Source organism: Miscanthus floridulus, chromosome 6 (assembly GCF_019320115.1).
Source record: "Miscanthus floridulus cultivar M001 chromosome 6, ASM1932011v1, whole genome shotgun sequence".
Taxonomy (NCBI): Eukaryota; Viridiplantae; Streptophyta; class Magnoliopsida; order Poales; family Poaceae; genus Miscanthus; species Miscanthus floridulus.
The window spans coordinates 85,562,959-85,633,322 of NC_089585.1; the positions used below are offsets into that span (position 1 = coordinate 85,562,959).

Here is a 70,364-nt window from a genome sequence, read left to right on the forward strand (position 1 = left end):
GTCGGACTGACCCCAAGGGTCCGCCTCAATGACAACGGCGCCGGCCATGGGTGCGACGGAGAATACGACTATGGCGGTGAGCCTCTCTCGCCCTCTCTACCTCGCCTCTCTTCTTCTCCCCGGCGCTCTCTGTTCTAGCAACGGCTCATGGGCGGCAAAGGCGAATGCAGGCAAGGTAAGGAGGGGAGGGGCGAGGCTCGTTGCGTATTTATGCAGGAAGGAGGCGAAACGAGCGGGCGACGAAATCGAGGAAGGTTTCCCTCAGATCCGACACAGTTAATCCAGATCCGATTTTACCGCCCACATACCTACCTTTTCCTCATTAATCGCGTGAACAGTTATGTTCCATCCGCTAACACGGCGTCGCATCCGACCGCTGCAGTGGCAGGCGTCGTTCCGCCTCCCCGAGAAAATCGCCTCAAAAGGCGCGCCTGCTGTTGCCAAACAGATGGGGGGGGGGGAATATCCCCCACCCGATTCCTTTCGGACGAAGGAACTGGGCGCCGAGCCCGTTACGGTCCAGGGGTTCGAAGGCTGGGCCCCCGAGGGTTTCGACTAGCCGCCCCAGGGCAAGAGTCAGGGACGACTACGGGCGAGCCCATACGGGGCCGAGACCCAAGCAAGTGAAACGCTTGGGACGCCCTAAGTCGTGTCCGAGACCGGCAGGGTAGGTCTCCGAATGGGATCCCACCGTAAGGAGGCACCGAGCCACCGGGGCCCATCGAACGGCCCCGGCACCCACTAGAGAAACCCTCTGGTACTCTTGGAGTGCGTCTCTGGACCGCTAGCCGACCCCTATCGAATGGGGCACGGGCCTCCACTCGGACTTACCCAATAACAGCTCACCGGAAGTGCCACCGCTCGCGTCCATCGAGGGTAGCCTGGCATATTCCTACCCCTCCTTCCGAATGAAAAGGATGCGCGAGGGTCGTACAAAAAGCCAGGGGACCCCTGACGGCCCTCTTGCTCCGTGCAGAGGCTAGGGGGCTCTCCCTGCAACCTTGTCGAGACCCAGCGACCCAGGCTCGCACTCGAGGGGGCTTGGCAAACAACCCCTCCTTTCCGAACGAAAAGGATGCGCGAGGGTCGTACAAAAAGCCAGAGGAACTCCTGACGGCCCTCTGGCTCCGTGCAGAGGCTAGGGGGCTCTTCCTGCAACCTTGCCGAGACCCAGTGACCCAGGTTCGCACTCGAGGGGGCTCGGCAAACAACCCCTTCTTCCGAACGAAAAGGATGCGCGAGGGTCGTACAAAAAGCCAGGGGAACTCCTGACGGCCCTCTCGCTCCGTGCAGAGGCTAGGGGGCTCTTCCTGCAACCTTGCCGAGACCCAGCGACCCAGGCTCGCACTCGAGGGGGCTCAGCAAACAACCCCTCCGTCCGAACGGAAAGGACGTGCGAGGGTCGCACCAAAAGCCAGGGGAACCCCTGACGGCCCTCTCGCTCCGTGCAGAGGCTAGGGGGCTCTTCCTGCAACTTCGTCGAGACCCAGCGACCCAGGCTCGCACTCGAGGGGGCTCGGCGAACAACCCCTCCATTCCGAGCGAAAAGGATGCGCGAGGGTGGCACAAAAAGCCAGGGGAACCCCCGACCATCCTTTTGCTCCGTGCGGAGGCTCGGGGGCTCTTCCTGCACCCAGGACGAAGACAAGCGACCCGAGCTCGCGCTCAAAGGCCTGGAAAAACGCGATAAAGGGCATCGAGCCCGTTACGGTCCAGGGGTTCGAAGGCTGGGCCCCCGAGGGTTTCGACAGCCGCCCCGGGGCAACAGAATCAGGGACGACTATGGGCGAGCCTGCGCATGGCCAAGGCCCGAGCAAACGATCGCTCGGGACTGCCCTAAGTCGTGTCCAAGACTGGCAGGGAGGTCTCCAAACGGGATCCCACCGTAGGGAGGCACCGAGCCACCGGGGCCCATCGAACGGCCCCGGCACCCACTAGAGAAGCCCTCTGGTACTCTTGGAGTGCGTCTCAGGACCGCTAGCCGACCCCTATCGAACGGGGCACGGGCCTCCACTCGGACTTATCCGATAACAGCTCACCGGGGGTGTCCTTGCTCGCGCCCACCGAGGGTAGCATGGCACCCACCACCCCTCCTTCCGAACGAAAAGGATGCGTGAGGGCCGCACAAAAAGCCAGGGGAACCTCTGACGGCCCTCTCGCTCCGCCCAGAGGCTAGGGGGCTCTTCCTGCAAACTTGCCGAGGCTCAGCGACCCGAACTCGCACTTATGAGCTCGGCAAACGCAATAAAACCCCTCTCACAACGTAAGACAAGCCCCTGGAGGAATAAATCCACTCCTCCAGGGCCTCGGGGGCTACACCCGACGGGTGTGCTCGCGCGCACCCACCGAGGCCTCGAGTACGAAAGCACCATCCCGCCAAGAGCTACTGCGAGCCGAGTCTCGCCAAAACCTCAAGGAGAGCGCTCGCACTCTCCCTGAGGCTCGGAGGCTACTGTCGGGTACCACGAGAAGAGGTGCCCTAAGCAACTATCGAAAAAAATCGCTTATACCCTGTCAAAATCAAAGCCAAGAGACAACTATTGGATAAACCCCGGCCACGTCCGAGGCCGCCTACTCTCCGCCTCGCTAGAGGCCTCGCACGAGAGGCCTCGGACGGCCTACCGATTTTCTGTCTCGCTCGAGGCCTCGCGCGAAAGGCCTCGGCCGGGGAACCGATTCTCCGTATCGCCCAAGGCCCTGCGCGTACGGCCTCGGACGAGATGCCGATTCTCTGCCTCGCTCAAGGCTGGCTCGGCAAAACAGCCCCGTCACCTCCGCCTCGACCAACTTCTCGGACAAGATGTCACGTCCGCCCGGCGCGTTCAACCGCTCCCACGATATCAAGCCGAACGACGGCTCGACACAGCGGCATGGCCGACTGGACGCCAGTCACATCGAAGCCATGACGTTCAGGATAGGACAGGGCAGGGGTTACCTGCCGCTGTGCTCGGTGCTGTGCCCACGACCGGCGCCCGTACTGCGCTGTGCTACCTAACTCCTGCTCCAGGGACAACGCGGCGTGCGGAGTCAGGTCCAGGTTACTATAGCCTCGGAATCAGTGTACAGGCCCAACCGCTCTCTCCACGCCTCGGCAGTCTACTTCAGGGTCTCGGCAACCTCGGGATTCACGCTCGCTGAGCCCCCTACGACTGGCTCGACCTCGGCACCAACTGAGCCTTGGCTCTTCACGCGGTCAACACACAGCAACCAGCACGTCGCTTGCTAGGCCCTGCGTCAAGCTATCACTGGAGCTTCCACGTCTCACAAGATCGGATGTGACCGGCACGTTGCTCCAGCACTTCAAGGGCAGGACCACTCCCTCAACCATGCCGCCACAGTAACAGGCTACAGGGCTCGGACATGCCGCCTCTGTTCGCAGGACGCCGCATAGCGAACGCATGTATCACCCCTGACCCCCCTTCAACTATAAAAGGAAGGGACCGGGGCCGTTTCTAGGGGACCCGAACACACGAGACAGACGGATACGCATAGGCAGACGGACGAACTCACTCACTCACGCGCAAGCAATGCTCTGTAACACGCACGTTTACCCGCTGCCTGAGATCAGCATCTCAAGCAACTCACACCGCTCCACGCAGAGATCTGGGACTAACTCCCTCTCTCGCCTTGCTTGTAACCCCCTACTACGAGCATTTCGGTGCAAGAATACAAGTTCGATATTTCAGACTGGACGTAGGGCACCCATTGTCCGAACCAGTATAAAACTTGTGTCTCTTTGCATCACCATCCGGGATTAGGGGCACGCAGTGCATTTTTACTAGTTGGTTGAGGGCCCGCCGGTCCGAAACACCGACAGTATTACAATAGTTAAAAAATATTGGCCAAATTATTGGTCAAAGTTTATAAAGTTTAACTGTTGACATACACGAAATGCCTTATAAACTGGACCGGAGGGAGTATTTCTTATTATATATGAACCTGAAGTATGGGCTAAAATTTCCCTCAGGGAGATGGTGTTTGCCAAGACCCTTGTCCTTAACCTAAAATATAGCTACAAACTGTAATTTTACTTGTTCATCTACAAGTGTTGCATGAAAGTGCTACCGTTAGACTTGCAAAGTTGTCAGAAAAAAAACTTCCATTACATTGATGTACAATATTTTGGCAATGTGTGGTTACAAAAACTAGTAGTTGACTGTTAGAGTTAAGCATACAGGCTGCAATGTCCAAATCTAACCCTGATCGGCTGCACTTAATTTGGCTGCACCTGCAGCTGCTGCTGCAGAGATCTTGTCCCTGTGGAGTGCACTGCATGCGTGTAGCAGCAGCAACTGCAGCTACAGCAGAATAAGCATAGCTGATCAGGCCCACTGGGTTTATCATGATATGGAGCAGACTCTTATGTTTATTAACACTAGTTTTGTTTTTGAGAGGAAGCTGAGTATAGATCATTTGGTTGAGGGTGTGGATGGACGCTTGGCCAGGTTAATTTGTGTCTTATATAATATAAAGTGGCCTAGTTCCTCTTCCTCCTAGGTTGGTCTACTTTTTTAGCTTTTGTTTTTTTTAATAATGAAAGGTTCTCTATGTTTTTAGAAAAATCCAAAGGTTCTCTATAGGTAAGGTCTATGTTTGGATATTAAGTGGGCAGTAGATTTGAGTATTTGACTGCTTATTGAACCATAATTGTGAGGTTTCATTCTAGGATATACCAATCTTGACAGAGACCCATAATTTCTAATTTTACTAGATTCTCGTAATGTTTGGACACTGGTCTTCTTTTCCTTTATTATTTTATTCTATGATGTTAACTGGCTAGTTGGAGACCTCTTTCTAGTCCTCTTGTTGCATGATCTTAGTAATTGTGACTGACTGAATTTTGCTTGACCAGCAGATTAGAACTCATATGGTCTGAATGCCACAACTGGAACTTTGCACCTAAAAACTGAGGCCAAGTTCACTACTTCATTATATCCTTTCATACACAGAAAGTGGATAGACATGGACCGTGATGATATAGCTGGTTTCGTCAGTGGAGGTTGCTATGAGTCCTGACTTTCTAACCCAGTATATATAACAGAGTTATGATATCCAGAAGGCAGGAAATTGTTTCCTTTTGTTTTCTAGTCGGTTTGCATTTGATGTTCCACAATTGGAATGGACACAACTACTGGAGGCCTTGAGTTTAGTGGTGGTATCAACTCCTTGAATCCATATTGCTATTGGAGCACAACTCAAGACACGACTGTGCACAAAGATAGTACACCAGAGGCATATTCCAGCCTTTTTATTTCCAACTCAAAAGCGTCAAAAGGGAAGCAAGGTGCTATGTCTGGAGCAAAAGGTACTGGAAACCCTTTACTCACTTTGGGTTTAGGCCGCTCACCAAGTTCATCTGATAACAGCAAGCTAAGTTCTGGCACCGCTTGCATAACATCTTCATCTTTATTAAAGGAAATTGATGAGGAGTCTTCAGTAGATCTTGGCCTTAACCTTGGGTTTCATATTGGCAACGATATTGTACACTGCCGACAGAAATCCCATGCTGGTTTTGAAAATGTGCTCTCGACAAACTCTCCTAAGCTGGATCTTCAGTTGAGTTTATCTACCGGTTCACCCGAATCAGTTGTCATTGGTGCAAATATGATGTCACCAGATGGCTTGGTGATGCTGACGACCAATTCGCCACCCGCCACTGTAGAAGAAGGATCAGTACCACCTAGCTGGGGTTTTGAGTATTCGATTGTTTCATCATCATATGCTTCTGAAGCAACATATGCCTTTCCATTATTAAAGAAAACCAATGGAGGCAACGCCTCTGTGCCTTCTGTCATGTCATCAACTATGTTTACAAGTGTGAAAAGTCCAGTTGCCTCTACTTCTGAGACAACTAATTCCCAACTACGCAACAATAACACAAAAAACTGTCAGTTTCGAGGATGTATGAAAGGAGCAAGAGGGGCATCAGGGCGTTGCATAGCCCATGGCGGTGGTAGGCGTTGCCAGAAACCTGGTTGTCAAAAGGGCGCTGAAGGGAGGACAATCTATTGCAAGGCCCATGGTGGAGGCAGGAGATGTCAGTTTCTTGGGTGTACAAAGAGTGCTGAAGGGCGCACAGACCACTGCATAGCTCATGGTGGTGGCCGTCGGTGCAGTCATGAAGGTTGCTCCCGAGCTGCTCGTGGAAAGTCTGGCTTGTGTATCAAGCATGGTGGTGGCAAAAGGTGTCAGAAGGAGAACTGTACCAAAAGTGCAGAAGGTCATTCTGGACTTTGCATTGCCCATGGTGGTGGAAGGCGGTGCCAGTTTCCAGACTGCACAAAGGGTGCTCAGGGAAGCACAAAGTTCTGCAAGGCACATGGTGGAGGAAAGCGCTGCACATTCTTCGGATGCACCAGAGGGGCTGAAGGTAGCACTTCATTCTGTAAGGGCCATGGTGGAGGCAAGCGCTGCGCCTTTCAGGGTGGTGGTGTGTGCCCAAAGAGTGTGCATGGTGGCACTCAGTTTTGTGTTGCCCATGGTGGTGGGAAAAGGTGTGCTAGCCATGGCTGCACTAAGAGCGCTAGAGGGCGCACAGAGTACTGTGTGCGCCATGGAGGTGGCAAGAGGTGCAAGTTTGAGGGCTGCACCAAGAGTGCGCAGGGGAGCACTGATTTCTGCAAGGCTCATGGGGGAGGTAAACGATGCTCATGGGGCCAGGCGGACACAAGCTTTGGTGCTGGTGCACAGCAATGCGATAGATTTGTTCGGAGCAAGACTGATCTCTGCTCAGCTCACAGCGCTTTAGTCCAGGACCACTGTGTTCATGGTGGTGGTACATTAGGTTCTGCTATCTACCAGTTTGCGGTGGATGTCAAACCTACTGAGATGAATGCTGCTTCAGTGAAGGGAGATCCACGCGAGAAGATCAATGGTGATAAAATTTTACTGGATCCGAGTAGCTCTGTTCCAAATAGTGGTGTTCATCCTCCTGTCCTGGCTCAGTGTATGGTCGATCCACTGCCAGAGGGCAGAGTTCATGGTGGTGGGCTGTTGGCTTTACTTTCGCGGGCCGGAAGCAGAACAAGTAATGGTGGCTCAGAATTGTGCTCCGGGCAAGGTGGTGTGGATGTGAGGCTACCAGGTTCTCCAAGAAATTGATTGCCAACAGTTTTGATCAGTTCCCAAGTTTGTGCTGTGATGGACTGAGTCAGCCTCTCAGATTCCTCCAATTGTGTTGCTCATGCTCGGGTTGCATAGGATCTATCCGGACGTGTACTGTGAAAATAAGAGGGTAGCTCTTAGAGCAGATGTATTGTGTGTTATTGTAATTACTTAATGTGGTTGTGGCTAGAGTAATCCTTTTGTTTCAGTGCATTTAATCAGTATACTTTAATGCTCATGCTTGGACTTGATTTAAGAGCAATTTGCTTGCTTTAGGCTGAAATATAATGTTCATTTAGCTGCTTATTCTGGTGAGTATAGTAATTTTTGAAAAGCACCCCACACCATGTCACGCTCACAAATGGTGTGGTTGGTTTGAGGAATAAGGTGATCTATTTTCTTCTCACATTTTACCTTCTTTTTTTTTGGTTTGGTTGGTGAAATGGAATGGGTTCATCACCACCTTATTACTCATCAAGCTAATAATTAGTATATGCATTTGGAATGTGTGATTACCAAAATTCATAGGATGAACCCATGAACCAAACACAAGTTTACATGCTTAGCACAACGATCCTTGTGTTGAACTATCTACCAGTTGATGGCTCTGGGACCCGTTCCGATGAACCACTTCTGGCTGTTCCCAGGCTATAGAACTGCCCATCGATGTTCAAGTGCGGTGAGGATTTGGTTCATAAGAGCAGAGTTTTCTAATGCAGGGCACCGTAAAAATTGAAGATATAACAGGTTTTACAGGATGTTGAGCAAAATTGTCAATACCGAAAGTAGACAGTAGCGCAGGACCATCAGTCAACTCAATTTGTACCGAGACTGCAAAAGCAGAGCAGCTGTTCTGTTATAGAGAAGCTTAAGCAAAAAGAAGAAAAACACCTAACGCTACGGGAGCTCAAATTTACACCTAAGATGGCAACTTGACAACTCAATGGCCTAGATATATGTTACAACGTCGCCTGTAAGCACCCAGAACACCAGGGGGCACGACAAAACTGACCCAAAAATATTCACACCCGTCCACCCGTCCAGTAGTCAGTGAGGACTGAGGACATTACCCGTAACGACGAAAGAACGAACAAAATTTCCCACGGTAAGAATCATCACCCCAAGTATGGTCAAAATGCTACAAATCTACTGTTGGTTGTATCATTCGAGCCACCTGTATCATCAGGCGGTGGCTTTATATACTTCCCCAACGTCTTTTGACGAGCTCTATTCTTGATTCTCTGGATCTTCTCTCTGCTCTGCTGCTTTCGCCGCTCCTTCTCCTGCTGCCGCATGCTCCGCTCCCTCTCATAGAGACCCTGCCAGAAGACCTCTCCAGTTTGTGGCCAGAGCCACCTCCTGTCCGGGTGATCCAAGTCAAACTCTTCTGCAAGCTCCTCGTCCATGCTCTTTAGAGTGGTGTAGGAGAAAAACTGCACTGACATTTGACCTCTCCTGCCACTGAGATGGTGCTGCTCCTGCATTGCACCAGTCTCAGGATTAACATAGACCATCCGCCGTGCACTGTGGAATGCCCAAACATTCACAATCAACTCCAGGACGCGAGAATAGCAGTGCTGATCCTGTACAAAATAAAAAAAATGTCAAAGGAACAACTTCTTCTGATAGCTTCACTATAAATTAACCACAAGCATCTAGTGAAAGCTGCACATACACATGACATAATTAAAAGGGAGACGTGGATGGTGAGTTTCTATTCTTTTCTTTTCTAAGCACATGAGGGCAAACCATGTATATCGACATGGTAATGATCTCGATTCTTATAGCTAGGGAATACAATTCACACTATAGATTATTCTATCTTCAGAAAAATCTATTGCCCTGGGACAGGATTTGAAAAATAATCAATGTTATCTAAAGATGTGGCAAAGGGGATCACCTTGTGGAGACTCAAGATGCAATGCCCAGTTTGATGGTGTTTGTCATACATTTGTGCATCCAATGCATCAACAAACATTCTGAAAAGCAACAGCATACTGTAAACACTAATGAAGCATATAGAAAAGCCTGAATTTCTATGGTATGATAGTCCTATCAGGTAAAAGGAATGAACACAGAACAACGCAAGCAAGCAAATAGCGACCAAAAAGACTTTGTCCGTGTTGATTAACATCTAGGATGCCTGTTATAGCAACATAATCCTTTGAAATGACCAGATACTAGTTGAGAACTAATCCTCTTTTGGACCCTGAGTCAATTAAAGCAAGGCTTTGCTTTAACAGGTAATTTTCCACAAAGTACACAACCCCAAATAATCATTAGCAATATACTGCTAGCAATGCAGACACAAATATGCTTAGATCAGCTACATCCAGGTGCTCATTCACAGTATGTTTGATATACATATAACATCAGATAATAAACCAGTCCATACATATTTTATCTAGCTATACATGTAATAACACTCACTTGATTGTCAGTAAGATTCCAAAAACATAACCCATACCTTGAAAACATAACAAATTCTAGGAATGACCGTGTAGACAAAACCCAACTTTGCATCACAGACCATGTGTCTCCATCATTAGGCATATGTAACAGAGAATCCAGGTCATGATCAAGATGTACACCATACATCCTTTGGAAGGCCTCCAAAACAGCTAGCCTTTGAGGTACGAGTGCAGAGTAGATTAGTTTCATTGTAACAGAATAAAAACCACTATGACAATACCATTGAAAAGCATATAACACAAAGCTGATTACATTAGTTAGGATGGTCATACCCATATATACCATATATGTAGCATATATTAAAGTAACAGATCTCGTAGTTCTGTAACGATGATAAACTGAAATAGGCACTGTCGCACTGAAGAACCCAGAGTACAAAAACCTTCAATGACTACTCCCTTTGTTCCAAATAGTAAATCGTTTTAGCTTTGCCCAAAGTCAAACTTCTCAAGCTTTCATCATGTTTATAGAAAAATACACAAACATCTACAACATCAAATAAGATTCACCAGAGACACCATGAAGTATATTTTGATAGTGCATTTATTTGATATTGTAGATGTTTATACATTTGGTCTATAAACTTGGTCAAAGTGAGACAAATTTGACTTAGGACAAAACTAAAACAATTTATACTTTGAAACGGGGGGAGTACTGTAAAAGAAAAGAACATAAAATCCTTTAAATGATTGCTCAGTAAATGTTTGATGATTCTTCAAAGAATTGACTATGTGCAGCAGTAACAACAAGGTGCTTTGTTCCCAAGCAAAGTTGGGGTAGGCTAGGAAATGAAATCCAACAAGGGACTAAAAATAAACAAAAAAAAATTGGACACAAATTTGCTCAGACCATTACATTTGCAGAGTTGAAAATTAATTCAACACATGAAGCACATTTATCTGGCTAACCTGCAGTTCCCAGCATTGATCGCATCACAGAAGGACCAAAAATCTTTGTTAGTGCGGTTTCTTGGATCTTGATCCATCCGAACCCAAAAATAAAAGGAATCTCCATGCTTTTGAGATTGAACGGCTTCTAAGATTGCAGATTCAGCATTGTTTGACAAGTTTACCTGTTCAGGGAAACAGCTACTCAGTACAAATAAGATGTCAATTGTTCTGGAAGACAATGTGGATTGTTCTCACTGCACTCAATGCACACGTTTCTTACAAAGAAACACTTGCCTACTCATCATGTTATCAATCAGATTCATGAAATCCATGGTACCCAACCAAAAAAGACATTAAAGAAAAGAAGAAAGAGCTCCGCTAGCATATATGGCCATGACTGGTTTGTTGGTCTTTGGTCGTTTCTTAGTTTCTTTTCGGTGATTTCTGCTGTACTGGTCATTCCCCTTTAGGAGTCTCTCTCTTCTTAATATAATGACACTCTGCTCTCCTGTGTGCTCGAGGAAAAAAAAAGGAAAATAAACATACTTGCTCGTTACCTTTCTTGCTGTAGCTCTCCAGGACTGAAACCCTATCCAAGAATTTTTATGTATTCTGTCAATTCTGTTGGCAAGAGCAAAGAAAGCTCCAAATTCACCAAGAATATCTCTGTAGTAGACATTATTGAGAAGAGGAAGACGAGAAGAAGCATCAATATCATCTGCTCCTGGTCTTCGACCTTTTGAAGACTAACGAAAGAGAGAAGTAAATTATCAACATTATCCATCAAAATATTTGCAAAGCTATACCATATGTTATTCTTGTTAATGTCATATCTGTTCCACTGGTAGTAGTAATTATGCTTATTATAGTTTTAGCAACTATTTTTCCCAAACATAACCAGTCATCAGTAACTATGCCAATTTCAGCAAAGGTAAAATATCTAGTGCAAATCAATTTTTGGGTGCTAAATCATGAATTCACCAAGTGGATTCTTGGATGTAGTTTGGATGGATCAGGTTTTGAAAGGGATAGAGGGCACCATATAAGAGTGATGGACTCCACCACCAATGATGAGAAATCAGGTGGTATTCTGCCTTCTTGGCTGATTATAAATCTGTACCACTCAAATACTCCCTCCATTCCAAATTATAGGTCGTTTTGGCTTTACTATATATCTAGACATAGTGTATACCTAGGTGCATAGCAAAAGCTATGTACCTAGAAAAGCCATAACAACCTATAATTTGGGATGGAGGGAGTATCATCCAATGACACACATGGGAGTTTACACATCATCACCTAAAAAACCTCCAGAGGAGTTAAATTACAAAATTATTGCTATATTCAAATACCATTCATCAAAGGCTTATCTAAGCAAAAAAAAAATTATTAGACCAGAATTTGAAGAGTCCCTTAGCATGTAGTGGAATGTATTACTCGAAATATTTTAAGGACCAGTTAAAATCTTCGAATTTGCAAAATTTTGTTAATCTATGTGTTTATAGCTCATATCCTCAATGTTAGAATTGTCTGTCAAATGAGTTTATAACATCAAAATTGTCTAAACGCATCTTTGGAAGATTCAAGCTGACCACAATTATTTATTGTGCTTAGTGGTAACAACAGCTTACCAGGCCAACTCCACGATAAAGAGAGCTCTGTTGCAGAAAGGGCCAGGTCCCCTCCCCAAAGAAAGGCTCATATATACAAAGTGGCTGACCTGTCCGCTCAAGCTCCTTGTCATCTCTTTCATGCAATTCATTTTTTAACCTCTCTACCCTTTTCACATTTCTGTACACCTCCTCCCATGTTCCATGCGGTTGGTCATTCCTGTCCTTCAACTACATAACAATCAACTCCAGTTACTTACTTCAAAGCATTTTTTTAAAAAAAAAAAAGAAAGAGAGAAAGAAATAATGAATGACTGCAAACTATTGCTGAATATGAAACATTTGCATTTTACCTCGTCTTCCTCCATTTTTCTTTTGATGTCCATAACCTCATTTGCTCTCTGTTCCTCCCAGGCAATTGCAGAGAATGCGTCACTGGTCTTTGTTGTACTCAAAGAAGAGTTTTCCATTTGGTTTCCATGCCACTCCTGCTCTAGTTTCTGGAGTATCTTGTAGCCAGACAAACTTGTATTCATACGGTGTAAATGCTTCACATCCTCGAATAGGTGCCATTTCCACTCCTGTTTCAGAGCTAAAGGTATCTCACCAGCAGTTAAAGGACTCAGTGCATCAGTGGGGAACTTGACAATATTTTCCAATAGCACAGCATAGCCTTCAATGGTCTCAGAAGCCATAAGATTCTTGGCATGGGCCTTCCCAGCTGAAGCAATTTTTTGCCCTGAAACAGACACTTTACCATTCAACACTGCTCGAAGAAGAACTTGAGCTAACATGCCAATATTCTTTCTTGGAAACAGAAGTCCGTTTACTCCATCATCGATCTACGCCATATGACAACCATGTTAGTTTATTTAGAATACTATACGCAGTCATCAGTATTTGAAACTAGAGCTGAATCACAATCTAATATGAGGTGCCATCACGAACATACATGTTTTCTAATAATTGCAAGATCTGGAGCTATAACCAGCTTCTCAAGACTCATAGCTTGGACTAGCACACTGGGGAATAATTGCTCCTCGAGACAAGAATAATATATAACAAGGTCAGCTGTACTAAGGAGGTTGTCCTTATCTTCAGCAGCAACATGCTCCACTGCACCTCTTGGGAAGCCAACACTTAGAGCAACAGACTATCATGAACCAGAAAACTAATACACGGTTAGATACAATTTAAAGCAATCAGACTGTAAATAACAGTTCACATGATCAGACAGGGCATGAGAATAATAACCTCAAGGGCCATCCTATGCTTCTCAGTTATGTTCCCAGTGAAGATCTTTACTTTCAGTTCAGATTGTGTGCTATTCTCAGAGTGATATCTCTGTAACAAAGGACTTACTGCTTGCAAGACAAGCGCCTCTTCCATCAAATTATCACCATATGAAAATGGACTACCAACAATAGCAATTAAAAAATCTTTGGGACTCGAGCCCAAGCTGATCCTCACATCTTCATGGTAACTTTTACCAATAAAGCTGTCAACCTGAAATGCTTCTGAGGGGGGGCCTGGAATCACGAAATAGTTACCAGAATCAAATGCAGCATACATCACCTGCAGGGAAATATTTAATTATACTTTTAGGTCAGAGGATCTTCATCTATATGACAATGACTCAATGATTGTTGAAATCACAATCAGATCAGAAGTAAATACCGGTAATATATAGTTTGGGAAAACTATAACATTTGCCCTGCTGAATACATCTTTCCAAGCATTTATGAGCTGAACCATTCCACTCGCATTATATTCTTTAGCACGATGTGCAAGAGAATATTCATGCACAGTCCAAATGATAGGTATGGATTTGAAAGGCTCGTGCAGAAGACTGTAGGAAGGCACAGACACATGGTCCAAATCAAACATCTGACTTTGAGAAAGTATTCTATCAATTTCAAACAGAACAAACTATGGTCATACAATTCTAGTTATCTAATACTACCTTGAGAATACTGGTCTTGCCTCAATAGAATTGACAAGTATGCCATCATAGCTGCAGAAATAATGCAAATAAACCTGATGAGGAAATAATTAGAAAGTGAGGCTGAGGCCACATATCTTATCAGTAAAAGCAGGACGGAACACAATATACAGTAACTAAGAAGAAAACAACAGGAGAGATAGCTTCTGAAACTTACTCTAACCAATCTACAAAAATAGGTAAGTTTGTGTCCTCAGGTAGTATGCTCACTGGTACTCCAATGGCTCTCCAGATGTTACCACATGGGCCATCCTCAAGTGAGAAAACCTGAATTGACATTTTGTAAAGGAAATTAAAGGCAGCAGTTTAGAGAAAGTATTTGGATGTACATGATAATGACTAAGAAAAATAATAATATATATATAGGAAACCTTAACTCAGATACTAGGATCTAGTAATAGTATGGAAACTAGCAACACTAGCATCTCCCAAAAACAAGTACAGACGGTCAAGTCAGAAAGAGCCAAAAAAAAAAAGGTGATACAACATAAGTTGAGTCATTGGCCAAACTTAGCAGCATACTGTGTAAAAGGGCAATACTCCAAGTATCATTATCAAAAAATTATGTGCATACGTCAAGAAGTTAATACAAACAAAGCAACATGCCAGCATCTTGGTTAAGTACATTAGATATGCTGAATCTTATTTTGATGAGTCTCATTATGTTTCTTGGTAATATGGAAGTCTAAAAATGTAGCTAATTAACAACCTCTGCAGGTAACATTTTATATTACACACAAAAAAGGTAAAACTACCAGTTCTTTGCACATTTTAGCACAGAAGACTATACACCAAAGAGGCAAAGCTGATCAATCTGGATACCAATATGCTTCCAAGTTCTGACAGGAACTTAGTAGAGGAAGCAACTCTCAGGACAAAACATAGGAGAGGAAGCAAATTCAGCGAAAAGGATTGCACCTCCAATTTAGCCCTTGAATTTTTTTCCATACCACAGAAACTGCACTGACACAAACCTAGCAAAATACAATCTGCATTACATTACTTCAACATGAGGACACCAAACTGCAGAGCATTTAACTGCCACGAGTCAATTGAAGTAACCTCACAGTTAGCTTTGTGTATCTTCCTTGTACATCTCTAGAAAGTAGAAACTAGAACACAGAAACCAACAACGAGGCTCATGCATTACTGAATAGGTGCATACATCATACATGGCAAGTTGGCAACCCAACTTGCTCAAAAATATTGACGATTAAGGACAACAGCCCAGCTTAACCATGAAGTCATGTCCAGTTTTTTCACAACCAACTGTTAGAAGCAAAATCTAACAAAACAAACACAAGGGCACACGTTGCACTCAATCAGTGCAGTGCCTCCACTAACTTGTCTGACGAGCAACAAGTAAATTGCTAGCCTATGGTTCAGGAGACAGCATTTCAGTGACGCACCTTCATTTCGTAGCCCATGGCCTCCAGCACCGAGGCGACGCTAACCATCTGAAGCTGCATTGCGCTGGGATACAGGTCACCGAACACCTGCGGAAAGCTCAACCGCGAGCGGCGAGAAAAATCAGAAACCACATGGCAAAAAGCCAATCCCCAACCCATACAAATCCTCCCCCACGCGACGCCAGGAATCCTCAGTAGTAGTACTCACCATGGCAAGCCGCGGCTTCCGTACCCCGAGCCTCGTCACGGGCGTCCCGAGCTCCGCCAAGCTCTTGGCCTCCTCCCTCCGCTCCCTCGCCCATTTCTCCCTCAGCCTGGTCGGCTCGAACTCGAACGCGACGCCCGCCTCCCACCGGACGCGGCCGCCGCGGTCCTCAGCAGTCCCGCCTCCGCCTCCGCCTCCGACGCGTCCCGGTCCCGCGCGGCGCGAGGGGAGCGTCAGCCTGGGCCGCTCGACGACGACGTCCGACCCCGGGAGGAACGCGACGAAGACGATGGCGACGAAGAAGAAGGCGGCGGCGGCGACCATGCACTGGAGATAGTCCACCTTCTCGAGCAGCAGGAAGCGCGCGAGCCTGGATCTCGCCCGCACCTTCCGCGCGCTGCCGCCGCCGACGATGCCAGCCCGCAGCGCCGGGCCCGGACCGCGCTTGTAGCTCCCCGCCGCGGCCGCGGCCCCGTTGTCGAGGGAGCCCATGCCGAAGCGCCAAGGCTGAGCCGCGCGCTGCCGCTCCTTCCTAGGGTTCCGCGGCCATCGTCGATTGGTTGGTCGTGTAGACGAGAGCGAGCAATGGATTGGCAGTGAAGCGACTGCGCTAAGACTCGTGAGCGAGAGCGGGGCGCACCTACTACTACTACTACTCCCGCAGCGAGGCGTTGCGTTTCGTTGAGCTTGTTGAGATGGGGAGGAAAGAGAGAGAGAGAGAGAGAGAGGGGAAGGCCAAGCAAGGACCAGAGGAGAGAGAGACAGAGGGGGGGCGAGGACGGCCGATGGCGTTTACAAGGCGCGCAGACGGGCGTCGGATGGAGGTCGGACGGTGGAAGACGGGGCTCTCCACGCGCGGAGCATGGGGCCGCGTGTTTCGGGAGCCGGGGTCGGCGGGTGGGGATGGGTTCACGCCGTCTCGGGCTCCGTAAGCCGCGTACGGAGTAGTAGGCAAGTCCTGCTACTGTCTCTGCGGGTTTTAGCGTGGCAGGTGGGTCCGGAGCCTGACGGGACCCACGTGACATCCTGCGGGTAGGCCAAGTGCCTGGTGGCGTTCGGTTTGTGCAGAGGAGCCTTTGTTTGGGTATTTCGAGTCCAACGACATGTTTTTCTCGAGTACTCCTCCACTGTCCATTGCTGTCGCCAAGCCAGGGATGGAATAATAAGGCCACGTTTAGGTTGATAAATAGTACCATTTTTGTCTTATTTGATAAATATTGTCCAATCATGGATCAACTAGGCTCAAAAGATTCATCTCGTGATTTCCAACTAAACTATGTAATTAGTTATTTTTTTAGCTACATTTAATACTCCATGCAAGCGGCTAAAAATTGATATGATGGAGAGAGAGCGAAAAAACTTGGAATTTTGAAGGAAACTAAACAAGGCCTAAATGGACATTTGCCCGTGCGCATTTTCTCCTGGACACCAAATTTTTGGCAGTGAAAGTATATCCAATCAATTACTCCTACTCTACTCAAGAGATTGCTTAACACTAGCATTATGATTTACGAGCACGCATGGAAAAGTGGCAAGATTTTTGCGGAAAGAAGGTGCTAGCCCCTGAATCCAGAGTCCAGACGGCGCGGCAGCTTTGATTCGTCCGCTCCGCCCGGAAAGTCTTTTGGGGAGCGCACGAAAAGATAACTGGACCGGGTCTGCCTGTCTGTTTTGCTACACGAACGAAACGCGCGTCCTGTGGACGAAAGCTCAAGTTGCATGGTTGGTCGGAAGCGTGCGGAAGAGCGAAACGCCTCTCTCCGTGATGGAAACCGAAAGCTCCTGCCGCGGCAGCAAAAGAGCGGTGCGCCGGCGCCGTGCGCGGCAAAGATGGCTGTAGAATGTGGAAAGCTTCCAGTCCGGCCGTTTGATTCCTTGTGTTTGCGCACAAGGTCAAATTATTTCTCTCTCGACAGTCTCGGGCTCTCGGCGCCGTTCGGATTGGGTGCGGGAAAATTCCAAATTTCGGCAGGATGGCATTGTAAATAGGGATGAAAACGGTCAGAAAACCTCTCAACCGTTTTCTACTTCTATATTTGAATACGAAAACGAAAGCGGTAAAGCCAGACACGAAAACGAACACGAACTTACGGAATATCAAAAATTTCGAAAACGAACTAATTCGAGCGGAATTATGTCGAACACGGTCGGTATACGAAAAATCAATACGGAATATTGACACATAGGACCAAGTGCATAACAAATAATAAGTACATAATAATTAATAAGTCCTACAACTTTCTTAAAAAGTATCTTCATTCGACGCGATATAAGGAAGATATGATTTTTTTAAGGCAACAAGCGCCTATATACGATTAATATATCACTGACTTTGTTTAATTTTTTTAACATCTTCAAGACATCAAATGAAAAAACTAAGAACTAAAAAGTTGTAGATCTCGTCGAGAGCTACAATTTTCATATAAAATCATCTTCATCCGAGATTTTATGAAAAAGATATAATTTTTCTAAGGTTGGACTTATAGTGGGCCAAATTTGATTCAAACCGAATTTCGAAACCGAATTTTGAATTCGGGATATTACAAATTAAAAGTAGAAAAGTATAAAACGGTTGGAAAAATGTCTAAACCGTTTTTGTTCCGATTTCGAATTTGGTATTCCGAATTTCGAACCGAATTCGAATTTGTTCGAAAATACGAATTCAATCGAATTAAATGTAGAAAACGATGCGATTTGGTACGAGGTATTTCCGTACCGTTTCATCCTTAATTGTAAACACGGGACGAATCTTGATGAATTTCCCTGGCTCGTACTAACCAGGACAAGCAGAACGGTGAAACCATATAAAGGCCACCGTTCGGCTTATCTTAAAAGCTGGTTTATTCGACTTCTTTTTTCAGTCGAAGCAATATTTTTTTCTCTATAATATTTTAACTTTGGCTTATTTTTTGAGCCAAACGAACAGGGCCAAAGAGTGTGGTTTCTGTGCTGCTCCGTAGTTAAAAATTCCATTCAAGATGCAGAATTGCAGATGCAGTATCCACATGTCAACCTTCAACCACGTCTCGTTGAAAAGTACGGTTGGCTCATTTGTTAGTGAAAAGAGACTGTCGCCATCCGCCAGATCTGCTCGCGTTAGATGCTGTCAACGAAGTTGGAGGAGGACCCCGTCCCGTCACAATCAGGTGGCTTTACAACCACGCAAGCAACAATTTCATCAATGCCATTGCGAGCCTAATATAATTAGAGAACGTGCAACGCGCAGCAAGTTTCTCTTCCTTCATGATTCATTCATTCATAAGAGCATGGAGCCGTGCATTCAGCGTCTGTCACTGTGTCACATGCAACAATGCTGAACCAATGCCAGCCTTGTTTAGTTGGCGAAATTTTTTGAAAAATTGTACTGTAGCACTTTCGTTATTATTTGATAATTAGTGTCCAATCATAGTCTAATTATGCTTAAAAGATTCGTCTCGTGAATTTCGTCTAAACTGTGTAATTAGTTTTATTTTTTATTTATATTTAATACTTCATGCATGCGTCCAAAGATTCGATGTGACGGAGAATCTTGAAAATTTTACAAAATTTTAGGAACTAAACAGGCACCAAATCAGGCGACATGTAATTCACTGCGTGTTCCCCTATCACTATCAGTTCCACCAGGTGATCCATTTCTATTAGAAGAGATATCAGCTAGCTACAGGCTACAGCAACAATCACTCCGCAAATACGAGGGAACAGTAACCTGTAACCGTGGCATGATCCAGTAGCTCGCTGGAAAAAGCTATTCATCCAATTGGAGACGAAGCCCCCACCCAGACAGGCCCGCAGGAATCAACATCATATGGTCCATTGCGCTGTCCCTGTAGGGGCAATCATGTTTTGTTTGATCTACACACCACGGAGGTTGACCCACAAAGCTGCCGACGCTTAACCCATCCTCAGCCACAATGGCAGAGACCAGCAGAGATTAGAGGTTTAAGATCGCAACTTGCCGGTACCGTATAAAAGATAGAAAGAACACCAAATTTCAATAGTGCTGATGCCTGATGGTATGCCACCCAGATCCCATGGAGGCTACAACTAGAAATTCTAGTCATCATAAATTCGGGGTTATGCAAATGCTCTCAGGCATCATCAAATATGAGAACAACAGTATTGGATTACACAAGATTGATGTGATTTTTACTAGTAACAGTTCTTGTGAATATAAGTAAATTCCGCAGTGACAAAAGGCATGGGGTCTTATCACCTAATCTTATGGGATATCAGTTACCAACTGATCTATACGGGAATTAACAATAAAGGGCCAAATATGTTACTTGCATAAAAAGCATTACAAGTATGGAAAGCACCCTTTTCTGATATTTGTCGCACCATTTTTTTTTAAGTCCAGGTGAATGACCCCAGATCTGAGCTTTGCTAAACCTAGACAGCATGTGAACACATGGGCCATCTGACCTTGCAATAAACAGTGCCCTAGTACTGCTTTTGTTAAATTGTGGCAGGTTAAGATATTAATGGTATTAGTCCAGATCAGGATCCTTGGGTTACTTACCAAAAATATTACTTTGGCTGGAAGACAAATTTTTTTTTTTTGGAAAACATTCATTCTAACTAGACTACTGGAGTAATAGTAAATGCTAGAGGCACCAAAAGGACAATCCCTGGCATCCTGCCCAGCTTTCCTTCAAAACTAACAAACAATGAATTAAAGTGCATTTGATTTTATGACCATCTTTATATTACATATCCAGGTTTCAGCAAAAGGAGTGGCTCTTGAAAGGTAGAAGGTACCAGGCTTGCTGGCATCACTAGGCATGTACTGCAAATTTAAGATGATACACGGCAGATCAAATAGGCCACTTGATGAAAAATGGGAATGACTTTGCCATGTCAAGCAACAGGCTGCAGTTCTTCAGCAATAGAACCTTGGAGAAGGGTGTCATATCTCAAAGGAGACATGTTCCAAATCAATGTAGGATTCTACAATATATTGAGTTCAAGTTCCTAGGGATGAACAATTGGCAATAGGTCCCATCCAAAATGGTGCTATGCCGCTGCATGCATTTCTGTTTCTGTATAGTAATAACTTAAGACTGCATCCGCTGCATCACTGACTTCACACAACCCAATATTCTAGGAAAGTGGTAGAACAGGAAAGAGTGCTCACCCGCTAAGCCATCACGGTGGTAGCGATTGCTCCCAGTAAAATTGTTGCATGGGCTGCCACCAATTACCAAGTCGAACCCACCTATTTTTCTCATAGTGGACTCAAGCCAATCATCGGTTATATCCTTGACATCAGCGATTTCAATCAATGTTCCTGATTGGGTTTGATCCCACCAGGCTTTCAAGATGGTCCTGTTTACTTTAGATATCTCAACAGAGACCACTGTCTTCATATGGATCCCAAGCTTGTGCAGAGCTATCTCAGCTCCTCCAATCCCAGAGAACAAAGAGAGAACGTTCATGCCATCTGGAAACATCTCCCTTAGTACTGAAAGATGGTACGCAACTGTATGTACTTGGAACGAGTTACCTAGAGATTTGTACCTCTCGGTCCTGCTGATTCCCCTGGTATGGTCCTTTGGAAAACCAAGCAGAAACTCTATTTCTTCAGGCTCGAGAGGAGCAACTCTGTATCGACCAACCCAAACCAAATTCCACTTCTTACATTGTTCGAAGACATATTTCTGAACTTCTGGAGATGGTGGGTCTTCACAGTTTGCAAGAGCAGCACGAATCCGTTCTGTCAGCGCTGAGCTAGCTGTACATGTTTGGATGCAGTTAAAATGTCTTCTTGTGTCCCATGAGGGCCACCACTGCTTGGTACAGGGAAAGGCATCATGTATCGTCTTTGGTGGCAAGGGAATGAGAGGAGACCTGTTGGCAGTTGGGAGGTTATGTATGTAACCTCTTTTCCTTGTAGCAGCGCAGAAGAACTTTGAATCAACAAACTCGGGCTGGATGTCATACAGGAAACTTGAGATGGTTGCCCAGACACCTTTTGGAGCAAGAGCCACATTTTCATAATAGAAAAAGGAGCGTCCAATAGCCTCTTTGGGAAGCAATCTGTCCATTGACATCCTGTCACCTGGCAAGTTGAATCCAGCCATTGGGTTTGGGAGAGGCATTGACTCCTCATGCCTACCATCTATGGACCCTCCACTTTCTCGTGCCCCACCCCCAAATCGCTTCCCATTTATCTTCTTCTTTTCCATGAACTTTGTCCGCTTTCTTCTCACAGAGGAACCACAATAATCCAAACCTGCCTCCTGCAGAATTATAAAGACAGTTTTAGTGTCACTCCATTAGGTTAAAGGAACATTTTCCTGCGTCAGATGAACACTTTAACCACATATACCTTGCTGTTTGCATCACGCTCATAGTAACTGGCTCCAGCAGCCACTGAACGGCAGATTGACTCAACTAACACAGATATATCTGCGTCTTGCCCTGAGTAATATTAAACCAAGTAGACAGAATAAGTTAGTTCCATTTGAACAAGGTCTACATTTGCAGCAGATTCAAATGAGACATACCGCATCTAGTAATAACCATTTTGGCTTCATCCTCACGAAAGCCCATGCTCACTAAGGACTCGACCTTTTTGTCCCTCGGTGACATCTCTTGTAGAAATCCCTGCATGAAAACATAGGAAAGCATATAGAAAGCAACTCATAGATTACTCTGCCTACAAGGTTAGAAATTGTGGGCAATGGTTCAACAAACAAGTTAGGAAGCCTAGTGAAGTCTAATTCATCCAACCTCAGCTATATGCAGTCTCCAAGACACATGCCCAACACTTAAATCACAAAAAAATCTACTTCTAGATCAAAATATGAATGCAGATCCTCTGGCGGCATAAAGGATTACAGCAATGTGCCTATTCCTAAAGCAATCCACCACCACAGAAAAGAACAAACTATATGTAGCTAAAACTTGATCAATCAAAAGTGGAATAGCACGTGAGTGAATAACCCATAAACTTTGTGGATAAGCTATTTGGATTATAATTACAAGGAAAAGGCATGCTAAACATAAACACACAGATAACACGCACCCTAGTATTACTTTTTTTTTAATCAAAACTGTAGCAAAGGATGGCACTAAAGATATGTAAAGTTGAAGGTTAAAAAGAAAACTCCGTAGAGATAAGGTCAACAAGAACAGATAATGAAAAGGGACACATAGCTAAATTATGCCCAACTATGAATATCGCAATATCGCATACTATTGATTAGAAAGAGACATGAAAAATGAAACAAGGGAAAGAAAACTAAAGATCAAGTGGCGAGAAAGATTAAGTTAACAGTTTCATTAGCAAGCTCTTTTAACAAACATATTGAATCATTGGTTTTGCCGGAAACAACCTTCCCTCAAAAAACTGAATGGAATACATGCATTACTAGCTCATGTTTCTCATAAAGCTATGTAGCTAGCACCAGTTTAAACTGAGGAGCAGATTCAAGTATGCCATATGAAAAAAAGGAAACAATGAGCTTAAGAGTTAAGACGAAACAGGAACAAAAAATTGTTTAAGCATGATCAGTTGATCGAATTGATAAAGCACAGCAAGTACATTTTGTGCTGAAGACCAACGAAAACCATGGAAATACCTCATCATCAGAGTCATCAGAGCTGAGGTGATCATCGCTGTTGTTCGCATCATCCCAGTTTCCAAGAACATCATCGTCATCGTCAACAGGATGAGGAACACAAGCAGAAGAGTGATTATCCTCCCAGGAAAAAAAACAAGCTTTAGCCCAAATTGAGTTAAAGATTGTGCATTGTCAAACACCTTATATGTGAAAAGAAGATCAAGTAATGAATCCTCCCCGTGGTCCCGTGAAAGCAAAGGCATCAGTCAATCATAATATGCAAAAGGAAAAGCTGCAACTCAGAAATCAGTTATTAGTATAGTTGTACCATTTTCAGTCATGGCCTTCAAGACAATCTCTCTGGAGAAACCCATCCCCACAAAATAATCAATCGTATACACAGATGACGCTACCCCATTGTCTCTCTCGCCATTAGAATCCTTTTCACAGTTGCACAAGAAAACACCACATGAAAGATCGTAACCATAAGACCATATAACAGGTAAAAACATGTAATGAACAAGTAGATAGTCGGTGATGTCAATCATTTTTTTCTCACTCACCAGCCTTGCCAGCGTGGACGGGCCAGGAGCACGAAGGTTCCTCGACGTCTGAACCGATGAACCAGCAGTGCTTAAGCTCCCCGCTTCCCCATCACCCTCACTGTCCCACTCAAACTCATCTCCATCGCTGCTCCCCGCTTCCCCATCACCGTCATTGTCCCACTCAAACTCATCTCCATCGTCGCTATCGCTGATCAAGTGCTGTAACACGAGCAAAGCACCACCCTTCAGATACCACAATTATAGTGAACATATGGATCGAGTTACAGCAAGTCTTTTGATCAACATATGGATCACTTACGTGCTGTTTTTAATGCCTTACGTGATGCACGTTTATTTGGTAACCTTGAGAAGTGCATCTTTTGCACGGATCGAGTTTCTTTTCTTGCCTATGTTGTAACTCTACAGGGAATTGAGGTGGACGAGATGAAAATTGAAGCCATAAAGAGCTGGCCGGTTCCCCAAACTGTCACACAGGTGAGGAGTTTTCTTGGTCTTGCAGGATTCTACCGCCGTTTCGTCAAAGATTTTAGCACCATTGCTGCCCCATTGCATGAGTTGACGAAGAAAGGAGTGGTGTTTCATTGGGGAGAGTCACATGAGGAGTTCTTTGACACTTTGAAGGACAAGCTTACACACGCACCATTGCTGCAACTTCCAAATTTTGGTAAGACTTTTGAGCTAGAATGTGATGCTAGTGGAGTTGGCATTGGTGGTGTTTTAATGCAAGATGGTAAACCTGTTGCTTACTTTAGTGAAAAATTACATAGTCCTATTCTTAATTATTCCACGTATGATAAAGAATTGTATGCACTTGTCCGTTCTTTAGAGACGTGGCGTCATTATTTGTGGCCTAAAGAATTTATTATTCATTCGGATCATGAATCGCTTAAGTATCTTCGCTCTCAAAATAATCTGAATTGTAGGCATGCTAAATGGGTTGAATTTATTGAGTCTTTTTCTTATATTATCAAACACAAGAAAGGGAAGAATAATGTGATTGCTGATGCTTTGTCTAGAAGATATACATTGCTGTCTCAACTTGATTGCCGGATTTTTTATCTTCAATCCATTAAAGAACAATATGCGCTTGATCCTGATTTTAAGGATGTGTTGCTTAATTGTAGAGAGGGACGCACATAGAATAAGTTTATGATCAGCGATGGGTTTTTGTTTAGAGCTAACCGTCTATGCATTCCAGTTGGTTCCATTTGTCTTTTGTTGTTGTAGGAGGCACATGGAGGCGGATTGATGGGATATTTTGGTGCCAAGAAGACGGAGGAGGTGATGTCCACACACTTCTTTTGGCCTAGGATGAGGCGTGATGTGGAGCGGTACGTGGCTCGGTGTGCCACATATCAAAAAGCTAAGTCGTGATTGAACCCACATGGTTTGTATATGCCTCTTCCTGTTCCTTCTACTCCTTGGGCAGATATATCTATAGATTTTGTGTTGGGATTGCCAAGGACTAAGAGGGGGAGGGATAGTATTTTTGTGGTGGTTGATCGTTTTTCTAAGATGGCACATTTTATTCCTTGTCATAAGAGCGACGGTGCTGTTTATATTGCTGACCTTTTCTTTCAAGAAATTATTCGCTTGCATGGTATGCCTTCTACTATTGTTTCAGATCGTGATGCAAAATTCTTGAGTCATTTTTGGCGCACGTTGTGGAATAAATTGGGGACCAAGCTGCTGTTTTCTACAACATGTCATCCCCAAACTGATGGGCAAACTGAGGTTGTGAATCGAACATTGTCCACCATGTTGAGAGCCATTTTGAAGCGCAATTTGAAGATGTGGGAAGAGTGTTTGCCGTATGTGGAGTTTGCATATAACAGGACGGAACATTCCACCACTAAGGTAAGTCCTTTTCAGGTAGTGTATGGTTTTAACCCCCGTACTCCTATTGATCTTTTGCCTTTACCTACCACTGAGAGAATACATAGTGATGCTAGAGAGCGTGCTGATTTTATTCGTAAGTTTCATGAAACAACTAAAGCAAATATTGAAAGCATGAATAAAAAGTATAGAATTGCTGGTAGTAAAGGTAGAAAAGAGATTAAACTTGAACCGGGTAATTTGGTTTGGTTACATTTAAGAAAAGATAGATTTCCTGAGCTACGTAAGTCCAAATTAATGCCAAGAGCAGCTGGTCCTTATAAGATTATTGAGAAAATAAATGATAAAGATTACAAACTTGAGTTACCACCCGAGTTCGAAGTTAGTCCCACATTTAACATTGCAGATTTGAAACCTTATTTGGGAGAAGAAGATGAGCTTGAGTCGAGGATGACTCCAATTTAAGAGGGGGAGGATGATGAGGACATCACTCCTTTGGATGTACCAGCTGATCCTCCAACCGTTATGCAAGGTCCAATGACCCGGGCTCGAATGCGTCAACTCAATTTACAGGTGAGCTCGTTCTTAAGCGATCCTTTTCATACTTTTGATAATAGACTACTACCTAATGATGTTATCTTGCTTAGAAACATTAGAGAGGGTCAAGAGGGACTAAGAGGACGTGGAGGAGGTGATGATGATCAACAAGGACGTCCAACAAAAGCCGGAGGCCCAGTCCAACACGAATTCGAGTCTGCCTCAGCCTCCAGGACCAGTCTGCCTTAAACTGGTCGCCCAGGACGCATCTGGACTCCGTTTTCGATGATCCACATATGTATGGAAAGCTAATTTGATAAGGAAGCCAATCCAAGTAGTTTCATGTCAAAAGCTATTCGGAATCAATGGGAATCATCGAAACAAGTCAGCATCCAGAATCTACCAGGGTGCTGCGACACCGTCTTTTGGTCCGTTGGACCATGTATCGAGTTTGGGCCCATTAGGGGCGCGTCTAGGGGTCTTGCACGACCCTAGAGTCTTCATAAACAGCTGCCGCCCCTCCATTAGGGTTTGGGTTTTGCTTAGATTATTCTGTCAAGAACAGTTTCGCCGTTCATCGGTTTATGAGACCCCAACTCGTGAGATTAATCATACATCTGCAATTTGGTTGCGACCTTTCTTGTTCTTGCTTGTGTTCTTCGTTGCGCAGGCAGGGATTAGCCTTCTTGGCAAGGTCAACCTGGTCCAAGACTTGGTTGATAACCAGAGGAGCTATGGTGCTAAGATTGCAGGGTTCGATCTTTCGATCTGAAGCCGGATCGGTGTGTCATTCTCCGCCACAACAATAGTTATCATCACCTGACGGAAGATCGGGATCCCCGTCTCCATTAGAATAGAACCTTGATTGATATGACAAGATCAATATTAAGTGAGTACAATGTGAGTCATTCATTTTGGGCCGAAGCAATCAACATGACTTGCTATTATAGCAACCGACTCTATTGTCACCCCATGATGGAGAATACACCTTATGAGCTATTGAATGGAAGAAAGCCAAATATTGCATACTTTTGGGTCTTTGGATGTAAATGCTATATATTGAAGAAAGGCACTAGATTGAGCAAATTTGAGAAGAAATGTGATGAAGGTTTCTTGCTTGGATACTCCACTACTAGCAAGGCTTTTAGAGTTTGGAATTTGGCTAGCGGCATTCTTGAGAAGGTTCATGATGTGGAGTTTGATGAAATAAATAGTTCCCAAGAGGAAGATGAGAATCTAAATGATGTAAAAGGCACTCAATTGGTCAATGCAATGAAGAACATGGACATCGGTGAGCTAAGGCCTAGAGAGGTGATTGATATTGAAGATGATAAAAATCAAGTGCTCTCTAACTCAAATGTGCAAGCTAGTGGTTCTCATGATCAAATCCAAGCAAGCACTAGTAATGGCAATATGCAAGATCAATAAATGGCTAGTTCATCATCTCAACCAAGTGATCAATCAAATGCTAGCAATCAAGTGCAAGTGCTTCAACCAACCAATATTACAAGAGATCATCCATTGGACACTATCATTGGTGATATTTCAAGAGGTGTGCAAACAAGATCAAGATTGGCCTTATTTTGTGAGCATTTCTCATTTGTGTAATCCATTGAACCTAAGAAGATAGATGAAGCTTTGAGGGATGTTGATTGGATCAATGCTATGCATAAAGAGCTAAACAACTTCACGAGAAACCAAGTATGGGATTTAGTTGAGAGGCCTAAGGATCATAATGTGATTGGAACTAAGTGGGTCTTTTGAAACAAGCAAGATCAAGATGGAATAGTAATAAGGAACAAAGCAAGATTAGTGGCTCAAGGTTACACTCAAGTTGAAGGTCTTGACTTTGAAGAAACATATGCCCCGGTTGCAAGATTGGAGGCAATTAGGATCTTGATAGATTATGCTTGTACCCACAACATCAAGTTGTACCAAATAGATGTGAAGAGTGCATTTCTAAATGGGTACATCAATGAGCTTGTGTATGTTGAGCAACCTCTCGGTTTTGAAGATGAAAAGAAACCCAACCATGTTTACAAGTTGAGAAAGGCTTTGTATGGATTAAAGCAATGCACCTAGAGCATGGTATGAGAGATTGAGGGATTTCCTACTCTCTAAGGGATTCAAGATGGAAAATGTTGACACCACTCTCTTCACCAAGAAGCTTGGAAAGGACTTGTTTGTAATGCAAATCTATGTTGATGATATCATCTTTGGATCAACAAATCAAGAATTTTGTGAGGAGTTTGGCAAGATGATGGCAAGTGAGTTTAAGATGTCCATGATTGGAGAGCTTAGTTACTTCCTTGGCCTTCAAATCAAGCAAATGAAGAATGACACATTTGTGAGTTAAGGCAAGTACATCAAGGACATGCTCAAGAAGTTTGGAATGGATGATGCTAAAGCTATTAGTACACCAATGGGGACAAGTGGAAGCTTGGATAGTGATGCAAGTGGCAACATGGTTGATCAAAAGATGTATCGGTCTATGATTGGAAGTCTACTCTATGTAACCGCATCAAGGCCGGATGTGATGTTTAGTGTATGCATGTGTGCTAGATTTCAAGCCTCACCAAGAGAAAGTCATTTGAAGGCAACAAATAGAATATTGAGGTACTTAAAGCATACACGACATGTTGGATTATGGTATCCCAAAGGAGCAAGATTTGAGTTGATTGAATATTCGGATTCTGATTATGCGGGGTGCAAAGTTGAAAGAAAGAGCATATCGGGCACATGTCAACTATTGGGAAGATCACTTGTATCTTGGTCATCAAAGAAGCAAAATAGTGTAGAACTTTCAACCGCCGAAGCGGAGTACATTTTGGCCGGTAGTTGTTGTGCACAATTACTTTGGATGAAGGCCACTTTGAGTGATTTTGGAATCAAGTTCAAACAAGTGCCATTGCTATGTGACAATGAAAGTGTCGTAAAACTCACCAACAACCCGGTTCAACACTCAAGAACAAAGCATATAGATGTCCGTCATCACTTCATAAGAGATCACCAACAAAAAGGGGATATTTGCATAGAGAGTGTGGGCACCAAAGATCAACTTGCCAACATATTCACCAAGCCACTTGATGAGAAGAGGTTTTACAAGATAAGGAATGAATTGAACATACTTGACTTCTCCAATATGTGTTGATGCACCTCCAACTTATATGACATGTCTCTCCTTCGAGCAAAGCAAGGTAAAGTTGATTGACATGTCATCCATCCATTGCTAAGGACTTGTTTAGTGCATCTAGTCATTCCTATCATGTCCTAGGCTCATTCATGAAAATCAAATGAATTTGATGCTTGTATGGTACCACTATTGCTTGTATATTTCAAATGATCTAGTGGTAGCATATGACATGTTTGTGGGCTTATAAACCTAAAGTTTGATCTAGAAAATAAGTTATAAGTGTTTAACTCAACATGGTACAAGATAACCCTTATTTAGAGGTGTGAAGAAGCTTGTCCTTGGATCAAACCGAGTTAAATAACTTTTGCAAGTAATCTAGATTGAACCAATTTGGGAAAATGATCCTCATTTTACATGGTTTCACCCCAACCTATCTAAAATTTACGCCATCTTTTTGTGCTAATTGTTGACAAAGGGGGAGAGAAACAAAGATATGAGTGATAGGGGAGTATTTGACATAGGGGGAGAGATATGATAAAGGAAAGGGATCAATTAAAATTTTGAGCATACAAGTAGGGGGAGCAAGCTCACAAACTTGTATGATGCATTTGAATGTGCATTTCATATATTTGCTTGCATGGCACAAGTTTTAAAATTCAAGATCCATGCTTGTGTGGTGTATGCTAATTATAGATTTGAATGATGAAATGAAAATCTAGCATGCATAGGTCATCTAATGATTTCATTCCCATGCATTTACAAGTGGTATCTAGCTATCAAGTGGTTTCTAGCTAAAGTAACTAGACCTATGTTCATTCTATTGAAACTAGACCCTTGCTTGTAATATTGATCTTATGGGGTATTCTAGTTTTTGTAGATATCTAGTTACTAATGGTGCTAAGGATGGTATATTGGTGCACTCCAATTGGTATCACGCTTCAAAGGTCCATCTCTTATACCTTAGCATCATTTGGTAGAGATTGACTCCTATATTTTCTATCTGAGCATATGTGCAAGCTACAATCCAAACTCTTAGCACATATATAGAGGGAGCAATTACTACCATTTGGAGTTCATGAAACTTGTCCGTATTCCTTTACACATGGTAAAAATATGCTTGGGCAAGCAACATGGATTCAAATGAACTTTAATTCATATCTTTGTATAAGGGTTGTCATCAATTACCAAAAAGGGGGAGATTGAAAGCTCCAGTTTGGTTTTGGTTAATTGATGAAACCCTAAGTGCTAACCTAGTTTATCAAGATGACCATGAGATAGGTAGCACTACTCCAAGTGATGAAGTGATGGCGAAGATCATGACAATGGTGATGGCATGGTGATGGTCAAATGCTTAAACTTGGAAAAGAAGAAAGAGAAAAACAAAAGGCTCAAGGCAAAGGTATAAAATGTAGAAGCCATTTTGTTTTAGTGATCAAGACACTTAGTGAGTATGATCACATTTAGGATAGATAGCCGTACTATTAAGAGGAGTGAAACTCGTATCGAAATGCGGTTGTCAAAGTGCCACTAGATGCTCTAACTCATTGCATATGCATTTAGAATCTAGTGGATCACTAACACCCTTGAAAATGTTTGTAAAAATATGCTAACACATGTGCACAAGGTGATACACTTGGTGGTTAGCACATTCGAGAAAGGGGGAAGAAGACAGAGGAGATGCCAGCGTCGGTCAAGTGATCGGACACTGGATCTAATTGCATCGGATGCTGACTACCTATGTCTGGTCGCGTTAACTCGGTGGTGCAGTGGATAGGGTATACCACCGGACGCTGGATTATGTCCGGTCAAGGTGGACCGGACGCGTCCGGTCAAAGAAAAACGGATTTCGATCCTTACTGTACTCGACCGGACGCTGAGGCTCCAGGGTCCGGTTAGTAATACCGGAGCGTCCGGTCGGCACTTAGCCGTTGAGATCTGACAGTTCAGTTTTAACTCAAAGTGACACATGGCAAAAATTAGTGGACCGGACGCTGAGTCCAGGGTCTGGTCAGTATGACCGAAGCGTCCGGTCAGAGTGCGTTTTGCTCAGTGAAGGGGTATAACGGCTCTATTCCATGGGGGCTTCTATTTAAGCCCCATGGCCAGTTGTAGCTCCAACTCTTGCACATTTTCATTGACATAGCAACTTTGTGAGCTTAGCCAAAGCCCTCCCACTCATCACCATCATTGATTCATCATCATTGTGAGATTGGGAGAGAATCCAAGTGCATTGCTTGAGTGATTGCATCTAGAGGCACTTGGTATTCGTGTTGCGCCGTAGATTTCACTTGTTACTCTTGGTGGTTGCCACCACCTAGATGACTCGGTGCAGCGGTGGAGGATCGGCATGAGTTGGTGATTGTTCGTGGCCATCTCCGGTGATTGTGAGGAGAGTTGTACCTTCCCCGGTGGAGTGCCGAAAGGTAACTCTAGTAAATTGCTCGTGTCATTGAGTTACCTCACTTGTGGGTAGGTTCTTGCGGTGTCCAATCATGTGGACGAGGTTTGTGAAACACCTCTTAGCCGCCGAATCACCAAGTGTTGATCGACACAACAGGGACTAATGTGTTGGTAAGCACGTGAACCTCGGGAGAAAATCGATTCTCTTGTCTTTGGCATTCTTCCGATGATTGGCTATATATTCATCTTGTGATTGGTTCATCCACTACATGGCGATATAATCACCCTACTCACTTATTTACATTCTTGTAAACTAGTTGATACAAGCTCTTTAGTGTAATTAGAATTAAGAGCTTGCTTTATTATTTACATTCATCTAGTTGAGCTCTTTAGAGTAGCAAGATTGAGAGCTCTTAGTGAGTAGTTACATAACAAGCTTGTGTGTCTAAGTAATCATTACAACTAGAATTATTGGATAGGTGGCTTGCAACCCTCGTAGAGCTAGAGCAAATTTACATTACGCTATTTGTCATACTAATCAAATTACTCTAGTTGATTTGTAGATTTTTAAATAGGCTATTCACCCCCCTCTAGCCATACTAGGACCTTACACTACCTCGGCATCGATGTGAGACAGGTGAAGGAGGCGCTCAAGCTTGGTCAGAGCGCGTACGCCTCGAAGCTGTTGGAGCGGAGCGGCATGGCTGAGTGCAAGCCGTGCGTGACTCCGATGGAGGAGCGGCTGAAGCTGACGAAGGCTAATACCACGGTGAAGGTAGATGCAACACTCTATCGGAGCATCGTCGACGGTCTGCGCTACCTAGTCCACATGAGGCCGGACATTGCGTTCGCTGTAGGCTATATCAGCCGCTTCATGGAGGATCCCCGAGAGGATCACTGGGCCACGGTGAAGCGGCTGCTGCGCTATGTCAAGGGGATGGTGGATCAGGGGATCGTCTTCCCCAAGACTGGTGAAAGTGGGCTGCAGCTCACTGTGTTCATCAATACAGACATGACGGGGGACATCGACGGACGGCGGAGCACCTTTGGCGTGCTCGTCTTCCTCGGGTCAGCTCCAATCTCATGGCTGTCGCTGAAACAGAAGGTGGTGGCGCTATCCACGTGCGAGGCAGAGTACGTGGCGGCAGCCACAGCGGCGTGCCAAGCTGTGTGGCTGCGCTGGCTGCTGGGCGAGCTGACCAGTGTGGAAGCTCACCCACCAGCACTGATGGTGGACAACCAGCCCGCCATCGCCCTCGCGAAGAATCCGATTCTCCACGACCGGAGCAAGCACATCGACGTCAAGTTCCACTTCCTCAGGGACTATGTCGATGGAGGACAGATCGTCATCGAGTTCGTCGAAACTGGTCGGCAACTCGCGGACGTCCTTACCAAGCCGCTCGGCCGTCTTCGGTTCACGAAGCTGAAGAAGATGATCGGTATGGTGGAGGTTCTAGGGTTAGCAGCAGGATTAGGGGGAAGAATTGTAAAGTAATCTGCTGCTCCTCTGTACGCGCGGCAGGGACAGGCGCCGAAAGGGCTCCCCTGCTGCTGCACTGTAGCCACGGCAGGGGCAGGCGCCGAAAGGCTCCCCTGCCGCACTGTAGCCACAGCAGGGGCAGACGCCAAAGTCAACCCTGCTGTCACATCTAGTCATTGTAGCAGCATGGTAGCCTGGCATGTCTGTGCACTATGATTAGATGGGTAGAGTTGTATATATAGTTTCTCACTGCAACTCAGTAAAGTTGAGCGGGTTCAGTTTTGTCATCTCCTCTGCAGAGCTCCGGCCAATGCTGGTGCTTGTACTGTATGTGTGTGCGCTCTGTTCTCCCTCCCTTCTTCTACCTCCAGCCATAGTGTGTGGTCAGCAACGACGATGAACGGTCGGCTCACCCGTGCCAGGGATCTCGGGACCAACAACATTGACAGATTTCTCCCTCTCCATGACAGTCTCCATCTTGCCAACAAACACAAAATTCAAGCTCACCACTGTATATGGGCCTAAGCTATCCTTCCTGGAAGACATCATCAGAGAAACCAAACCATTTAAAGGTGAACTATGGCTATGCATTGGATATTTTAACCTCATCTACGAGGCTTGGGATAAGAATAATCAAAATCTCTCCTGCTTAATGAAAAACGTGCCGAAATCTAAATCCATGACCAAGTAATCAACTGGAGCAGAGACAGGCATCAGGACTCTATCCCCCCTTAATCAACTGGATCTTTTTATTGCCTGCTTGGTAGTCTACCAGCTATAAGGCGATGTGAGCACCGCTTGTGCATGTAACTCTAACTCTCCTTATTAACATGCCAGATAAGGCTGCAACTTTCAAAAAAAAAAAGTGATTAACAGCCGAACCAGACCACCCACAATTCTAGCATCACATGCAGAATTGTAAAAACCCTAATTCAATTTCGGCGCAAACCCGCAACTCGAGTGCAAAGGCACAACAAACACGGTTACACGGCAGCCGCAGACAAATTCTGGATATCAACAGAAAAGAGAAAATGAAAAAAAAAAGGTATACGAATACGGAGGAGAGCAGGGGATCGGAGGGGAACAGCACTAATCACCATTCTGGTGCCTTTGCGATGAGACGGTATCTGAAGCCCCCCTCGATCGCCCTCGTCGCCTGGGTGGGCCGGTGGGGAGGCGGCGGAGGAAGAGGAGGAGGAGCCCCGCAACGGCGCTGGGCTGTCTCGCGCCGTCGCGTGTCACGCCGCCCTTCTCCCAGTCCACTTCAGACGACGCGGCCGGAGTGGTGCGTCCGCCGAAGGAGCCAAATGAGATGTCGTCGTCTCGCCGATGCGATTAGCTGACCTGTGGGGCCGCGCTGTGCCGGGCACAACTGTCAGTCAAATCATCTTTGTATCCGTGTGTAACGAACAAGGACCGCATGCACGTAGGTGGATCCGTGGTCACTAGTGTGGGGAATGATCTACCAATGATGAGGCCGCATGTTATTTATTATAATAAAAACAGATGAGATAATAGTTTGGCAAAATTTATCATCTATGTCATTTAAATGCGATTGAGCTGCTTAGCACTTCACTATATGAGAAAATATGCCCCCTTACCAATGAAAAAATCACTAGAATTTTGCGGCACAGAAGATCACTAAAAAGATACGCCAACAAGCCACTATGGCCCTGTTCGGCTTACCCCATATTCGGCTTGTTCGGCTTCTTTTTTCAGCCGAAACAGTGTTTTTCTCTCACAACAATTTAGCCGGAACAGTATTTTTCAGCCAGTTTCAACCAAGTTTCAGACCAGCGAACAGGGCCTATATCATCATTGCATTAGCAAGGAAAAGAGCCTACAACATTGTTTAAAAAAACAAGAACCGGAGAGACATAACATTAGGGAAAAAAAACTAATATAGTAGGATTCTATGCTGACAGCTGACGCAGTAGTTTGAACATCATGGAGATCATAACTGAGATTTGCCACCTATTGACCACTCTTCATATGGAGAGCACTTCTAAGTTACTATATTATAATAATACAAATGCACGTAGTGTTAGCTTTGTAAGGACACCTTTTAATGTGTTCTAATAAGGAAGAAATAATGTATTTTTATCCATTGTATGTAAATTGATATTTTAAAATGTTTATTAGTAAGAGCAACCATTTTCGAGACATGACCTTTTTTTAAAAAAAAAGGACTCTCATGGGTTGAAAACAGTGTATATGAGTTTTTAAACCCCCCCCCCCCCCCCTAAAACTCATTTCATTCATAAAACTTTCATCATCTCTCTTCATCTATAGTATACCATGTTACCTACGTTTTAGGTTAGTTAACGTCAGGAAACTATAGTATTTTCTAGGACCATTTATTATAATTGTAGAAATAGCAGATGCTGGGGCTCCAAAAGAAGAATATGGACAATCCACCACATCCTCCTCTGTTAGGACTAGACTAAAAACTTGCATCTGGGTAGCTCGCTCGACTGCTCAACTCGTTTTATTTATATTTTTCAACAAACTAAGCCAGCATTTTAGCTTGTGTAGTTAACGACTCGCAAGCCTAACGATTCAAAGCTATTGGTCTTAAATTTGTATTAGTTTTAGCTCGTGTAGTTAACAAGTGAGCCCAACGAGCCAAAGCTATTGGTGTTAAACTTGTATTAGTTTTATACGACTTTATGCATTGCACTTTACAAATGATTGATGGCTTGATCTAGATCATGTAAATTTGGGATTAGGATGACTATCACTTTGTTTTAGATGGATATATGGATAATCAATTTTCAATAACAGATATGGATGCATTATGTATGGTATAGCGTATGGATCATAGATGTACGGTGTAGTACTATAGTTTATTGTTGTTATTGTATAATATATATCACATGTCAGAACATATAATTTATTTGTTTGATTTGAGCCTTATGGATGGGTTGCTTTTGTATTATTACTATTCTCAAGCTTCACATAAATGTATAGATTATGTTGTGAGTGTGTTTTTATACCTGACTCACAAACTAAACGAGCCAGCTCATATGAGCCGAGCTGAGCTAGCTTTCTGACTCGTTAAGCGAGCCATTATCCAGCCCTATCCCCAGCTCTTCTTCAAAACCAGGTTGCATGCATCTTGCATCCCTTCTTCACTCAGAAGAATAATGGAACAGACAAACAATGAATAAAATTGCATTTGATTTGCTGCCGATATCTCTACAAGACATATTCAGGCTTCAACAAAATGAGTGTCTCTTGAAAGGTAGAATGCAGACAACACTAGGAATCTACTGCGACTCTAAAATGATACATATGGCAGATCAAATAGACCACTTGATGAAAAATGGGAATGCCATTGCCGCTGTCAAGCAACAGGCTGCAATTCTTCAGCAACAGAACCTTGGAAAAGGGTGTCATATCTCAAGCTCCTTGTGACATCAAAGAAATGTGCTACAGCTTCTTCGGGTGTTTGCTGAAGTACACCATGGCCCAGGTTAAGTATATGACCTTTTGGACCAGCTGCTTTCACAACCCTGCAGAGCAGGCAGTAAGAGACAAAAATCATTAGCAGTTCATAGCAACTAATCCTAAAAAGGAAATTGGAATGTAAGGACTGGAGGCAAAGCCCATTTATGCTTGTGCACTAACCATTACCATCCCCCATGCAACATAAAACAAGCAGTAAGGCTTAATGATGCTATACATGATTCATGATATTACTGAAAACATGCAGAAAGATACAGCAACACCCTAAGATTGTGTGACGTAATCATTTATTCCCTATTCTTCGGTCAATGGTTCAATAGATCTAAGGACGAACATCCATTGGTGGTTTGGTAATTAGTACACAACCTTTTTCTTGAATACACAGGGGATAGTTTGGTACACAACTGATGGTTTGAATCAGAAACGAGATGAGCTTTGCAAACTGTACAGCTGAACTTAATGATCAAAGATTGATAACTACTGAGAAGATCATTGTTATGATGGTGTAACACAAATACATGACGGGGCTGATTGGTGGTACATAAGCGCTTATCCAGGCCCCCGTAGTGCAGGTGGCCTTTGTTTGGATGGTTGGACTTAGTCATATGCAGCATACCGCAGTGCAAAAAGGGGCGAGTACGCAATATTTAGTCGCATACATGGATGCAGGCCAAGAGAGAGCTGCCAGCAAGCAGCGTGTCTACCACTACCTTGCGGTCGTAGTAGCCAATGCGGAGCGCAGACTCGAGCGAGGGCACACAGACGCAAGGGTTGAGCACGCACAGCAACGCGACGAGCCGCAGGAGCTCGCCTCACGCATGGAGCTCGTCCACGAGCGGGCTGCGGGCGGCCACAAGGGAGACAAGCATGCGCAGCAACGCTGGGGAACCGCACACAGATGGAACTGGCAAGCACCTAGCTTGGAGGAGCAACGCTGGAGTGGGATCCGTCTCAAGGCCTCCGGCGGCGGTGAAGAAGTACGGCGCATGGAACAAGCGCTCTGTGAGAACTCGATTTGCAAGAGTTGGATCACAACTCCAAGCCATGAAGAAGTGCGGAGTAGGGAATCAATATTATTTTAATCCATCTCCAGGCCGTGAGAGGATGAATTGGGAAGAAATACACAGATTTGGGATTCAAATAACGCTGAGAGGGAACTCGATTTGCAGCTTCAGTCAATTGGACAAGTGTCGAATTTGGGCTGACTGCTGGCCGTGAGAAGATGAACTGTTTTCCAAGGAGACGATTTGTGATTAGCAGGAGGAGCAGCAGAGAGAGCAAAAGGAGAAGGAAGGCCTGCCGCTTTGGATTTTGGGGACGGAGGTGGCAATGATGTTGTTCATGTCATATGACCTGGAACAGCAGAAAGGATGAGGGAGATGGAGGTTGAAGAAGGAATGAGGTGATAGAGTTTAGGCCTACCACAGTAACAAAGAGGTGACTGCATCCAACTCGATGCAAGCAACCAAACACAATCTCCTACAACGAAAAAGTGCTATGCAAGCAAACCAAACACACCTCATTGCATGCAGTTATACAGGTTAAGGCTATGCTGCATAGGGTGTAATGCAGGTTTATCATAGTGCAGGCAACCAATCATACTTGACATGAAGATGTATACTACTCAGGCAGCACTTTAGGTGATCTCATTAATGAATTGCACATGAGCATTAACCAAAAACTCAAAATAACATAAATAAATTAAATGGAAATCTTTGAACCTTAACTAACCTATGAATTTCATCAGTCAGTACTGGTAATGGTGAAAACAAAAATGCTGGATCCACATTCCCTTGTACACTAATTCCATTACCAAGGCGACTCCTTCCATCAGCCATGTCCACTGTCCAGTCAAGCCCAATAACATTAACTCCTGTGTCCTTCATGTGCTCAAGTAAACCTCCATTTCCATTTATATACAACACAAGGGGTACATGAGGGCACTCTTTCTTAATCCTACTCACAATCTGTCGAAGAAAAGGAAAAGCTTAATGAACAGAATCAGTAAATCAAAACTTTGCATGAAATCTTTTAATTGAGCTCTAAATAACAGTCTACAAGCTATGATATTTTGCACATTTTTCAAGGTCAAGATGAAATTCTGGATTTTTCCTTCTAAATACACCAGGCTTGTGGAAATTACCATTATGACCAAGTAAGGCAGTTATATACACTGTGCTAGTTGCAGTCTTGAAGATATGCAAACCAAATTACAGGAACATACAGTATCTAAAATTCCAAATCCATGTGGACTGATAACATGCTGCTGATGTAAACACCAGCTAATGGTTATTTTGAGAGATTGGCTCTTTCTAGATTCCACTTTCATGGTTATAAGGAACTTGTGGTCATAACCATAACAAGTCTTGCAATGTGGTACCAGAAATTGCAGGGGATTAATGCAATTAATCATGTGAGAAGCATTTCGGTATAAGCATAACAAGAGTAGTTCTTAGGAGATACTGAGCTTTAGAGCATTTAGTGAGAACCATCAATGTTGTACTATAAGACAGTGCAGATACATAGCAACGCCACCGACCATGAAGTTGGTAATACATGAAAGCAAGAAAGTAAGGAAGAGTCACCTGTTTGATATATGGTTTTGACCACTGCTCCCACACATGAGGTGGAAGTTGTCCACCCCATGAATCAAATATCTGTATACACTGGGCCCCAGAGTTAACTTGGTAAATGATATAGTCAGATATCGCTTGTGCAAGGTGAGATAGAAGGCCCCTCAAGACATCTGGAGCTGTATGGCACATGCTCTTTATATTTGTGTATGTGTTGGTCATCCCCCCTTCAACAACGTAAGTTGCAATTGTCCATGGGGCCCCCACAAATCCTAGCAAAGCAGCTTTTCCATCAATCTAGAGGATAGAAGAGGAAACAAGATTTATAAGCATCAAAGGAAGTGTAGGGCAGAATGCTTTGCTGAACTATACTCAATCCAATTCGTATCAATAAAACAGCACTCATAAATAAACTGTTGATGTTCATAAGTATATATATATTGCGATGAGAATAAAACTGTCAGCAGAATATTCAACAATGAGAATAACAAGAATATGACTTTGGGTTGAATATACTACATTAATAGGTTTACTGATGTTTGAGCAGGTTCACAATTCACTCCATTTCATCTCCATTTAAGTGGCTAAGTTTTTACATTGGCTTGCCACGCCTAACACAACCCTCCTCCTTTACCAGGGCTTGGGACCTGCTATGCTAGGACACCAAAGGCGCCCCACCATAGGCGGAGCTAGGTTCACAATTCACTAATTACTAATAATTTTAAATTGAAATGCCCAACTGGCATAGTGTACCAGCAGAGATTTCAAACAATCACTGGCATAAATATATAATTCAGATAATAACAAATGATAAGCATTTCATAGACACAATCAATGATAAGCATTTTCCGAGGAGATACCTCAAATATGTCAAGGTTTTCTCATTAACACATAATCGATCGAGACCTGCAATAAAACAACTGTAGCAACCTCTTTTTTCTGAAATTTCTTTTCAGCTTTAGGGATTCATAAGCAGCCAAAACACTCTTGAAGCTACCAAAGTCACCCTGTTCGCTGGTTGGTGCTGGTGCTGGTTTGGGCTGGCTGGTGCTGGTTTTTTGTGAGAGAAAAACACTGTTGGCTGGTTGAATAAGCCTGACTGAAACCAACAAGCGAACAGTGTGAGTAAGGGTATAATTAAAGTACGACTGCATCGGGATTGCACTAATGACCAGCATGAGGCTAGCACTAACCAGTAACTACCAACATGCAGCACTGAATCTAATGTTACTTGAATCCTTCACACATGAATGCATCTGGTAGGTCAAATGCCAACACAAGCGTTGACTCATCATAATACATTGTACATTTATAGCTAGTACTATCATTTAGTAATCCCAGGGCACTACAACAAGTAACTCAATGGAACCAAGCTTTATGTAGCATAATAAAATGCATACGGCCATACGGGCATTACCTCATTTCGCAGAATCTTTAGTGACTCCCCGACGAACTGGAGCATATCAAGGTCGATGGGGACGAGCTCCCTCACCTGCTCTTCGGACCGCACTGGCAATTGGATCACGGGCCCCTTGGAGTCCGAGATATCGAACGGCACCCCGATGGCCGGCAGGGGCGTGAGTATGTCCGAGAAGAGGATGACGCCGTCGGGCACGAAGGCACGCCACGGCTGCAGCGTGATCTCGACGATGAGGTCCGTGTTCTCGGAGCGCTCCCGGAACGAGGGGTGGCGCCTGGCCAGCGCCTGGTACTCCGCCATGTACCGCCCTGCCTGCCGCATCATCCACGCGGGCGGGCGTTGGAGGCCGTCCTCGCCCCGCGCCGCGCGCACCAGCAGCGGCTCATCTGGACACGCGGCGTGTAGTTCAGATTAGGGGGCGAAATGGTGGTGAGAGAGGAAGGGATTTGGGTTTACCGGAGGAGGAAGAGGAGGAGGACGGCGAAAGGGATGCGGAGATGGCAGGAAGGCGGCTGCGCCAACGGCGGGTGGAGAAAGAGGAGGGCGCCGCGGAGAGGAAGACAGCCGTCGCGGTGGCCGTGGGGGGCATCATGACGGTGGCGATTTGGTGGTGGCGGTTACCGTGGCTTCGCCTTTGCTATCTAGTCTATCTAATCTAATCTCGCTTCGGGTTGATAGACGAAGAGGTCAGGCTCGGTCGCTTGTGTGTATGGGCTGGCGTCTGGCGAACCGGAGCTTTTGGCAATAGAGCCTGGACGTGCAACTGGTTGCACGGCAGGGTAATTTCCCAATTGGTCCGATCTATCTCCACATAGCAGCAAATTGTGCTGTTTGTGTACAATCTCGCTGACTTTAGTGAGATGCAGTTAGGGCTTTAGAGGTGGCCATTAGCCTCCGGGGCTGCTCTCTTCTCTCAACATCAAAACTCTTGAACTGGCTCTAGCGGCTATGTCGCCTGGATACGGAGACGGAGCTGAGTAAAATCGTAGAAGAAGAACCTAAAGAAAAATAAAATATGCTAATTCTGTTTCTATATTGGCCCCGTTCGGCTTGCTGAATCTTGGCTGAAACTAACTGAAAAACACGGTTCTGGCTGAATTGTTGTGAGAGAAAAACACTGTTCCAGCTGAAAAAAGAAGCCGAACAAACCGAATATGGGGTAAGTCGAACGAAGCCATTATCATAAAAATGGTGAGTAGATTTTGTTACTAGCAAAAGGGAAACGTGTAGATAGCAAGATGTATAGCAATTCAGCAGTAAGAAAATGAATTTAGAAAAAGGATCCAGAGTACTCCCGGTGGTTTGGCTTGGATCCCAATAATCCCTAAACAAGATTTTGGTTCAATTTAATCCACCAACCATTCCAATTGGTCCGATCTATCTTATAATATTTTCATTTCTAGTAAACCTTATTTATAATATATAACCCTTAGAGGTCGCCTCTTATGTTTCATACTCCCTCCGTTTTTTTATATGTCACATTAGCTTCGTCAGTCAAACATTTGTAACTTTGACCATCTTGCCCCTATCTCCTTATCCTCTCACCCTCAGTGTGTTTGCAAGGCCACCCTCGATCTCCTCCGACGTCCGCTGGTCCTCCATAGCCGCGCTGCCATGGATGGAAGGAGGAAAAGGGAGGGAAGGGGTCGGCTGGAGGTTGGGGATGGACCCGATAGGTGGGGCCCACCTGTCGGCGGGTGAGAGGGGAAGACCACAAGAGCATGATGATAGGCGGGTCCGCGTGAGAGGATAAGGAGACAAGGGCAAGATGGTCATTTTTCATGTCTTCACGCTAGAAGGGTGAGCTAGCGTGCCACGTCGCCAAAAGTGACAAAAATGATATACTTTGAACTGTTTACATGGCTAATCTGTAATTGCCAAACTAAGGGGCAACTGTACGCATGCCTCTAGCAAGGATGGCAAAAAATTAAATTTCTCAAGATTTTGTCTCATCCCCGTCCCCGACCGGGGATAGCATATCCGATGGGTACCCATACCCGAGTAAAGTTTGGGACTAAGGATAGCTCGAGCTCAATGGTGTTGCCCACAAAATCCAAATCCCGTCATGCAAGATCCCGAAGCCGCAAGATCCCTTCACTGCAAGATCCTGAAGCCACAAGATCCCTGCCACTGCGAGATCCTAAAACCATGTAAGGTCCTAATAGCTAGAGGGGGGTGAATAGCCTATTAAATTTTTACAACAACACTTAAGTAAGGTGGTTAGATAATTTTAAAGCGAAGCGAGTGTTACGCTAGCCTACTCAAAATGCAAGCCTCCTATCCACAATTCTAGTCACTATGATCTCTAATTCACTCAAAGAGGCTAAGTCACTACCACTAAATTAGTGAGCTCTCAAAGACTAACTAAAGAGCCTCACTAACCACTAGACAAGACACAAGCTAGCTCTCAAAACTAATTACACTAAAGAGCTTAGCTACACTAAGAAAGTAAATACAAGAATAAGGTAGTGAAGTTATATCGCCGTAGCAAGAGACAATCAATCAATCACAATGAATTTCAAGTGAAATCCTCGGGACAAGATGACACAAAGATTTATCCCCGATGTTCACTTGCTTACCGGCAAGCTACGTCCTCGATGTAGCGATTCACGCACTTGGAAGTTCACGCGCTAATAGGCATCACACGCCTAACCTACAATCAGGTGCCGCACAACCAACACAAGATGAGAATCCACAAGCTACGAGCAATCTACTAGAGTACCTTTTGGCTCTCCACCGGAGGAAGGTCAAGAACCCCTCACAATCACCACGATCAGAGCCGGAGACAATCACCTTCCTCCGCTCGACGATCCTCATTGCACCAAGCCATCTAGGTGGTGGCAACCACCAAGAGAAACAAGCGAATCCCACAACGAAACATAATCACCAAGTGCCTTTAGATGCAATCACTCAAACAATGCACTTGGATTCACTCCAATCTCACAAAGATGATGAATCAATGATGGAGATGAGTGGGAGGGCTTTTGCTTAACTCACTAGGTTGCTATGTCAATAAAAATAGCTAAGAGAGTGAGCCAAAGCCAGCCAACACGTTTATATAGAGCCCCAACGGATCACATAGCCATTGGGCTCAAAACTCAGCTGTTGCGGGTTGACCGGATGCGCCGGACCCCCAGTGTTCGATCACGCATCCGCAGCCACATGTCGCCTCCTTTGAACCTAAGCCGATAATCTCCAATGGCTAAGTCATAGTGCCCTCGTGGTTAAGTCAAGACCGGACGCAGCGAAGGATGATCGGACGCACCACGCCCGCGTCAGGTCCTCACGTGCCCGTGCACCACCTGTCAGCGACCGGACACGCCGCTCTCTTCACCTGATGCCGTGCCACCTCACGTCTGGTCAGTTCTAGTAAGGTTCTAGAGCCTCATTTCTGCGACCGGACACATCCGAAGGGGCATGACCGGACTCAGGGCCGAGTCTGACCCTCTTTGCCTCGCGAAGATGCTCACGTCAGCGTACGTCACTACTTGACCGAACGCAGGCCCTACGCGTCTGATCACTTTCTTCTCCAGCGTCTGGTGCTAAACCCTAAGCACCACTGCCTCGACAACAACTGACCGGACGCCCGGCCAAAGTCTGGTCGCTGCGTCCGGTCGAGGGAAAACAGCCCCTTGACTTCACCAACTTCACCACCCTTGCTCAGATGTGCCAACCACCAAGTGTATCACCTTGTGCACGTGTGTTAGCATATTTTCGCAAACATTTTCAAGGGTGTTAGCACTCACTAGAATCTAAATGCATATGCAATGAGTTAGAACATCTAGTAGCACTTTGATAACCACATTTCACGATGAGTTTCACCCCTCTTAATAGTACAACTATCTATCCTAAATGTGATCACACTCGCTAAGTGTCTTAATCACCAAAACACAAAAACTCCTATGTATATCACATTTGCCTTGAGCTTTTTGTTTTTCTCTTTTTTCTTTTCCAAGCCCGAGCACCTTGATCATCACCATGGCCATCACCACCATCATGATCTTCACCATTTGCTCCACCACTTGGAATGTGCTACCCTATCTCATGATCACTTAGAGCAAATGGGTTAGCACATAGGGTTTCATCAATTCACTAAAACTAAACTAGAGCTTTCAAACCACCATGGCTTCTCCGGTGAGGAACTGAGGATTGGGATGGGGAAGAAGAAGGGCTCTGTAGTGGTGGACTGATGGTGGGCGATGGGCGGCTAGGGGTAGAGGTGAACTAGGCGACGGCAATGGCGGCACCACACGTCCACACGAGCTGCGTGTTGCTCGCATGCTTTGCTCGACTGTGAGGGCCCGTGCGACGTCCGGACTCTGGAGTCGGATTGAGGATGAGGGTTGCAGCCGCTGGCAGGAAGAGACAAGGGGATCGGGGAGGGGAAGGAAAGCTAGGATTCCACATCTCCGCTCTTTATATACGTTATCTTTTGGGCTTGGGCCAAATTGCTTGTTTTGGGCTTTTTTGGACCTATTTTCGCAGAATCAATAAGAATTTCGCGGAACCTGATGAGTATTGGGGACGGGGATACACAGAACGTTATCATCCCCGCTATACCCGATGGGGATGTAATTTTGCCACTAAGAAACCCGCGGGGAGAGAATTCATCATAAATTTGTCCCCTAATGGATCAAATCCCCGTCGGGGATCGAGGATCGGGTACCCATTGCCATCCTTAAGCTAGATTGCCGCTGCTAGCAAAGAAATCCTTGTTGATCAAGGATAGCTGATTTTCCAGGGAAAATGCTTCGAAGGGCACCAGTTCCCAATGGTGAAATTTTTGCTGGAAGCACAGCTACGTGTTGGCACCATGGAAAAATATAGCGGGCTATAGCGGCCGAAGAGGCTTGATGCTAAGCTATTGCTCTTTATGCCGCTATGCCAACTTTGACCGCTACTGTGAACTATAGCGCCGCTAAGTTGCATAGCTTTAGCGTTAAAATAGCGGCATTATTTCACGTTTGCCTACTTATCATTTGCTTACTAAATTAATTAGTTATTTCCTACTTATCATTTGCTACTAATTTGGTATTTTGGATAATTAAACACTGGAGTTTAAAGAACCATGTTGTAGTGTCATATTGATAATGTTTTTTTAGACTTGTGGAATCTTAGAAACATATTTGTGCTTATAGAATTTCATATTTGACATGTTTTTTGCATTAATTATTGGTGTTTTCATGCTTATTTTATAAAAAAACGCTATTTGTCGTAGCACGCTATAGTTTCATAACTGCTAAAAAAAATATTACCGCTATTTTAAACATTGGGGCACTCAATCAAGTAGTACCGTTGGCACGTCAACTGGCTCCTTGGCGCGTGTCTCAGCAACACAAAACGAGGGCTCTTCCGCGTGGGTAACACCAACGCATGCAACGATGAAGAAGTACCTGACGCAAAGAAACGGACGTGGTGGACATCTGCACTACCAATATGTGTCACTGCTCCTCGGGACCTTTTTCTTTCCGTCCTAGTATTAATTTATCTAGACATCTTGTCATGCATGGATTCCTCTGACCTAGATACTGCTCCCTCCGTCTTAAAAAACAACTAATTATAGAGTTAGATATCACATTTTTCAATAAGACCCACCAATTAAAAATATTTCTACATGATAAAAAACTACCATCTATGAGAAGAATATTTCAGAAGACAACCACCTCTAGAATGATAGAAGAGGGATAAATACGTAATTTTACACCTAAACTAATCTTACCTTGAAAAGCAAGATTTACATTTTTTATGGGACGGAGGGAGTACCTCCATCCTGAAAAGAATGCAACTATGAGTGTCGGTGCGAAAAGTGATCAATTAGTAAATATTTGTCGTTTTGCCGTACGTTGTGATCCGATGTGGCTTAGCACTCAATGACATAGGGTTTATACTGGTTCAGACAACGTGTCCTATGTCCAGTCTGAGTCGGTCGATGACTTTATTCCTGAGCCCAGGTGCTTGAAGTTTGCTGTGGGGTTATATACGAGAGGAAGTAAGATGAGGGGTATCAGAGGTCCGATCGGACTCCGGTCCGAAGGGCCGAGAGTGACGGGAGCTCCGACGTATGCTAAGTATTTAAACGTATGCTCTGTCTGGCTTTAGAGTTCTAGAGCCGAGCAAAGAGAATTGGACGTTGGTTGTCTGTTATTCCTTGGTTGTTCGAATTGATCGTCCTTCTTTTAGAGAGAGCGCATCCCCTTTTATAGATAAAGGGGACGACTTTACAAGAGAGAGTGTGAGAAAAGGAAGTGTGCGTGTTTTCTAGTCTTGTTGCCCACGCCGTCGGGTTTAAGGCGGTTTATCGGTGTCCACAATACTGTTGATGGCTAGATGCATGTGGTCGGTTCTACCGGGTTCTTCTGGTATGGTAAATGTCGGCGCCTACCATACTATTGGTCAAATATCGGCGCCCACAACATTGTTAGTGTTCTACATGTCTGGAAGGTTATAAAGTACCCTTCTGATATGACCTGATAGTACTGTCCTACAGGTGTGCAGGGTACGGTTCTTGGTATTGTGGTTGACTAGAGCGCCTTGTCTTACTTACTCTATCTATTTCCTGGGTCCTCACCGAGCGGGCGTCCCCGGTCGGTCGTTCCCTAGTCGGCTCTGGCCTCCCGGTCGGAGAAGAGCTATAAGTAGAGGTTCGGTGTATTCCTAGTCGGAGTCAGAAGGGAGCGTCGTCCTCTCCTTTGCCAGGCCTTCCAGTCGGAGAGGCGGGTTGGAGTTGGAAGCGAGCGTTGTTCCTCTTTGGCCAGGCCTTCCGATCGGAGAGGCGGGCTGAAGTCAGAAGCGAGCGCCGTTCCTCCCTGGCTAGGCCTTCCGGTCGAAGACTGGATCGCCCTTCTGGCTTGTCATTAGGTTTTTGTGCTGGCCCAGGAGGTGCATGTCGTTCGCAACGTCGTCTGCTAGGCTGAGCTTTTTGCTGGGAAGCAGGTCCATGAGGGACCCCGGTTGTATTTACCCGATTGGAGCCCCTGAGCCCTCGGGCAATTCGGGTAGAATCGTTTGGGGGATTTTTTTGTCTTGGCAGCGGGTGCGCGCGAGCGCACTCGTGGGTGTAGCCCCTGACGCCCTAGGCGATTCGGGCTGAATCGTCTAGGGGGTTTTTCATTTTGTCAGTGGGGGAATTTTTGTTTTTTGACAGCAGGTGCGTGATAGCGCACCCGCGGGTGTATCCCCCGAGTCTACATCCGACTAGTGAGTTAATTGGAGGCTAAGCATCTTGGTACTCTTTCCTAGGCCCGCAGACTATCGTTCGGGGGGTTCGCCCGTGCTTGTCCCACCCGCGACCTACGTGGTCGGTTGATTTCCCGAGTTGGTGTCAGGCGACTTGAGCCCCTGAGCCCTATTGGGCTTGATAGGGGTTGGTCTAGTTCCGTGTGTTACCTCGTTTGTGGTTTTTGCAACCAGAGGGGCTGAGCTAACGTCGCTTGCCTTGATGGCTCAAGTGATGCACTCGATGAGCTCGCTAACGGGCACATTCGAGTGGAATTCGGGTCCGTCGTTCATGACTGGGTCAGCATAACCCTCTTATGGCATTCCACTGCTCCTTAACCCATGTCTCGGTAGATGCCTAGGTTGTTCTGAAGACCGACTCAGGTGGCTCGCTGACCTCCTATCGATAGAGATTCTATGGGCATGACTCGAGGTTAGGATCGAATAAGAAGGTTGAGATGACCCTGTCTGCCTTTGAGCAGATTGGGCGAGGGCCACTAAGGCTCATCTGCGTTTTCTCCCCTAGCTTTGTTTGATGCGAGGCGACATCGAGACCTTCATGGGCTGGCCTTCGAACCCCAGTTAATCGTTGCTCATGTCGAATGAGGCAACTTTCGCTTTGTGATGCAACATGGAGCGTTGTGATGCATTTAACTGCATATGTGATGCTTTGGATGTATGGGATGAATGAATGTGTGAATGAATATGTGAATGCGTGTATGAGAATGGATGGATGAATGATCATGTATCAGAAAAAATAAAGTAAGTGGGATCAGTAGAGTTACCTTGATGACTCGAGTGACAGGCTTGAGGAGTTTTTATCGGATATGTACGAATGGGATCCGTGCTCGTCGTTCGTGATGGAGTTGGCATGGTCCACATGGGGCATACCTCTACTCCTTACCCATCTCTCGGTATTCGCCCGAGCCATCCGATCGATTCAGGAAGCCCGTTGCTCTTTCCTTGGTGGAGATCCTGTCATTGGGCCCTTCTAGGTCCTGCCTGGGAAGGTGGAGGGCCACCCACATGCGGTTGCACCTTGTTTCTAGCACCCGCCATGCGGTAGTGGTAGGCCATGCCCAGGCCACGTCCCATCGCATCCCATCTGCATTGAATGGGGGAAAGGGAGAGGGGTTTTCGCCCCAATCCTTCGCCTTTCCCCAACTGTTGTGCCTCCTCCTTAAATAGGGGAAGCGAGAGGATTTTCATCCTGTTCCTTCACGTATTCCCCAACTGCCGCCTCTCTTCCTTCCTTCTCGCCAAGAGCGTTTGTGTGTTGCGGTGGTTCCTAGGAGAAAAAGGGTAGAGCGAGGGAGAGGAGAACTCATAGATCCATTCATGAATCCAGAGCACAATGTTGAGCTAGAGGCTTGCCCCCTTCATCGAGAAGGGGCTGCTTCCGTCGAAGGAGGAGGCGCAATTGAGGGCTCCTGTGGGGGAGGCTTTCCTGTGACCTCGGGCTGACGAGGTCATCACCTTCCTCACCTTTCATGAGTGTGGGCTAGGATACCCCGCGCACTGGTTCCTATGTGGGCTCCTCAATGAGTGGGGCCTAGAGCTATAGCACCTTAATTCGATGAGGGTGCTGCATGTTGCCGGCTTCGTGACTGTCTGTGAGGCCTTCCTTAGGATGGAGCCGCATGTGGATTTTTTCTGGTGGATCTTCATGGGGCGGGCTTTGTTGGAGGGGAAGCCACCTAGGATCACGCTAGTTGGGGGCTTCGCCCTATAGAAGAAGCCTAGTGCATCAGGCTCCTACCCCACATACATCCCTTATGACTCCAATCGGGGGTGGCATGGGTAATGGTTCTATAAAAGGAACCCAGTGGAGGCGCCATTCTTGCCATTCACCGAAAGGAGGCTGAAGAGGCGAGAGAGTTGGTCATGGGGCCCTTCCAGCCGATAGAACAAGCTAGAGATTATCGGGATGGAGCTCCAGATTCTATTGCAGCACGACCTCGATGGGGTGCGGGTGTTCCACACCTTTTCCACCATCGGGTCACGCCGCTAGTAGAAAGGACATGGCTGATGTGGCTGTACTTCGGCCCGATGGACCTCGACCGCGCGTCGCCGGTGGAGTTGGTGAAGGATGAAGTCTGGAGCCGACTCGACCGGGCGCTGCAACTGAAGGCCCGAGAGACCCTCGAAGGAAAACCCGGACCTCTCCACACCGGGAAGCTACCTAATCTAGTACATTCTCCTTTCCTTATTCCGTGTCCCTTTTGATCTTGCTTTCTTATAATCTGACTTCAAGTCATCTATTTCGTAGGGACTCACCGGTTATAAATCCTAGCCACACCTTTCGAAGGGGCCAAAGGGCGTGGCTTAGTAGGTGGCCCTAAAGGAGGCGGCAAATAGTAGGAAGAAGAATAGAGCTGAGAAGGCTTGGAGGAGGCACTAGAAGGAGCAGGATATCGCCCGACGCATGCGCCGGGGAAAACAATAGCGACGTCGAGGCAGAGCTCAAGTCGGAGGATCCCACAGAGATGGTTGAAGACGTGATCTCCTCTAGGGATGAGGGAGGCCGAGAGGTCATCGCGACCTTGGTGGAGTGTCATGAGACTGTGGCTACATCCACCCATGGTGGGCAGGAGGCAGAGAGGCGCGTCGACGTTCCCATGCCAAGGAAGCGTGCCATGAGCTCGAACGCCATTGACGAGTGGGAGGTGAAGCAAACGTGGTCACCGCGCCCTTCGGAGGCATCATCAGCCTTGTCCCCACCTGCTCTAGGCGTGGTGAGGCAGGCTAGGTAGTCAGAGGAGTGGGCTCACACCCCTGCATCATCGGAGCCGGTGCCGGTGCATAACCCATAATGGGGGGATGCCCCGCCAGCTGCTCTGGTCGACGCGCCCCAAGCCGGCGGTCATGGTGACTCATGGTCCGATTGGGAGCCAGCCAAGTCAACTCCCCCTTGGTCAAAGTGAGGGGGCGTGGCTCATGACCTATGAGCGGCCCTTGTCCAGTAGGCCCGTTGCCAATGGGTCGGGGCTTCAGAGCCCTGCCGCTTGCATCCTGGTATGTATTCTTTGTTTCTTTTTGATCTCATAGTTTAGAGTTTTTTGAGTGCGACTGACCTATACTTTCTGACAGTGGCCATATACTAACAGGGTTGAGCATCGCCCCACCTCCTATGTGGGAGGAGTGGAGGCCTAGCCTGTAGCGGGTCACGACGATCGGCGGCGAAAGTAGACTGGTGGCCGTGCGGTCTTCCCCTCTAGGGGCTGCGCCTTCCTAGCCGATCATGGGCCTAGTGGTGGCGGCGAGGGTGATGGTGGGAATCCCGATGGTGATGACAGCGGTTGGGTCAAAGGTGACGCTCGTGACCCCTCCCGCATTGGTAATGGCGGAAGAGAGGGGAGAGACCGGGCTCCCTGCCTCGCCTGGCGGAGGGACACGTGGCTCGCCCCTCTTGGTCAGAGCTGTCGGGGTTGGGAGGAGATGTGGCCAGATCGAAGGCAGAGCAGCCACCACTAGGCCATGAGGTCGAGGAGGTGGAGGTCCCCTGCCCTAGCAAGGTAGGCACCAGGGTGGAGCCGTCGGCCATCATACCATTGTAGGAGCTAGCGGTGGTCCGGTCATTGGCTGGGCCTTCTAGCAGGTTGGGGGCAACCACTGACCTAGTGTGCCCCTACCTTGGTGACCTGACGAAGGTGTGGTTCATCCTTCAGGATGAGGATGAGGTGCAGCTCTAGGACATACTTAGGGGGAGAGGACTCACCATGGAGTCCGATCTTGCCCAAACCAGGTTGAAGCTCGAGGAGGCCTTAGAGTGGGTCAAGGTCGTCCATCAGGTGGTGATGGTCAACCTACACCACGTCATAGAGGTAAGTTTTCTACGTTCATCCTTGGCTCCTTGGTCTTTCACCGGTTGTCCTAGCACGCTTGCCTCTTGCTTTGTAGGGCTTGGAGGAGATGTCGAGCCGTAGGTCCCATTTTCTCTGAGAGGAGCATGCTCGGATGGAGTGGGAGGCCGTGGCGTCATGGCAGGTCACCGAGCTTGAGCACCAATTGGAGTCCACCTATCGTGAGTCTCAAGACCAGGTGGCCGAGGCGATGGAGGCGCGGGTGACGGAACTACTCGCGGTGGAGCGGGCAACCGCCGTTGAGCAGGGGCTTGATGCGGTGAAGGTCCGCCAGGTGGAGACCGAGGCAGCACTCCTGAAGTCCCTAGCGGAGACCGAGGTGGCACTCTAGAGTTCCCTAGAGGCACTAGAGTCAGAGCGAAAGGCTGAGTCGGAGGTCAACTAAGAAGTGCTCACGCTCCGAGGGCAGGTGCTAGGGACGGAGGGCTCGAACGCTCGGCTGCGCGAGCAGGTGACTCGGCAGGAGGAGGGACTCTCCATCCTCAAGAACACCCACCTCAGTATGTACTTGTTCTACCTTTTATGTCTTGTTTTTTTCCTTTAGCTTGCTTCTAAGCTTGTTGTCCTTCTTCTAGAGCTGGGCGAAAGGTGGGTTCTTTAGAGCTGGACCTAGAGATGGCCAAGGCAATGATCGGTCGAAGCATGGAGGCGCTGGCCAAGTCCCTTGAAGAGCGACATGCTCTCAAGGGGGAGCTTGACTAGGTTCATAATGTCGCCCAAGTCATCATCTCAAAAGTGTTCGGGTCGGCACCAAGCACCAACACGCCCACCATCTGACTGGTGGAGGTCCCGAATGAAGTTTTGGCCCTTATCTCTGATGAGATATTCTACAAGACATCGGGGGTGCTGACTTCAGTGGTGCCACACCACCAGGACCTAGACTTCGCCGCCATTTACACAGGGTATGCCGATGGCTGGAGCCCAGGCGCTATCCATGTGCTCAGGGAGAGCTTGCTGCCATACGCACAGATGGTGGTAGAGCAAGTCTCCACGCAATGGGTGATGGGAGCTCACCATGCGAGCACGATTGAGGGTGCACGCCAAGAGGACATCATCCAGCCTATGAATGGAGTGGAGCCTGGGTTGGAAGCGAATGTCACCCTGCCTCTGACCAAGCCGAGTGTCGCCCCATCAGAGAGCGAGCAACCCTTATCTTCGCCGGTCGCGTCGACAACCGATGCCGTCGGGCAACCACAGTAGCATGTAGATTAGAAAATAGGCAACATGTGTAAGGGAAAAGTTCGTGGGGGAGTCCCCATGTAAAAATTTTGTTTATTAATGAATATAGCAACTTTGTTTTTGTGATGGAATCACTTTGCAAGGGGAAGCTTGTCCCATCTGTTCCTTATTTTTACCCTAGCATAATTTTGTTTTTTATTCTTTCTTTTTTGCACCTACCTGTTTGAACCATAGGCTGCAACCTTAAGAACCTAGGCATGGCCCGCGAGGCTCAGCTACTCATAACCATAGGTCGTGGCGAGGTGTGATCGGTCAGAATGTTTAAAGCAAAGTTACGTAAGGTAATTAAAGGAATGGACTACCTTTTTGTTAGGGTAAAAAGGTATTTACCATATGATAGTAAAAAAAAGAGAGGTGGTATCGCACCCCCGTGGAGCCCCTGAGCAACCCAGGCCAAAAGTGTTTAGGTCAAGGTGCTTTGTAGGAGCAAACTTGAATGAAAGAAAGTGGTAAGACCGAATTTTAGGGGAAGAAACGATGTAACTATTCGATGTTCCAAGTATTGGTGAGAACGTCGCCGTTGTCGTCCTTTAGTCGGTAGGCGCCTGGTCTGATTACCTCGGTCACCATATAGGGTCCTTACCAAGGTGGAGAGAGTTTGTGTTTCTCCTTGGTTGATTGGGTCCTTTGAAGCATGAGGTCTCCAACTTCAAGGATCCTTCCTCTGATTTTCCTCTCATGATCTCTACGGAGAGTCTGCTGGTAGCGAGTGGAGTAGATGATGGTTGTCTTGTAGGCCTCCTAGAGTAGGTCGACTGCATCTTGCTGAGCCTCCACAACTTAGTCATGGTCAAAGGCCTTCACTCTTAGGGCGCCGTGGTCAAGGTCGGAGGGTAGCACTACTTGAGCTCCATTGGCCAGGAAGAAGGGTGTGAACCCTATAGATTGGTTTGGGGTCATTCTCAGGCTCTAGAGGATTGCTGGGACCTCTGCAACCCATTGCCCGACGTACTTGTTGAGCCAATCGAAGATGCGTGGCTTGAGTCCTTGGAGGACCATGCCATTGGCTCGCTCGACTTGACCATTAGTATGTGGATGTCTGACCGAGGCCCAGTCGATCCTAATGTCATATCCATCACTGAAGTCCATGAACTTCTTCCTAGTGAAGTTAGTTTTATGGTCAGTGATGATACAGTGAGGAACGCTGAACCAGTAGATGATGTCAAGGAAGAATTTGACTGCCTCTTCCGAGCGGATGTTGGTGATGGGCTTGGCCTCTATCCATTTGGTAAATTTGTCGATCACTATGAGTAGGTGAGTGAAGCTACTTGGGCCCTTTTTAAGGGGTCCTACCATGTTAAGGCCCTAGACCATGAATGGCCAGGTGATGGGGATGTTTTGAAGCTCCTATGCTAGCAAATGAGTTTGCCGAGCGTAGAATTGGTATCCTTTACACCTGCGGATGACCTCCTCTACATCTCATAGCATGGTGGGCTAGTAAAAACCTTGGCAAAAGGCTTTTCCATCCAACAACCTTGAGGCCACATGATGTCCATAGATTCTAACATGGACCTCGAGGAGGAGTTGCTTGCCTTGGTCGGTAGGGACGCACTTCATGAGTACTCCCGATGGACTTCGTTTGTAGAGTTCGTTACTGATCGCAACGAATGTCTTAGCGCATCGAGCAAACCATCATGCTCTGGTCCTTTCTAGTGGGAGAACCTCCTCAAGGAGGTAGGTGAGTAGCAGCGCTCACTAGTCGGCTTGATTGAGTGCTACCACGGCAACGTCGGTGGGCGATGTCATCATAGAGGCACTAGGGTCAGAGCCCCTAGGCGTCGGGTTAGCATTGGTGTGTGTCTAGATCGAACCTTCCAGGATGTGGGCAGACGGTTCATGAAGGTCATTGATGAAGACCCTGTTCAGAGATGGAACCTGCTTGGCAGCCAATTTTGCTAGAAAATCGGTAGCGTCATTGTCCTTTTCAGGGGACATGGTGTAGCTCGATCCCCTAGAATTTGTCCTTAAGCTTGCACACCTCTTGGCAGTATGCTGCCATGAGGGGGCTTTTGCAGGAGGACTCCTTCATGACCTGGTCGACGACCAGCTCGAAGTCACCACGAACGTAGAGCCACATAGTGCCGAGCTCGATGGCGATGCATAGCCCATTGATGAGGGCCTCATATTTCATGGCATTGTTTGAGGCTGAAAAGTGGAGGCGGATTGCGTAGCGGAGCCTACTCTCGTCTGGGGAGATCAGAACCACTCCAGCCCTCGAGCCGGGCGCCATTACGGACCTATCAAAGTACATTGTCTAGTACTCGTGGGTGACGTCTGGGGTCGGGAGCTAGACCTCCGTCCATTCGGTGACAAAATCCATGAGAGTCTGAGACTTTATAGTGGTATGGGGGATATACCTAATGTCATGGCCCATTAGCTCGAGTGCCCACTTGGAGATTCGTCCCGTGGTGTCGTGGTTGCGGATGATGTCTCTGAGTGGATATGAAGTGAAGACTGAGACTTCGTGGTCGGTGAAGTAGTGTAGGAGCTTCTGGGTCACCACTAATACAACATATATAAGTTTTACACCTAGAGGTACCGAACCTTGGGATCAGTGAGTACCTCCCCGACAAAGTATATGGGTCGTTGGACCTTAAGGTGGTGTCCCGGCTCCTCCCTTTTGATGACTAGGGCGGCACTGACCACGTGGTTGCTTGCCGTGACATAGAGGAGGAGGGGTTCTCCCCATTCAGGATCAACGAGGATTGGGGCCGACGTTAGTGATGTTTTGAGGCTCTCCAAAGCCCGCTGTGCTTCCCCAGTCCAGACAAAAGCGTCCGTCTTTTTAAGAAGCTTGTTGTTGGGTACCGTAGAACGGGGTACCCCGAGCGAACATCAAAGGGGTCACTTAAGTCCCACCAAAAAACAAAGCTAGAAGGTAAGCCGTGGGCCCCTCACCCACCATGTCCGAGCCTACCAGGCTCTCTGCCCTGCCTCAAGTCTCAGATAGGAGGTCTCGGTGTCCTGACGCTATCTCCGCCTCACGCGAAGCCTTATTCGGAAGGCCTCGACAGGGAGTACAACCTCCACCTCACGCGAGGCCTCTCACGGAAGGCCTCGGCAAGGAGTCCGATCTCCATCTCGCGCGAGGCCTCATTCTCCGTGTCGCTCGAGGCCAGTTCGGCCATAGCCTATCGCCCCCCGCCTTGACCGACCCTCCTGATAGCACATCATGTCCCATTAATACGTCAACCACTCCTATGATCTTAGCCGGACGATGGCTCGACACCATAGAATGGCCGACGGGACCTGAGGTCGCATCAATGCCATACTGGCTGGGACAAGGCATGGTGGGGATTACAGGCCACGGTGTTCTGACGTTGTGCCCACGATCAGCGCCCACACTACACTGTGTCCCGTGATCCCCGCCTCGAAAACAACATCACATGGACAACTTGGCCCGGGTCATCACCACCTCCAGGCCAGTGCACCAGATCAGCCGCCCCCTCGGGGCCTCGGCACTATGCACCAAGGCCTTGGTTATCTCAGGGTTCGTGACCGCCGAGACCCCCCCACTATGGTGCAGCTTCGGCACCAACCAAGCCTCGGCTTCGCACACAGTCCATCGACAGCGGCTTGCACGTTCACTACCGCACCCACCCCGAGGTGGTCCCGGGGCTCCCATGACGCACAGGATCAGATGGGACTAGCACGTCGCCCCAGTGCTCCAAGGACGAACCACTCCGACAACCACGCCGCCATAGGAACAGGCCACAGGGCTCGGACATGCCACCCCTATTGGCACGACGCCGTATAGTTAGCACATGTACTATCCTTGCCCTCCCTTCAACTATAAAAGGAGAGGACTTGGGCCACTTAGAGAGAGAGGTTGAACGAAGAAGAAGACTGGGTAACACACACTCCCCAGCTACCTGAGAGCAACGTCTCAAGTAGCCCACGCGACACCTCACCGAGACCTGGGATTAGCTCCCTCTCTCACCGTGCTTGTAACCCCCTACTACGAGCACATCAGTGCAAGGAATATAAGATCTATCTCTCAGACTGGACGTAGGGCATCGATTGCCTAAACCAGTATAAATCTTATGTCTCTTTGCATCACCATCCGGGACTAGGGGCACGCAGTTCACATTTACTGGTTGGTTGAGGACCCCCTGGTCCAAAACACCGATAGTTGGCGTGCCAGGTAGGGGCCTCTGCGTGTCAGTTTTGTCATCCCAGCAAGTTCCGGATGGTAGACCCCATACGACCATTGCGTCTCGGCATGGTGGTTTGGTTTGGGAGCCTAGAGTTCATGTTTCTAGGGCATGAGTACAACATGGTAGTCCTCACTCCTCGGGCCCCACCAACCGACGACGAAGTCACGCACTGGCAGCCCAGGCGCAGGCGGCGCCCGGGCGGCCGCTCTTGCCACGCTCGCCAGGCACGACACGAGCAAGACCACCCTGACGCTACGCGAATCCAGGGTGGCACACCGCTCCCCACCGATATCCTACGACCAGCTATTGGCATAGGGTCCTAGGCTGGGGACCTGTCTAGCCTGAGCTTGGACAAAGGAAAATTGTCGGTGGCACACGGCGATGCCCAGTCATCAAGCTTCGCTCCACCACTCCCTGAGGAGCCAATCCCGGCGGAGCAAAGTCCGGCGACAGCACCATCCCCATACCCCTTTGGGTTGAGAAATACTGCCGCTTCTTATGCTTACGCTTATGCTGCTGCTCACGCAGATCCCTCGGCACGCCGCCAACACTTTGCCCTTGACTTCGACACCACCACGTCGACCCACGCCTACGCTGATTCCTTAGAGGAGGATGAGGCATGGACTGGAGCGGATTTCTCTAGGTTCTGTGACCTTGAAACCATGCACCGCTTCTTGACCGCAAGCGACTACTGCTTCGGCTACTCCGACTCTGACGATGAAGGTGCTTACGACCCCACTCGCGAGTGTTTCCATGTTGGGCTTGGGATGCCGAGGGCGAGAGAGGAGGACAAGGGGGCAGGTAGCCGTTCCCCACTTCGCCCAGGTATAGGCGCCGCCACACCTCCGCGCATTGTCCTTCCGGCAGCACGGAACGAGAACCTCGCTCTTGCGTGACCTCAACGCCCAGACCTAGAACAACTCCATGAGCTCTAGGCCAAGGTCGAACAAGATCGACTTCTTCTATAGCAGCTTCAAGACTCTCTCAAACAGGAACAGCGAGGTCATGGCGAAGGCGGAGGAGCCCGACGGAGGGCCCACGACATGCATCACCGCATCCACGACGACGAAGGGAGTGAGCAACCCCTAGTCTTCAATCACGCTAGCTAGAATATCGCAGCTGCGGCAATGCTGGTCCATGCAATGCCCGAGCCTTCTACCATGGAGGGGCGATGGGTCCGCGGCGAGCTCCGAGATCTCCTAGAAACTGCCGTGGTATAGCAGGCCGAAAGTTCTGCCTCCCGATGGCACGGGGGCGCCTCGAACTTGCGCACAGTACCGCCTCGGTAGGATAGGGAAGCCTCGGTTCATCCCGAGCCCGCTCGAGCACCAATAGCCCACAGGGCCCCCATGCTTCTTGATCGCCTCGGCAATCGATGCGAGGTGCAGGGAGACCATGAGGTAGTCAGTAGGCGACGATGCCACGACAACGAGGGGCCCACTTGGGGTTACCACCCGCACCGAGGTGGCTGCTATGATAGCGAGGAGGACCATAGTCCTTCTCCTGAACCGCTAGGCCCTTAGGTCTTCAGCAGGGCTATCCGCGCTGCTCCTTTCCCGGCCCGGTTTTGGCAACCAGCCAATCTCACGAAGTATAGCGGTGAAACCAACCCTAAACTCTGGCTTGCTGATTACCGCCTGGCCTGCCAGCTAGGTGGCATGGACGATGACCTGCTCATCATCCATAACCTCCCCTTACTCTTGTCAGACTCGGCATGAGCCTAGCTCGAGCACCTTCCTCCCTCACAAATCCATGACTGGCACGACTTGGTTAGGATCTTCATCGGGAACTTCCAAGGCACATACGTGCACCCTGGGAACTCCTAGGATCTTAAAAACTATTGCCAGAAATTGGACGAGTCTCTCTGAGACTTCATCTGGTGCTTCTCCAAATAGTGCACCGAGTTGCCCAGCGTCGGTGACTCACAGATCGTCCAGGCTTTCCTCTCCGGCACCACCTGCCGAGACTTGGTTCGAGAGTTAGGTCAGAGCATGGCGCGCTCAGCTGCCGTGCTCCTCGACATCGCCACCAACTTCACCTTGGGTGAGGAGGCTGTTGGAGCCATCTTCCCCGACAGCGCCGCCAAGGGTAAGCAGAGGGATGAGGCCCCCGAGGCCTCGGCCTCCTGCCTCCCCAAGAGAAAGAAGAAGGGGCGCCTAGGGAAGCAGGAGGTCCTGGGGGCTGATCTGGTCATGGCCGCAGAACGCAAGAATCCCTGAGGACACAAAGGCCCTAGGCCTTTTGACGACATGCTTAAGAAACCTTGCCCTTACCACCAAGGCCCGATCAAGCACGCCCTCGAGGATTGCTCCATGCTGCGGCGTTACTACACCAGGCTCGGGCTCCCCGATGACGACACCAAGCAGAAGGGCACCGGCGACCGGGACGATGACAAGGACAACGGGTTCCCCAAGGTACGCAATGCCTTCATGATCTTCGGCAGACCCTCGGCGTGCCTTATGGCACAACAGTGTAAGAGGGAATGCCGAGAAGTCTTCTCGATCAAGGTGGCCACCCTCGGTACCTCGACTGGTCTCAGGAGGTGATCACCTTTGATCGAGACAACCACCCTGACCATATCCCGAATCTCGGACAGTACCCACTGGTCGTCGACCCGATCATCGGTAACACTTGACTCTCCAAGGTGTTGATGGACGGAGGCAGCGGCCTCAATATCCTCTACGTCAATACCCTAGAGCTCTTGGAGATCGACCAGTCGAGGCTCCGAGGTGACATCGCACCCTTCCATGGCATCGTGCCAAGGAAGCGCACGTGACCCCTCGGGCGCATCGACCTTCCTGTCTGCTTCGGCACCCCCTCCAACTACCACAAGGAAGTCCTTACCTTCGAGGTAGTCAGGTTCGGGGGAGCCTACCATGCCATCCTGGGGTGGCCGTGCTACGCCAAGTTCATGGTAGTCCCCAACTATACCTACCTCAAGCTCAAGATGCCAGGCCCCAGCGGTATCATCATGATTGAGTCAATGTACGAACATGCATACGACTACGACGTTGAGTGCATCGAGTACACCGAGGCTCTTGCGGAGGCCGAGACCCTCATCGCCCACCTCGACCAACTCAGTGGCGAGGCGCCTGACTCCAAGCGTCGTGCGGGGGCGTTTGAGCCCGCGGAGGCCATCAAACTTGTCCCGGTCGACCCCGCCTGCCCCGACGATCGAGCGCTGAGGATCAGCGCCACCCTCGACAGCAAATAGGAAGCCATGCTCATTGACTTTCTCCGTGCGAATGTCGACATATTCGCATGGAGTCCCTTAGACATGCCGGGCATACCGAGGGAGGTCACCGAGCATGCCCTGGACATCTGGGCTGGATCTAGACCAGCAAGGCAACGCCTGCATCGCTTTGACAAGGAAAAGCGTAGGGCCATCGGTGAGGAGATATAGAAACTCTTAGCGGCTGGATTCATCAAAGAAGTTTCCCACCCAGAGTGGTTGGCTAACCCCGTGTTAGTCAAGAAGAAAAATGGGAAATGGAGGATGTGCGTAGACTACACCGGTTTGAACAAAGCTTGTCCAAAAGTCCCCTTTCCATTACCCTGAATCGATCAAATTGTTGATTCCACTATAGGGTGCGAGACCCTATCTTTCCTTGATGCGTATTCGGGTTACCATCAAATCAAGATGAAAGAGTCAGACCAGCTCACGACTTCTTTCATCACACCATTTGGCATGTACTGCTACATGACTATGCCTTTCGGCCTCAGAAATGCAGGCGCCACGTACTAGCGGTGCATGACCTAGGTCTTTGGCGACAACATTGGGTGGACCATCGAGGCCTACGTAGACAACAACGTGGTCAAGAACAGAAAAGCCAAGGATCTCGTCGATGACTTGAGGATAACCTTCAAATGCCTTAGAGAGAAGGACATCAAGCTCAATCCCAAGAAGTGTGTGTTCGGGGTCCCCCGAGGCATGTTCTTGGGGTTCATAGTCTCGGAACGCGGCATTGAAGCCAACCCAGAGAAGGTCTCGGCCATAACCAGCATGGGACCAATCAGAGACCTCAAAGGAGTACAGAGGGTCATGGGATGCCTTGCGGCCCTTAGCCGCTTCATCTCGCGCCTCGGCAAAAAAGGTTTGCCTCTGTATTGGCTCTTGAGAAAATCCGAGCATTTTTCTTGGACCCCCGAGGCCGAAGAAGCCCTCGACAGACTCAAAACACTGCTCACAAATCCTCCTGTCCTGGTACCCTTGGCCAGGGATGAGGCCCTCTTACTCTATGTTGCCACAACGACCCAAGTGGTCAGCGCTGTCGTAGTAGTAGAGAGGTAGGAAGAGGGGCATGCTCTACCCACCCAACGTCCTGTTTATTTCATCAGCGAGGTGCTCTCCGAGACCAAAGCACGCTACCCCCACATCTAGAAGCTGGTCTACGCCGTGGTCCTAGCCCGGCGCAAATTGCGTCACTACTTTGAGTCTCACCCAGTGATTGTTCTATCATCTTTTCCCCTAGGGGAGATAGTTCATAACCGGGAGGCCTCGGGCAGGATAGCCAAGTGGGCCATCGAGCTTATGGGGGAAACCTTGACTTTTGCGCCTCGAAAAGCGATCAAGTCTCAGGTCTTGGCCAATTTCGTGGCTGAGTGGACAAACACCCAACTGCCACCTGCTCAAATTTAGATGGAGTGCTAGACCCTGTACTTTAATAGATCCCTGATGAAGACTAGGGTAGGTGCAGGTCTGCTCTTCATCTCGCCCCTCAGAGTACACATGCGCTACATGGTGCGGCTCCACTTCGCCGCCTCCAACAACGTGGTCGAGTACGAGGCCCTCATCAACGGCTTGCAAGTCGCCATCAAACTTGGGGCACGGCATCTCGACGTCCAAGGCGACTCACAGCTCATCGTAGATCAAGTGATGAAGGAGTCAAATTGCCTCGACCCCAAAATGGAGGCTTACTGCAAATTGGTACGTCGCCTAGAAGACAAGTTCGACGGCCTCGAACTAAACCATGTCACGCGAAAGTACAACGAGGCTGCCGATGAGCTGGCAAAGATGGCCTCGGCTCAGGCCCCGGTCCCCCCGAACATCTTCGCCAGAGACCTCCACAAACCTTCCATCGACTACACCTTGACGACAGTGGAGGGCCCACCTGTGGGACCCATGGCAAAGCTCGATGCCCCCTCTGCTGCTGAGACCCCCTTGATCGAGCCCAAGGTCATGGAAGTCAACACCAAGCCTCCATAGACTGATCAAGATGCGGATTGGCGAATCTCGTTCCTCGATTGGCTTGATCGGGGGGAGCTTCCTGGCGACAGGACCGAAGCACGACAGCTTGCGCGCCGAGCCAAGACCTACGTCCTCTACAATGACGAATTGTACAGGCAAAGTCCCTCAGGTGTCCTCCAACGATGTATCACTGCCGAGGCGGGCCGAGCCCTGCTTTGGGACTTGCACGTAGGCGCCTACAGGCACCATGTGGTGCCTTAGACGCTCGTGCGGAACGCTTTCTGCCAAGGGTTCTACTGGCCGACGGTGGTCGCCGATGCTACCAAGCTAGTACGCTCCTGCGAAGGATGCCTGTACTATGCTCGGCAGACACATCTCCTGGCCTTGGCCCTACAAACCATCCCCATCATGTGGCCGTTTGCCGTATGGGGGCTCGACATGGTCAGGCCTCTACAAAAGGCTCCCAGGGGCTACACCCATCTACTGGTATCAATCGATAGGTTCTTCAAATGGATCGAGGCTTGTCCGATCAATCGAATCAAATCCGAGCAGGCAGTGCTGTTCTTCACTGACATTATCTATAGATTTGGGGTCCCCAACACCATCATCACCGACAACGGGACACAGTTCACCGGCAAAAAGTTCCTGACATTTTGCAACGACCACCACATCCATGTGGCCTAGTCGGCCATAGGACACCCAAGGACCAATGGCCAAGTAGAGCGTGCCAACGACATGATCCTACAAGGCCTCAAGCCAAGGATTCACAACTGGTTGAAAAAGTTTGGCAAGAAATGGCTCGCCGAACTCCCATCAGTCATCTAGAGCCTAAGGAACACTCCAAGCCGAGCCATGGGGTTCACACCTTTCTTCCTAGTCTATGGGGCCGAGGCCATCCTCCCCACTGACTTGGAATATGGTTCCTCGAGGCTACAAGCCTATAACGAACAAAGTAACCACACCACCTGAGAGGACGCCCTCGATCAACTGGAGGAAGCTCGAGACATCGCGCTACCACACTCGGCCAAATACCAGCAGAGCCTACGGCGCTATCAGGCCCGATGCGTTAGAGGCCAAGACTTGAAGGTAGGCGACCTGGTGTTGAGGCTAGCACAGAGCAACAAGGGCCGCCACAAGCTGACCCTGCCATGGGAAGGACCGTACATCATCGCCCAAGTACTGAAGCCCGGGACCTACAAGCTGGCCAACGAGAAGGGCGAAGTCTTCACCAACGCTTGGAACATTGAACAGCTACGTCGCTTTTATCCCTAAATTTCTAAGCATTGTATATGTTGTTTCTCGAAATATGATTAAAAAGCGTTCTTTAGCTGGTATAATTTTTCGAGAAATCCTCTGAGCCCATCGTGGGTCTCGGCAATACTATAACATGGTAAGGGAGACTTGGCTCTGCCTTAGCAGAACCAAGCCTCCCTCAGGGGCTAGATGGGGGACTCCCCCTAAGTCCCACGCACCATTCTTTAGTCGTTTTTTGAAAAAATTCCCACGCCAAGTCTCTAACACACTCTGACGAATCGGTTGTAAAAACCCCTCGGACCGAAGACTATTTCTTAAGCAAGAGGCCGGTTGAGTCGCGAGACGGCCTACGCCTCTGGGCTATGGCACTCCCTCACTACCTATCGCCCAAGGGATGGCTTAGGCCTCAAGGCAGTGTTTTGCAAACAAAATCTGATCAGGAGCAACAGAGAGCAGAGGCTCGAAAACTTGAGAAAAACAACTAAGAAACATAAACACTTCAAAAATAAAGGCCTCGATGGCCACAAGCGTTACGATACAAAAATAACTCCTACTCTATTTTTACATAGCCCCTGGGGCCCAGATCAAGGCTTAGGGCCTTCAGCACCGGCAGATGGTAGGAGAGGAACCACCTCCTCTTCGAAGAGCGTCACCAGCGCCATGCCAGGGCCTTCCGCCGCCTCCATCAGCTTCATGACTGCCGCGTCAGCCTCCACGTCATCATCAGGCAGGACATACCCATCACTGATGGTTGGGAGGTCGACACCGACATAGTGAGAAGAGATGATGGCCAGCGCACGCTTGACACCCGTGTGCAGTGCTCCTCGAAGCCGCTCGCGCATCTAGTTGCTCAACGTGATCAAACGGCTCCCTAGGGAGCTACCTGACTGAACACCTTCGACCTCCAAGGCATCGTAGGCGGAAAGGGCGGCACGTTTCAGTGCCTCGTGCTCCTCGATCTTGGTCTCGAGCACCATCTGCATCGTGCTGGAAGACTTGGCTGCTCGAGTAACCTCCGCCTCTGACTCTGCACCATGGAAAATGGAATGAGGTCGAGCGAGGGAAAAAACAACCTAAGTTAGGGGTAGAAGCCCATGGAACTCACCCTTGGCCTTCTGCTCCCAGCATCGGGTCTCGACCTGATAGGCCTCGGCTTTCTCCTTCTAGCGCGGGGCCTCGGCCCGGGAAGCCTCGGCCTCCTCCTTCAAGCGCTGGGCCTCGACCCGAGAAGCCTTGGCCGCCCTAGAAGCTTCACTTCCCAGCTCTGCGTCACACAAGGGAGTTAGGGAGCGAACATAAGGAAAGGAAAACAAAATGAGGGGACTAAAACTCACCCTCGACTGTCCCCCTCCAAACCACAGCCTCGGTTCGTGAGGCCTCAGCTGCAGCAAGGACCTCATCCAAGGCACCTTTCATCAGCTGGTGCGCCCTCTGTTCCGCCCCTAGCTGCCCCGCGAGAGCCGCGGCCGAGGCCGTAGCTTCAACAGCTCGGCCCCTGAAGGCATCCCGATCGCTGATTGCGCGGGTGAGCTCCTCCTCCAACTCCTTGACCCGCGCCGCCAGAGGGGCGAGCTACGTCTGGGCTGTGGCCGCCTCAACCGTCACGTCGGCACAACGAAGGCGGAGGTCCTCTACCTCCGCGCTCTGCGCCGACAGGAGCTTGTTGGCGCCGGCAAGAAGGCCCTTCTACCGCTGAAGCTAGTCCCAGATGCCCCTCTCCCACCGGAGAAAGACTGACTTCCTAAGGGACCAGGTCTCAAGCTCCTGGGGAAATAGAACAGGGGTCATTGATTGCAACAAAACCAGAAAAGGACAACGTCACACGAGAAAGGAAAACGCGAACCTGGGTGACTCCGGGCAGTTCGTCGGCCACCACGGACAGGGCCATCCGTAGCGACCACTTTGCTAGCTAGCGGTATTACTTGAAGGTGCCCTAGCGCCCGCCCTCGGCTGCGTCCTCAAGGGCGAATAGAGGCTCCCCCTCATGGTCGTCCTGGCTTCGCCATAGCACCCACAGGTGATCCCACCCATGAGGCTTGGGTCGCGCCTACACGAGGGCCAAGCTTCCCTCGTCCAAGATCGGCGCTGGCTGTTCCATGGCACCGGCCTCCTCAGCGTCGACCACCTCCCGCGCCCGAGAAGTATCATCGAAGGAGATCGGATAGACCTCCACCTCCCGGGCGCTCTCTCGCAACAACGGCGGCCCCTAAACCAAGGGTGCCACCGAGGCCTCCGCCGCCTTCATCTCCGCCTCCTGGATAGATGGCCTTGCCACCATCACGATGGCCTTGGTGATCTTGGGGGCTCCGGCCTCCGCAATTGTGGCCTCGATAGTCTTGGGGGCTCCGACCTCCGCCATCGTAGCCTCGGTGGACGCAGAAACACCGACCGCGGCCACTACGGTCTCGGCGGTCTTGGGCGCCTTGGCCTTCGTTGCCTCAGCCTCAGAGACCCTGGGGGCCTCGACAACCAAGGGCACGCTAGCCCCATCCAACTCGTGAGCCTTGCCCTCACGGGGCAGAAGCACGCCCTCCCTCATCTATGTAGGGGTCACCTCGGCAGCCCCTCCTTCAGTAGTCGGCTCCCTCGGGTCAGCCCTCGACGGCGCCGCGCCACATTGGATAGCGGCTTGTGCCTCCACCACCCAGTGGGCGGAGGAGCCGGGGCTCGCCTTGAGCGCCTTAAGGGGTGCCAAGGGAAGCTCATCCACAGGCCGCTTCTAACTAAGGAAAAATAACCTATAGGGTCAGCGTGAGACCAAAAGGCGAACAGAAGGCACTATGACCCTACCAAAAATACACCTACCTTGAATAGGGCGGCAACTGCTTCGCCACGGCAAACCTCGTCCACAAAGGCAGAGGCGGCGGTAGAGGCATCGCCTCTGTGTCCATCGGCGCCAGCCAGTCCTCAAAGGACCCTGGCGCCCTGTCGGTCCTCTACGGGGGCGGTTGCATCGCCTCTGCCACCGCTTGTTCCACCATCACCATCGAGCCCACCAGGCTGACGGCGAGTTTGCCCAACACCCGCACCTCGGGCGTGTCGCCCTCAGCCCTAGAGCAGGCAACCGCCGACCCCGGGTCTGCTTCTCCTCCTCCTCCTAGGAGTGCCAGGCTGCTTGCCAACGCCCTGGGCACCACCTCCACTATGTCAGGAAGGTGGTCTAGGGGACCTCACTCCACCTCGCCCCCATCATCCCTGTCCGAGGCCTCCGTCGATAGCGACGATGATGGGGATTCCTCCAACGGGAGACCATCCTTCCATTGTTGATGGCAGCGCTTATCTAGCTCTTCGCGCGTGAGGATTTGCTTCGTGTGCTTCGCCGCCTTGGCGTCTTTTCGCTTCTTCTACACATCGGCGTGCGCCTGGTTGATCGCCCGCCACCTCGCATCCTCAGGAATGGGTGGCGGAGAAGAGCGCATGTCCTTCATCCCCTGCAGGAACGACGGACGTGCATGAGGGAACAAGGGGTAAGGGGAGACTGAGGAGGCTCAGAGGCTACAACGGCACATGACTTACTAGCGAGAGGAACCCCCGTGATGACCGCATCACGATAGGGGTCAAGTTGCCGCCCCTCAGCTTCGCCTCTACCATCTCCCCCATCCGACGAAGAATTTCCTCATCAAAAAGGGCAGAGGAGGACATCCGGATGCCCTCAATGGGCTCACTCGGCTTTATCTCAAACAGCCGCCGCTGCCGAGCCATCAGTGGCAGCACCCTCCGGTGGTGGAAGGCGGCCACGACCACAGCCACGGTGAGACCGTGGCCCTGCAGCCTCGCCAGCCCCTCCAGAAGCGGCTGTAGCTTGGGTTGGTCGTCCTTCAGAACGCCGTACTTCCATCTCTCCAGGCAACTCCCCACAATCCGCCCAGTGTAGGGGGGAAGTCCTCCATCGTCATTGCGAAGGTAGAACCAACTCGTGTACCACCAGTGATTGGATGACACGAGTTGGGCTAGGATGTAGACGTGTAGGCAGTCCTGGCGCACTTGGAGAGTGCAGCCGCCGGCCCTCGTCGCCTTCCTCGTACCCAACGTGCCTATCGGCTTGGTAGTGTGCCCCGCCTGGAATAGGTGGAGCCACAACTCCCAATGGGGAGCAATCCCCAAATACCCCTCACAGACGGCAACAAAGATAGCCGCCTGAGCGATGGAGTTGGGATTGAAGTTGTGGAACTCCATGCCATAGTAGTGCGGGAGCACCCGCATGAACCGATCTGCCAAGACGCCGAGGCCGCGCTCGTGAAAGGAGACGAAGCTCATGACGTAGCCATCATGAGGCCTTGGCTCTAGCTCGTCGTATGGAGCAATCCACTTCGGCTTGGTGGGGTCTGTCACCGGGCGAAGGAGTCCACCGTCGACAAGCGACTGAAGCATCTCCTTGGTGACGTCCGACGGATCTCAAGGGTCCACCTCGACAACGACGATGTCGCCGGCCATGAGTGAAATGGAGGAATCGGATGCGGCGGTGAGTTCTCTCTCTCCCACGCTCTCGCTTTTTTCTCGCTTTCTCCCTAGGCTTGCTCTTCTCCCCTCTACTTCCCGACACCCGCTGCTCTAGCGATGGCTCGACAGAGGCAGTGCTAATGTAGGCAAGGTAAGACGAGGAGGGGCAAGACTCTTTGGGTATTTATGCAGGGAGGAGGCAAAACAAACAGGTGACGAAATTGGGAAAGTTTCCCCCTCGATCCGGCGCAGTTAACCATGAGCTGATTTCGCCGGCCCACGCGCCCATGTCTTCCTCATTAAATGCGAGAACAGTTACATCCCATCCACCACGTCATGCTCGACCACTACGGCAGCAGGTGTCATTTCGCCTCCCCAGAAAACCACCTCAAAAGGCGCGCCACCCATTGCCGAGCCAACAGGGAAGATATTCCCCCTAGCCTATTCCTTTCATATGAAGGAACTAGGCTCTAAGCCTATTACGGTCCAGGGGTTCGAAGGCTGGGCTCCAAGGGGTTTCGACAGCCGCCCTAGGATAATAGAGTCAGGAACGACCGCGGGGGAGCCTATACGAGGCCAAGACCCAAGCAAGCGAAACGCTTGGGATGCCCAAAGTCGTGTCTGAGACCGGCAGGAAGGTCTCTGAATGGGATCCCACCGTAGGGAGGCAACGAGCCACCGAGGCCCAACGAACGGCCTCGGCACCCACTAGAGAAATCCTTTGGTACTCTTGGAGTGTGTCTCTAGACCGCTAGCCATCCCCTAGTGAACGGGGTTCGGGCCTCCACTCGGACTACCCGATAACAACTCACCGGAAGTGCCACCGCTCGTGCCCACCGAGGGTAGCGAGGCACATTCCACCCCTCCTTTCGAGCAAAAAGGAAGCATGAGGGTCGTACAAAAAGTCAGGGGAACCCCCGACGGCCTTCTCGCTCTATGCAGAGGCTAAGGGGCTCTTCCTACAACCTTGCCGAGACCCAGCGACCCTGGCTCGCACTCGAAGGGGCTCGACAAAACAAACCCTCCTTCTGAGCAAAAAGGAAGCGTGAGGGTCATACAAAAAGACAGGGGAGCTCTTGACGACCCTCTCGCCCTATGCAGAGGCTAGGGGGCTCTTCCTGCAGATACGCCAAGACCCCACGACCCGGGCTCGTGCCCAAAGGGGCCTCGACAAACAAACCCTCACGTGCGAGGGGCGTATAAAAAGCTAGGGGAACTCCCGATGGCCCTCTCGCTCCACGCAGAGGCTAGGGGCTCTTCCTACAACCTTGCCAAGACCTATAGCTCTGGCTCACACCAGAATGGGCTCGGCAAACAAACCCTCCATCCGAACGAAAAGGATATGTGAGGGTCAGATGAAAAAGCCAGGGGACCCCTGACCACCCTCTTGCTCCTGGCGGAGGCTCGGGGGCTCCTCCTGCACCCAAGACAAAGACAAACAGTCTAAGTCCACGCTGGAAGTTTCATTACAAATACGATAAAGGGCACCAAGCCTATTACGGTCTAGGGGTTCGAAGGCTGGGCCTCTAGAGGTTTCGATAGCCACCCCAGGGCAACAGAGTCAGGGATGACCTTGGGGCGAGCCTATGAATGGCTGAAGCCTGAGCGAACAATTGCTTGGGATGGCCTAAGTCATGTCCGAGACCAGCAGGGAAGTCTCTGAATGGGATCCCACCATAGGGAGGCACCAAGCCACCAAGGCCTAGCGAACGGCCTCGGCACCCACTAGAGAAACCCTCCGGTACTCTTGGAGTGCGTCTCTGGACCGCTAGCCGTCCCCTAGCGAATGGGGTATGGGCCTCCACTCGGACTCACCCAATAACAGCTCACCGGAAGTGCCCATGCTCGTGCCCATCGAGGGTAGCCTGGCACATTCCACCCCTCCTTCCGAGCGAAAAGGAAGCGTGAGGGTCGTACCCAAAGTTAGGGGGACCCCTAATGGACCTCTCGCTCCGTGCGGAGGCTAGAGGGCTTTTCCTGCAGCCTCGCTGAGACCCCCGCAACCCAAACTTGTGCTTATGGGCTCGGCAAATGCGATAAAAACTCCTCGCTCAAACGTGAAAACAAAAAAAGCCCCTAGAGGAGTAACTCCACTCCTCTAGGGCCTCGGGGGCTACACCCGGTGGGTGCGCTTGCGCGCACCCACCGGAACCTCAAGAAATAAAACCCAATTCCTACAGGAGCGGATATAAACCAAGCCTCGGCAAACCCTTAGGGAGAGTGCACGCACTCCCCCGGAGGCTCGGGGGCTAATGTTGGGTACCGTAGAACGGGGTACCCCGAGCGAACATCAAAGGGGTCACTTAAGTCCCACCAAAAAACAAAGCTAGAAGGTAAG

At 48.5% G+C, this 70,364-nt stretch overlaps 5 protein-coding genes across 12 annotated transcripts in view; 2 read left to right on the forward strand and 3 right to left on the reverse strand.

Moving 5' to 3' along the window:
• LOC136456249 (uncharacterized) overlaps positions 1–7,481 on the forward strand; it is a 13,503-nt gene extending 6,022 nt beyond the window's left edge. For 2 of the 3 annotated variants that reach the window (XM_066456046.1, XM_066456047.1), the window contains one exon: positions 4,856–7,481. In XM_066456046.1, coding sequence (XP_066312143.1) covers positions 5,119–7,101 — 1,983 coding nt within the window. In that variant the 5' untranslated portion in view covers positions 4,856–5,118 and the 3' untranslated portion in view covers positions 7,102–7,481. Of the gene's footprint in view, positions 1–4,852 lie in introns of all 3 variants that reach the window. The other variant, XM_066456045.1, reaches the window with a different exon arrangement.
• Positions 7,482–7,901: 420 nt separating this feature from the next.
• LOC136456248 (uncharacterized) lies at positions 7,902–16,523 on the reverse strand. 5 transcript variants are annotated; one of them, XM_066456043.1, is made up of 14 exons: positions 15,696–16,516; positions 15,488–15,574; positions 14,236–14,345; positions 14,040–14,090; positions 13,754–13,925; positions 13,331–13,651; positions 13,029–13,229; positions 12,430–12,918; positions 12,098–12,307; positions 11,024–11,212; positions 10,485–10,648; positions 9,572–9,730; positions 9,005–9,083; positions 7,902–8,687 (listed from the first exon to the last, which is right to left on the reverse strand). In XM_066456043.1, the coding sequence occupies exons 1-14, from the start codon at positions 16,182–16,184 to the stop codon at positions 8,235–8,237; spliced, it is 3,174 nt and encodes a 1,057-aa protein (XP_066312140.1). In that variant the 5' UTR covers positions 16,185–16,516; the 3' UTR covers positions 7,902–8,234. The 5 variants fall into 5 exon arrangements, 2 of the variants coding, with proteins under 2 accessions (XP_066312140.1, XP_066312141.1); XM_066456044.1 differs by lacking the exon at positions 9,005–9,083 and having other exon boundaries at positions 8,519–8,687; positions 15,696–16,521; XR_010759390.1 differs by lacking the exon at positions 9,005–9,083 and having other exon boundaries at positions 8,557–8,687; positions 9,572–9,725; positions 15,696–16,522.
• A 3,784-nt stretch (positions 16,524–20,307) lies between these two features.
• LOC136458523 (DNA (cytosine-5)-methyltransferase DRM2-like) lies at positions 20,308–34,524 on the reverse strand. 2 transcript variants are annotated; one of them, XM_066458470.1, is made up of 9 exons: positions 34,307–34,524; positions 23,821–24,021; positions 23,585–23,697; positions 23,458–23,503; positions 23,276–23,312; positions 22,199–22,298; positions 22,021–22,112; positions 21,210–21,931; positions 21,005–21,132 (listed from the first exon to the last, which is right to left on the reverse strand). In XM_066458470.1, the coding sequence occupies exons 3-9, from the start codon at positions 23,586–23,588 to the stop codon at positions 21,087–21,089; spliced, it is 1,047 nt and encodes a 348-aa protein (XP_066314567.1). In that variant the 5' UTR covers positions 23,589–23,697; positions 23,821–24,021; positions 34,307–34,524; the 3' UTR covers positions 21,005–21,086. The 2 variants fall into 2 exon arrangements, with proteins under 2 accessions (XP_066314566.1, XP_066314567.1); XM_066458469.1 differs by having other exon boundaries at positions 20,308–21,931.
• On the forward strand, positions 32,460–34,050 carry LOC136460776 (uncharacterized mitochondrial protein AtMg00810-like). The gene is made up of 2 exons (XM_066460350.1): positions 32,460–32,797; positions 34,047–34,050. The coding sequence occupies exons 1-2, from the start codon at positions 32,460–32,462 to the stop codon at positions 34,048–34,050; spliced, it is 342 nt and encodes a 113-aa protein (XP_066316447.1).
• Positions 34,525–36,356: 1,832 nt separating the features above from the next.
• LOC136458524 (uroporphyrinogen decarboxylase 1, chloroplastic-like) lies at positions 36,357–41,331 on the reverse strand. Its single transcript, XM_066458471.1, has 5 exons — positions 41,127–41,331; positions 40,668–41,056; positions 39,263–39,547; positions 38,409–38,644; positions 36,357–36,724 (listed from the first exon to the last, which is right to left on the reverse strand). Exons 1-5 carry the CDS (start codon positions 41,260–41,262, stop codon positions 36,556–36,558), a joined length of 1,215 nt encoding a protein of 404 aa, XP_066314568.1. The 5' UTR covers positions 41,263–41,331; the 3' UTR covers positions 36,357–36,555.
• Between the last annotated feature and the right edge of the window lie 29,033 nt (positions 41,332–70,364).

Coding starts and splice junctions, on each gene's coding strand:
- LOC136458523 (XM_066458469.1), bottom strand. Junction 22,113..22,198: donor AATGGTTATTACTAGATGCG/GTATGTCTCATT, acceptor AATATTACTCAG/GGCAAGACGCAGATATATCT. Junction 21,932..22,020: donor AGCGTGATGCAAACAGCAAG/GTATATGTGGTT, acceptor ATAATTCTGCAG/GAGGCAGGTTTGGATTATTG.
- LOC136458524 (XM_066458471.1), bottom strand. CDS start 41,262: ATGATGCCCCCCACGGCCACCGCGACGGCTGTCTTCCTCTCCGCGGCG. Junction 38,645..39,262: donor CAAAACCATATATCAAACAG/GTGACTCTTCCT, acceptor TTTCTTCGACAG/ATTGTGAGTAGGATTAAGAA. Junction 36,725..38,408: donor CTGACTGATGAAATTCATAG/GTTAGTTAAGGT, acceptor CCTGCTCTGCAG/GGTTGTGAAAGCAGCTGGTC.
- LOC136456248 (XM_066456043.1), bottom strand. CDS start 16,184: ATGGGCTCCCTCGACAACGGGGCCGCGGCCGCGGCGGGGAGCTACAAG. Junction 10,649..11,023: donor GGAGAGCTACAGCAAGAAAG/GTAACGAGCAAG, acceptor TTCCCTGAACAG/GTAAACTTGTCAAACAATGC. Junction 9,084..9,571: donor GAATTTGTTATGTTTTCAAG/GTATGGGTTATG, acceptor GTTGCTTTTCAG/AATGTTTGTTGATGCATTGG.
- LOC136460776 (XM_066460350.1), top strand. CDS start 32,460: ATGGAGGAGCGGCTGAAGCTGACGAAGGCTAATACCACGGTGAAGGTA.